This window comes from Podarcis tiliguerta (assembly GCF_965153285.1).
Source record: "Podarcis tiliguerta genome assembly, chromosome: 4".
Taxonomy (NCBI): Eukaryota; Metazoa; Chordata; class Lepidosauria; order Squamata; family Lacertidae; genus Podarcis; species Podarcis tiliguerta.
Window position 1 is genome coordinate 17,393,654 of NC_139537.1, and position 72,089 is coordinate 17,465,742.

Below are 72,089 nucleotides of genomic sequence, written 5' to 3' on the forward strand. Positions count from 1 at the left end.
TTGAGAAGTTATAATAATACAACTGGCAAACAGCTCTGTTATCTATACTGTGATATTCCCTTTTGTTTTTCTATATATATTTCCCCCCAAACACACAAAAAACCCCTCAAGCCATTATGCACAGATTACGCTGCATCCTGAAAAACGTTCCCTTCTCTGCGTGAGGTTTTAATTGCATATTCCTATTGGTTCTCTTCCCGCCCCCCTCCACCTCCCAGTCATTTACAGTACAGGCAAGTTTTACATAAAATAATATTGTTTGCTTTTCTTAATAAGTCTCCTTTTTTTAAAAAAAGCAATAATATCTTAACATTACATTTTATGAATTCATTTTTAAGATATGCTAATGGGCTGATCCTGCAAGTTGCTAAACTGAGGCAGTATCTCACAGACTCTGGCACTTAGAGACCTGTTGAAGCTGAGGAGTGCACAGTTTGTCATGTAGAATCGCTACTTCGATGGGTGAAGATGTGCAGAACGTTTGTGAGGACCTGCATCCTGCTGAATATTTCCAGCAAACGCTTCCTGATTGAAGTTAGAACATTTCTGCAGTTGGAGCAGTCAAAGCTATTGAAGAGTTTTCAGTGGATGTTGGTAAGACTAGCAACATTTCCCAGGGGTGGTACATCACAGAAGGGAGCAAAAATGATATTCTCCTGTTCATGGGCCATGAAATTTGAGCGTGGACACATGCATTGTCTCTAATGCTACATATAATCAGAGTAGAGCCATTGAAATTAATAAATCTGGCTCATCTAACTTTCATTAATTTAAATGAATCTACTCTGAGTAATACCTAGACAGCATCTTAAAAAGCAGAGACATCATCTTGCCAACAAAAGTCCGTATAGTTAAAGCTATGGTTTTCCCATTAGTGATGTATGGAAGTGAGAGCTGGACCATAAAGAAGGCTGATTGCCGAAGAATGGATGCTTTTGAATTATGGTGCTGGAGGAGACTCTTGAGAGTCCCATGGACTGCAAGAAGAACAAACCTATCCATTCTGAAGGAAATCAGCCCTGAGTGCTCACTGGAAGGACAGATCCTGAAGCTGAGACTCCAATACTTTGGCCACCTCATGAGAAGAGAAGACTCCCTGGAAAAGACCCTGATGTTGGGAAAGATGGAGGGCACAAGGAGAAGGGGACAACAGAGGACGAGATGGTTGGACAGTGTTCTCGAAGCTACCAGCATGAGTTTGACTAAACTGCGGGAGGCAGTGGAAGACAGAAGTGCCTGGAGTGCTCTGGTCCATGGGGTCATGAAGAGTCGGACACGACTAAATGACTAAACAACAATAACAACAACTCTGAGAAATTTTCCAGAAACTTTCTTAGAAAACAGAACTTCTGAGAAATCTCAACTCAAGCTCTAGTTCTTCCAGCATGACTTTGACCAAACTGCGGGAGGCAGTGGAAGACAGAAGTGCCTGGTCCATGGGGGTCACGAAGAGTCGGACATGACTAAACGACTAAACAACAACAACTCTGAGTAATGATAACAAGAAATTTTCCAGAAACTTTCTTAGAAAACAGAACTTCTGAGAAATCTCAACTCAAGCTCTAGTTCTTTATCTTCCAACCTGGGTTTCAAAGGAAACATTTGTCCTGAGTTCCAGTCAAAAGTGTGTGTTTTCTGACCTAGATATGCATGAAGGTGATTCCTATGCATCAACACTTTCTCTTGGCCTTTTAGTCCCAATCTGGGTTTACATTGGCATATAATTTGCCCGTCTCAGATAAGCTAGGATGGGGTATGTATAGCTGTGCCAGGATGTGGGGTTTATGCCAACTGCATGACTACACTAAGAATTGGAGCTGGAGATCCACTGAATCCTAACTCATTCCTGGGAATATTCAGTTTGGATTGCTCCCTAAGCGTGTTAAGGACTTCAGCAATAGCTTATTTATTTATTTCATAGGGCTCTAAATAAATAAGAAAAGGAATGGGTGGTTGACATATTTTTTTAAAGGTTTTCTTGGTGTGTGGGCTGGTGGGGAGACAGAATGCTAGTGCACTGATATACTGTCAGTGAAACGTTTCATAAATGCATAGCACTCTGTGTCAACATGGTGAACCTGCAGTGAATGGTACTGAAGTTCTGAATGATGGAACTGCACATGGTAATCTTTTATATAGAGGTAGAACAAAAAGGTTTTGAAGACTAGTATTATTGAACACAAGAGAAAGATCAAGCAGGTTGACGCAGAAGCACCTTTGGTGCAATGTTATTTTTAAGATCACACAATGCATATTTTGACATCAGATTTTTGCTATTGGCTTGTACAAAAGCATTAGCATAGCAGGCTGAGTATTTATTGTTAGATTTAGAAATAATTTAGATAGTTGCAGAAAATTAGACTTGAGCGAAAAGTTTCCAGACACTTCCAAATCAGATTTAGGGGTGGGTGGGTTCATAAAACCATCATGCTCTCTATTTTTTCCTGATTGCATTTTAATTTTTTTTAAAAAACACACGTTTCTGTTCATCTTCCTTCGGCAGACCAGGATACTTGCTTCTAATTGTGTCCTCAGCCTGACAAAGTCTGTGTTAATTCCAAACCAGAATGAGGGCAGAATTAGGAAGCAATATTTCCTGCTATTATGTCTTCTGGGTATATGCGTGTTTCTTCCTGCTCAAAAGACTCCACAGTGAGCATAGGAAACACCACCAAATCTTCTAATAGCTAATACAGGTGGTTGGGGATCTGCCAATTTGGAACAGAAAGGGACCCACCCAAAAATAAGATAGGGGTTTAGGCTAGGTGTGTGCACAGACCACAAGTTTCATTTTGTACTCCAGTTTGGCCCCTTGGGAAATTGTCCACTTTGGTACGAGATGTTTTGTAGGCTCCCTAAATTGGCTCAGGATCAGTATGAATCCATTTCATTTTTCCCAATTCACAATTGGAAAATTACTGGGTTTAACTTTCTCCATTTATGGCATAAGTTGATAAAATTTGCTGGCTCCTTCAGAATGGTTAGCTCCTGTCAAGTTACAGGCAACTCAGTCAAGGGGCTTTTGTGCTGGATAGTTTCAAAGTTGAATTTCTAAGTTTAGAAAAGAATTTTTATTATTATTTGGGGGTGAGTTGAACGAAACTTTCAGGCCATTCCTTCTGAGGACATAAATTCTGCCAAAGTGTTGCATTGCTACAAGGAGTCATCTAGTTTTCATTTCTTATCATTCCACACTCTATCATTATTTCTCATTAAGCTACTGCTCCTCCTTCTCCTTTCACTCTGTGAAACTGACTTAACTGCCCAACACCTTGGACAATTAATGATGAGTGTCATGGTGGGAAAGGAAAAGTTTCTGATCTGAACCTGCAATGTCTTATTTAATTGAGGCACTTGTCAGTAACTGAAAATGTATGATTTCTTGATTGGAAAATAAAGAACCATGGATTTCACACCAGCATCCCTACTATACGCACACATTCAATATGTGACATGTAATGCACACAAGTCCTCAATTACAAATGAGAAGAGATGAACTGACAATCAATTTTACATCTCATGGATGCCAGAACAATATTTCTTTAAACTAAGGAATAAAACAGTGAACACAAGCAATTAATTAACCATGATAACAATGAATAAAAAGAAACACAAAGGAACTCAACACTGTTAGTTTCATGACAACCATGCCAGTTATCCATCATTACATGGACAGCAGTCTCTATCAATGAAAGTTACTGTTAGTATCTGCCATGTTTCAACTAAAATTTCTCTCCTCCAGCTCCAGTATTCTCATTCAGTCTCTCTCTCTCTCCTCTTTCTCTTTCTCTTATTTCTTACCTTCTCCCCACCTCCTAGATCTCTGTTCTAATACTGTTCCAAAATCTTCCTCAGCAATTTTTCAAAAGTCTTTAGAATTTCAGTGGGTGTGGGATTGACCTTACCTAATCATAGCAATTAAATGTTTTTCTCCAGCACTTTGCAGTCTGCTCATCTGTCTGTGCTTCCTGATCTGAAAAGGCAAGATGTTACCTCTGGACAGCCTCCACTTAGCTTTAACTGAAGCATGGAAAGCTACTTATCAAATCCCTCAGATTGTTGCAGCTACTGATCTCTTTAAAGGGGAAGGCCTATCATTTATCTTTTTTTAAAAAAAATACCACTGATTTCTTTATATTAAAATGCTACCACCAAAGTAATGGTAAATAATATTTTGAGAAAATTCTGCAAGGTGGTTTCCTTTTTTTAGGGGAATGACAAAGAGAAAAGAAAAGCATCTCAGAATTTTTTTCTTCAGAAAAATGACTTCTGTGAAATTTCAGTTCAGTGCTTGTTAGCTCAGCTCCTCTTGTCTTCAATATATGTTTAAAACAAAAAAGAGGGGCTATATGTACCTCTTTATGAAGAGAATTCCATGAAAAGGGGGCCAACACCACAAAGACCCAGTCTGTAGTGCCCTAGATTTTGATGGCAGACCCACAAGCAAAATATCTTGTGAAACTTCAGAGGTTAACAAATTTATGATGGGATAAACTTTCAAGGAACAGAGTCAACTTTAACATATGCACTTCCTTCACTTGTCACACCTACCTTTGTGATGCTTTGTACCACAACTCCCATCAGCCCTCTGAGGTCAACCTTAAGGCCTGGACAGGTTCATATGGGTGTAAGCAGTCCCTCATATAACCTGGTCCCAATCCTTTTGGGATCTATTAGATTTACCTCCCACCTTCCTTCTTCAGAACTCAAGGTGCTATAGATAAAAGTTCCCATTGAGCCAGTAACCTGATCAGTTTCAAGAAAGTTGGAGGCAGTTTCATCATCTGCCCTCTGCCCAATGTAAAAGGTCTGTTCTAGGCTTACTCAGTGGGTGTCCTGACTCCCATTCTTCCTCAGACGCGGTACTCAGACTCTTGACTTGAGGAAACCTGAAAGCTTTATTCAGGGAACTAGCAAATGGCTCAGCATTAGCTCAAGGCACAGGATTCATAACTCTACAACAGAGCTGTAAGTGTGAGGACTAACTAAGTTCTCCAAACACTTGGTATTCCCCTCCTGCTCTACTTTTAAATAACAAAAAGGGACCAGTCATTTGCATGGTTCTCATCTCAAGCATGAAGACTGAGCATGCCATCCAGTGGGTAGGCTGTGTCTGTTTACTCCAGCGCAGATGGCAATGTGACCTTGGCAACAAGACCCAAGTCAATCCCTCCAAGTCCCCTTCTGCCTCTGGTCCAGCCAGTCTCACTGATTGGCCACCCACCTCTTCAGTTACCATGGAAACCTCACTCTCTGAAGATGGGATGAGCACTGACCCAAACAGTTCTCCATCCCCTTCTGTGACGTCTGGCTGTTGTAGGGCAGAGACCTCTCCTCACTCACTCCTCAGCCCTGCCCCCACCATCCATCTCTGGGTTTTCACTCTGACAAATCCTGCTATCCCTGTCCCGTTTGCCACCAGGGGACCCATGGCAGTGGGTTAGATAAGCCTGGGATGGAAGACGAGAAGCAAACCCCAAAGCAATCTTGCATGCTTGCCTGAAACAATATAAAGAGCTCAAATACTGGCCATTGCAGGTGCTCCCCCCCCCCCCCACCGCTGCTTTTTCAGCAGCTCTTGGAAACCAGTTACTAGGCAACTTTGTAATGAAAGAGGTCTCACACCTTCAAACGGCAAACAACATTACGGCAGGATGTACTAGATTATGTACGTGATAGAAATTAGTTTCCATTCATGTGGGTCAGCTTTGTCCAATGCACTCCTCTTGCAGCTGAATGAAGCTCTGCTGGCCATCAATTATAGCTCTAATTGTGGGTAACTCTGGAACAAAGATGCATTTAAAAGGTTCAGAGGTGGGCTCCTTTAAAATTACCCAGGGAAAAAATTGACCCTGGCAAAAAACCCAGACTATGTCACTATGTTATCGGTACATAGGTCAACGTGTCTGGCTTGGTGCAATGTGTAAAGGGTTAATCGTCTTGTTCTTGCAAATGGTCCTAACTATGAAACTGACAAGGGAAAGGACTAGGGAATAATAAAGGCTTTGATGCCTTCATTACATGTGGAATGAGAAACACAGTCAGTTCTTGCTGCACTGTTTAAGGGATGTTTTGCACAGGAAAAGTCCTGCTAGATCAGATCAAAGCTCCATCTAGTCTAGCAACCTGCTTCCACAGTGGCCAACCAGACACCTGTAGGAAGCTCAGAAGCAAGACATAAGGCCAATAGTCATCTCCTGCTGTTGCTTCCCAGTGACTGGTACACAGGCTCTGTGTATGGACTTTGTAAGCCAGGGAGTACAGGATCCAACAGAAGCAAACAGCTGATGGTAAGGCTTCCATCAGACGAACAGGGAGGGAAGCAATTTTCAGTGGTCCCCTAAAATTACTCCAAATGACTTGTGGATTCTCCAGAGCAGATTTAGTGAGGCTTAATGGTCTGGAGGGGGAGTTGCTGAAAATTTCTTTCCCTTTCCTTCCATAGAAACCTTTCCCGCTGCTGAGCGATACCATTGGCTACAACTCGGTGAAAGTGGACCAATCAGGCAGGGTTGTTGTGAGGATAAAAAGGAGATGGAGAGGAGTTTGCACGGCACCTTGGAGGGAAGGTGGGATATGCATTTTTATATACAGTATGCAGTGCTTTCTTCTAAAAAAATATATGTTTAGGGATACTCTCATTTTGACTCAAGAAAATCACCATTTTATAGTTCAAATCGGGGGAAATAAATACAGTAAATGGACAAAAGTACAAAGAACATACATCACCTCATATTAGACAGCTCACAGTAACTTCCCTAAACGGAAGTTATTATTATTATTATTCCACACTGGCATGATGATGAAAAATAGTTAGTAATTTTATTACTCATATCGAAATACTACTTTCATCAGTAAAACACCACACATCCACGTTCCACACTGCTTCACATATTAAACGCTCGCTTCAGAAAACACAGGAAAAGGTAATGAAGCCACCAATTGAAATGGTAACAACAAAAACTGACCAACCACTATGCTAGATTCGAACTCCTACTTCACACATTAAACGCTCGCTTCCGCCTGAGACTTAGGAAACACTGTGGCAGGAAATGAGGCCGCCATCAGGGGGAGCAACGGAACTGATGATTCACTGTAGTATTCAATGCAACTGATGATTCACCATGCTAGAGAAGAAACTATTTTTTTAAATTTTTTTACTTTCTTCTCCCGTTAGATTCACAAAATGTTTAGGGCTATGCATCCCCCTGTGTCCCCCCAGAAAAAAAACACTGACAGTATGTATAGACACACAGAGAGAACTATTTTCAACTGTTTTATACTTTTCTTGTTTTATGGATACAACTGCTTTATTTGTTTTGTAAGGGTATATTTTATTTTTGTAACCTGCCCTGGGACCTTATGGGAAAGGGTGGGTAAGAAATCTAATAAATAAACAAATATGCATTTATTATCATGGTTTAATATATAATATTTGTATTCTGCTTTTTCTCAACACAATATTGATCCCAAAGCAGCCCAAAATAATAACAGCAGCATTAAAAATGAGCAAAACTACAATCAATATAGCCATATCAATAGCACATTGTCATATAAATAAGGGAAATTCAAACAAATTCGGCAAACAATTAATACAATTCAATACAAACTCATAATGATTCAAAATCACCATCATCATTTTGAGCCCATGACTTACAAACAATGAGGTGTAAGACATTTTTTTCTACTTGGGAACATGATAATTTTGCAAAGAAGGTTGCTGAAAAAGCATTTTATTCAGACATTGATTTCATGTTCCAGTTGTAATTCATGCTTTAAAGGTTTATGAGCTCCTGGAAGCTCTCCCTTCATATTCTTCCCCTCTGCCTAACTTCTGAGGAGACTCCAAAGATTCCAGTGGGCTGGACAATTTGCTCACCGTGCAGAATGAATCTCCTTTGTTGTTAGCACGGCAGACTTGAAGAAAGAATTTCATCCCTTGTATTAACTTCAGTTAAGTACAAGCTTTTCCTAGTGTAGTGTCAAAATTGTATCCCATGTTTCCTCACCTGACCCTTTCCTATCAATTACAGAGGAAAGAAATTGGATTTGGGGAGAGAAAATGTTGGTGAAATCATCACGAATGGAGTGCAGGTTTTTTAAAATATATTTATTGTGCTTACCTTACTTTGATGTAGCTGAGGGGTGTTCTTAGGGGTCCTTGCTTTCCTTCTGCAAATCAGCTCCCCAGTGGTCCACAGCCTGCAGCCTTCCCAGGTGCACACACTTTAATGAAAGCCCAGGGGGAGGCATGAGGAGGAACTCCTCTACTGGGACTTTTTTACATAGGAAGTATAGGCAGCCAAGTATACTGCAGAGGACTGGAGAAATATTTACTGGAAAGACACCCAAGCTGCCCTTGGGCAGCTCAAAACCTTGCACTCAGGCAGATAGATAGATGACAGATAGATAGACAGATAATGTCAGGCTTCAGGGAATTTGATCCCTCCCAAAGAAACAATAAAAGTTCTTATGACGTAACTTACAGTGGTACCTTGGTTCTCAAACGCCTTGGTACTCAAACAACTTGGAACCCAAAAACTGCAAATCCAGAAGTAAGTGTTCCGGTTTGAGAACTTTTTCTGGAAGCCGAACATGCTCCGTTTTGAGTGCCACACTTCCGTTTTGAGTGCCACACTTCCTCTCTGAGTATTATGCTGAGGTCTGTCTGTTTTTGTTATTTATTTTACGGTTTTGTTTTTGCAGCTCTTTTTTGTTTTGTTTTTGTGACTGCATGGAACCCAGTTCAGCTACTGATTGATTGATTTTGTGACTGCAGTACATTGTTTATTGCTTTCATTTTATGGATCAGTGGTCTCGCTAGATAGTAAAATTCAAGTTAAATTGTGGTTTTAGGGGTTGTTTTTAAAACTCTGGATCGGATTAATCCATTTTGCTTTACTTTCTATGGAAAAGCGTGCCTTGGTTTGGGAACGCTTTGGTTTTGGAACCGACTTCCAGAACGGATTAGGTTTGAGAACCAAGGTACCACTGTATTAATATTCACAGAGAGAGACGAAGGAATGCAGTCTTCCCTAAATAATGGTGTTGCTCCAAGTACAGTCCCACCCCCCTACGTCTCCCCTATTCTACGTCACTCCAGAGTTGGCTGATCTGAGCTTTCTGCCTCTAAGCTTTCTATTTTACTACCCTCAATGCACACCTGATCCCAGGATTGGGGCCAGGAATGCTTTCTAAAGACACTGAGTCTGTCAGCTGCCTCTTCCCTGGTGCTTCTACTTCTTCCTGCTGTTCCTCTTCCAATATTTTTCAGCTTCTGCCCTCTGCAGCCTCTGAACTATGGCCTTCTGCTAACCACTGTTCTAAATCTATACTGTCCTCCTGTTCTCAGGAAAGTTCAGGACCAGGGAGAGCAGTTCCCACCATTCTTCCTTAGTCCAGCCCCTGACAATATATATATATAAATTCTGTCTCCTGAAAATGAGACAGAAAAATGGGAGTCTCTTTCACAGGGTGGAAACTCTTCATATATGGATATTCTGCTAAGCTACTGTGGCTTGTCCTTTGCTGCTGCCAAACAAGGCATATTCCCTTCTCATGGGCAGCACAAGAGTTCTGTCAGTTTTGCAATGTGTTTACCACTTAGCAAATATAAAATAAAATAAAATATGCAATACAATAAAACCCTACTGCCAGTATTAATTCGCTGCATTTAAATTGTCCCTGTATTTAAATGGTCCCTTTCCTCTATCATGGATTTCAACATGGCATAGACTTCCAACTAGCCCCTCAAGCTGCTAGCAAAGCCTGGTCCCGAGACTGTTTGGAAGTCTATGCGATTTTGAATTCTGTGATTAAAGAAAGGGGCAATCTAAATGCGGAGTTGGGGAACCTTTTTCACTCCAAGGTCTGCAGTTCTCCATGGGGTACCACCACTGGCAGAGGAAGGAGGGTGCAGTGGGTGTGCTCCATCCCAGGTGTCATCCCTGAGGGAGGTGACATCGCTGCCCCACCCCCCTGGGATGCTCGCTGCAGGCAGCGCCCCCCGGGACACTCTCCCTGAGCCCGTGGGCAGCTCACCCCGCCCCCGGGTGCACAGCATGTGTGTCACTCTGGGTGCTGGAGCAGCTAGCTCCGCCTCTGGGTACCACATGCCAGTGGTGAGTGGCGTCAAAGGCAGAAGTAGCTGGGGCAACAAATGGAGCGCTCACCTTTCTACAGTAGACTATGTATCACCCACACAAATATTAGATGTTTATGTCAGGAGTTCAGTCTACACTTGAGTAGGACTCGGGCAGAGACACATGCCCGACTGGCATGTTCCCGTCCTCCTGGACGATCGTTCGGAGCTTCAAAAGCTTTCTTCTGCCCGAACATCACAGCAACCGATGCCAACTGACACCGGCACACTTAGGGATCCATAGAGTTTGCACATCATGTGTGACAGACCTCAGCAACTCAGCATTTTGGCTAATCTACTTTATTTATATATAAGCACACATGGAGCACTGCAACATGGCTCCCTCTCTCTCCAGCATCAGACAGCAAAGATAAAAAGAACAAAGGACAATAGTCCCACTTCACAGAACACAGTAACACAAACATCCTGTTTCCGTCACTTCCCACTCTGTGGAGTCAAAACACATACCGTCATGTGATAGACAATAATCCCATGACTGCAATCATGGGGCAGAAATTCTAACAGTTTACACACACAAACAGAGAGAGAGAGAGAGAGAGAGAGAGAGAGAGCGCTTTGCACCCTCCATCAAAGCAAACAAGAGGCATCAATATAGCCCATCTGGCTGGGTTTCCCCAGCCACTCTGGGCGGTTTCCAACAAAGATGAAAAATACACTAAAATGTCACATATTAAAACTTCCCTGGTGAGGGGAAAAGGCAGGGAAAGTCTCTGGAGGGCCAGATAGATAGGCCTGGAGGGATGCTTTGTCCTCTGGGCTTGAGGATCCCCATCCCTGGACTAGAAAAAGATGAAAATGATTTCAGGAAGGTGGCTGCAATTATGCACCTTCTGACCATACTTTTGGCTTTGTCAGAAAGGGAGTTTGGTGCATCTGGGAAGAGTTCTCTGGGACAGAGGTGGCTTGAAAATGTGTGTGGTGTTCAAGACGATGCAAAATGGGTATAGAAGGCAGTTTTTTAAAGTGGGGTGGTTTTTTTTTTTATAAAAAAAATCTGAATCTGCAACCCTTGGAGGCAGATTGCTAGAGATGATTAAATGCATAATATGAAGAATGCTAATATTGCTCCTGCTTTGTCAGGTAACTGAGTTTTGCAGGAAAATAGAACACAGTTTGCTGGGAAGGTAGGAATTACAGTCAAAATCAATAAAAGGTCAGCTGGAAAGGAGATGTTAATGGGGAAATAATTTGTAGTTTTAAAACCCAAGATACCAATTATCATTATAACACCTTCACTTCACTAGACGCGGCAGCTTTCAAGGTCTCCACCCCTCCCTCTCTTCGCACGCTTGCAACGGGCTTTTATATTAATGCTTGGCTTCCTCTATCCCACTTTGCAATGTTTTTAACAGAAAAGTCAGAAAGGCTAGGTGGTGCCCTTTCTGCACGATTTCCAAGTCCCATCTTTTAATTTGGAGATCAAGTTTAAATGTGTGTGCATGTTTTTCTTAGAGGATGGTTAATGCTTCTTGTCAAGAGAAAACATAAACGACCTCCTACCATAGACCTTTTGCTGCAAAGTTTGTTACAAGTGTGGATTTAAAGGGCCTGAGTGGGGTCTCTGAGCTCCTAGCAAATGAAAATGAGTGTACCAAAATAAAAATAGAAGGCTTTGGGCATGGCAGAATACTGATTAATTTTCATGGGGATTTGGTTGTTTGTTTGTTGTGCAAAATGTGGAAAACTGAATTTAAGATTAGGAAGATGAGAAAATAGGAGTGCCAGATCCTTCCATCCCTATTCCTCAGTCAACATCTGTCCTAAAATCTGTATTTTGGCAAGTGTAATACAAAGGAAGGGACACGGGTGTCACTGTGGGTTAAACCACAGAGCCTAGGACTTGCTGATCAGAAGGTCGGTGGTTCGAATCCCAGTGGCGGGGTGAGCTCCCGTTGCTCGGTCCCTGCTCCTGCCAACCTTGCAGTTTGAAAGCACAGTGCAAGTAAATAAATAGGTACCGCTCCTGTGGGGAGGTAAACAGCATTTCTGTGTGCTGCTCTGGTTTGCCAGGAGCGGCTTAGTCATGCTGGCCACATGACCCGGAAGCTGTAAACTGGCTCCCTTGGCCAATAAAGCGAGATGAGCACCACAACCCCAGAGTCATCCCTGACTGGACCTAATGGTCAGGGGTCCCTTTACCTTTAATACAAAGGAAAGAGGCTCCTTTGTCTTCAAAGTTCATCCACTTACGTTACATTTCTTTTATTTTCCCCATTATAGTATATGGTAGGGCAGGGGACATTGCTCTGGGTTTAACAGATGAGATTTGGACCGAAATAATATATTGAACTGGAATTAGAAAGAACAAATACGAAAAGAGATGCAAGGAGAATCTTGTACCTGCATGCCTATAATAGATTCAGATTGAAATCAAATACTGTGGTTGGAGGACATCCCTAGCATCATCTTACCATGGATTTGGGATACAGATAGTAGTGCAGTGACTGAGGAATGCCAAGAGCACAGCTCTGCTGCTTTTTTTTCCAGGGGACTGATAATGTTGTCTGCCTGAATGCAGGGGTAATTGATGGTAATTGATGGACCCTCTTTGCTCCACACTTGCAGTTTAAATGGTAATATGTCTTTCCAAGATTGCTTGCATTTCTAATTAAAGTTAAAGGTCACATTTCCACTGGCTAAAGATCTTTGGTTACAGATCAGCCTATGCAGTCAGAAGTAAGCGCCAGTCAGTTAAACAGAGTCACCTCCCAGGACTGTATGCATAGGATTGCAATCACGTTGAGCCTAATGATTTGCATGTATCTGCATGCATAATAACTAATAGTGGATCAACACTACAGTCTGTATTTCTGGGCTATGCTCACTGGGGTTGCACAGATTTCTGATGAAATCTGGTGAGGTCTTGTGGAAACTCTCATGAGATCTCGCTGGAAAGAGTCACAGTCACCTGACAACCCCAGCAGTTGTGGGGCACTCAGGCCATGCTGTGGATTCCACCACCTGAGGTAGCTGCTTCGCTCTGCTTCATGGATGGGCCAGGCCTCGCTGCTGGTCTACCACGAAGATGGGACAGAACAAAAAGACATGCAGCAGTGCATGTCTTTCATATTGCTACAGCATTTGAAAGGGAGAAGAAGCTTGTGTTGGATATTGCCTAGCTGGTCTGCCTGCTGAGTGGTTTAGAACATTATTGACGAATGCCCCATTTCCATATAATTTCGTCCACTCGCTTCCGCAAACACCCCAGAAAGGGTGACCTTACAGATTATTCACGGCTTCAATATCTTCTGCTAATTGAACCAGGAGGAGAAAAGGAGGGCACTAATCAGAACTGATTCCAAATTCTGTTCACTGGAGGGTGTGCAAATGGTATCTGCTCCCAAGAGCAAAGATTTGAAACTGCATTAAACAGACAAGACCCTGTAATATCCCATGTCTCGCAGGAGGGACAGGATTCTAATAAACTGCAAAGCATTTCCCTGTTCAGTTAAAGTATCGGGGAGAAAGAACACATCTTAATGAAATGACTCGGTGTGGCGTGTGCAAGATAATGGCTGCCTTTCCATCGTCTTCCCCTCTGCTGTTTATCTTCTCACCAGTTATTAATAGGGGTCTTTGCTTGCTACAAGGCCAGCATCAGCAGTACCATTGGGCACATGCTATGGTCCACACCCCAACAGGGGGTGCGCTGCTAACTCCTAAAGCCTCCTGTTGATATTTTCCTAGTTTTTGACATGGTCTGATCACCTGTTGTCTCGAATCTTGCAAGCAGCAATGAGAGAGAGAGGAGTTGGCAGTAAACACCAGTTAAATGGCTTGGGATTGCAGTGGATTGCTGAGACAGCAGGGAGAGGATCATTCAGGGAGAGTGTACCTTCACAAAAGCATAGAACTGTAGAGCTGGAAGAGACCGCAAGGTTAATCTAGTCCAAGCCACCTTGCCCAAGCCCTGTTAGAGACTATGGACAATGGAAAGTATCCCCATGAAGCACTTAGGAGTCAAACCTTGATCCAAGAAGAGCTTCATTCCTGTTGCAGTCTTGGTACTTAATGCAGTCTTCTTAAAATACCAGCATCCAGGAATGACGGGCACGTCAGCATACACAGGAGGGATCACATATAGGGGAGAAACCAGTGGTGGGAGGCAAGGGTGAGGGAGTCTACCTCTGGCTATAGACTAATTAGCCAAGTCCCCACCACTCAGGATGCTGACTCATATTTCATAAGTCAGCATTCCCACCTAATACAGTGTGCTTGATAACCACAACACTCCAACAAGCCACTCCCCTCTATATATATATATAAAACCTTCTCATTGGAGACCAGAATTTATTCACTTGCTTTAAAAACAACGCTCATCCTCAGAATTCTCATTGACTTTTCAGTCCTTTTTAATTTTAAGCAGATTCCATTTATTGGGTTAATAAGAGGAGCCTTCCCAATCACATCCAGTTCAGTATCCTATTCTCACAGTGGCCAACCTATGGGAAGCCCACAAACAGGACTTGATTAGAGAACACATGGCTCTTCAGTTGTCGCTTGACTTCACCTCCCATGATTTCTTACCGTTGACCATTTTGGGTGGGGCTCATGACACATGGAGTTCAACAACATCCGATGGGCCACGGGGTCCTCTTCTCTGAACTAATCCACCTGAATGACCACTATAGATCTCATATGCCATGATATGTTGGACTTGTGTAGTTTGACAATGAAGCTCTGCTGGTAAGAACCAAGTAGAAATGACCTCTGCAGCTGAACTGCAAATGTTCAAGTCACTCACTCAATATATAGTGGTCAAAGCTGTTGCTTTTCAGATGCTGTTGTACTCTGATCCCCATCAGCCCCAACGAGCATGGCCGATGGTCAGGGATGATGGGCATTGTAGTCCAGTGGAAGAAGATGTAGCAAGGAAAATCCTCTCATGGAAATCAGGAAGATAGGATGAAGGTGGCTTAATCTGATGCACCAATTCACTTACTTACTGCACCGAAGGCTCACTTCATGGGTGCACATGGTTACAGCTGCAGAATTCCCCAATTCTGTATTGTTGTAAATGAAATGATAAATCAGCACAGCCCAAATGGTGCTAGTTTAGAAAAAAGAGTGTTTGTAAATGGTGGCACATATAACTTGAAGAATGGCAGAGAATCACCTTTTATATTAGTAGTGTGACTGGCACAAAACTGATTTTCTCTGAGATCTTTCAACTGCTGTAGAGGTATAAAGAAAGCCGAAGACAAGAATGATGACTGAGAGCAGCTAATGAATGTGTCAGTCGCAGAGCAAGGAAAGATCTTCATTTATGGAACACTGGGATGGTTCGTACAATGAAGTGGCTCTTTTGGAAGAAACCAATTCCACTTAAGAATGCTGAGTGACGATTGCCTTGTAATAAAAGCAGAAAGCTTTGTTAAGGAGAGGGAGATGAATTGCTTTCATTTTCATCAAACAATGGAGCCTGTGCTTTCAGTGTCCAAAGTCAGGTAAGAGATTGCAGATGGTCCCCCCACTTCACTCACACAGCACATCTAAATGATCAGAATCCTTTAGACAGCTGCAAAAATTGAGGTGTTTTCACATGAACTATGTTTCAGTGTACAGTCATACCTCTAGTTGCGTTAGGTTCAGGTTGCGGATTTTCGGGTTACAAACCCGGCAAACCCGGAAGTGTATACTTATGGGGTTTTGCCTGTGCACATGTGCAGAAAGTTCTGTGCACTTCGCACATGCACAGGAGCACTCTATTGCATCACATACAGAAGCGGCGCTCTACTTTTCAGGGTGCAAACGGCACCCCGGAATGGATCGCGTCCGTAAGTAGAGGTACTACTGTATATGCATCGTAGTCAAGGTTTATATAGGAGGCAATAATTAAGCATTAGTGGAGTATTTTTAGACTGTGAATATAGCAACATTCTTCTGTTTTGAATTTTGGAGGCAGAACATAGAAACAGGAGGTAGAGATTTCCACGTCCTTCAACATTCCACTGAATGATCTACCTGAGTGGAACCAAAAATCTCAAGCTGCCCCAGAATCCCTGAAGGATTGCAGAAGATTGTGGGGATTGTTCTAAGGCACACACTTGGGTTCACATGGGACACTAGACAGGTATGTTGAGTCTCACTATTTTAGGAACACAGACATTCATCCATTTAGCTCAGTATTATCTACACCAACTGACAGCAGTTTCCCACAGTTTAGAAGCATTTCCTGGCCCAACCAGGAGATGCCAGAAATTGAACCTAGGACTTGCAACATGCAAAACAGTTTCCCTAGTACTGAACTATGGCCCTGGCTCAGTGCATATGTTTATCTCACGTTGTGAGTTCCTAATACAGCCTTGAACACAGACCGCCTCTCCCTGTGGAGGTGTTCACTTCTGGAACAAGCTGCCCTTCAGAGAATATTGTCTGCTACTACTGACTTTCCTACTGATAAGTTTCTGTGGATTCCTCCTAATTCCATTTCAAAGGCACTGCCATAATGCACAAATATTATGCAAGCAGCAGAGTGACATTATAGCAGTTTCATAGGTAGATATGCCTGAACAAATGTTTGCATTCCCTTAAGACCAATGAATTCACCTTGCCAGTATGAAAGCAAAATGTGATTGAATTTACTGTTCATACATCTACCTTGCCATTCTACCAAGAGGTTCAGCACTGTGTATGCAGCGTCATTTTATTTTCACCACAACCCTGCAAGTAGGTGTGGAGATATGTTCCCAGAACCACCCCATGAACTCATATTCAACATGGGCTTGGACACACAGCTTCCCAGAACCTTCCTAACAGCTCTTCCCATGCTGTGGAGCAAATGTCTACAGCAGGAAACCTATTCCACTCTCTGCTCTGTCAGGATTCCATATTGCACAGGGCAGCTGGAAGAGTACATCAGACTCTTTGCTGTAGATATTTGCCTTCCGATGCATGGGTGTCAGGAATGAGCCAGCTCCTAGTAGAACTTTACAGCTGGCTGCAGGTTTAGATTTAAAGCAGGCTACCCCAGACATTGGAATGCTTGTTGCTGAGGGAACAACTGAGAGTGGGCTGGAACACAACCAAAGCTCTCAGGAAGCTCAAACAGGCACAAGCAGACACAGAGACAGTCATGCTGAACAGGAAGAGGTTGAAGCTAATCCAATAAGTCTGAAGAGTCAGGGAATGGGAGGGCTGCTAGACAGGAAACAAAACAAGAGACGTAAGGTGCGAAAGTTCAATATCTTCTGTAGGAACTGGAAGCAGTCTTCAGAAGGGTCATCTTGAGTGATAATGTCGGCGGCTTCGTTAGAGCCGTCCGGAGCTAGCTGTTTGTTTTTGCAATAAATTGTCCTTTTTAATTACCTACGCTTACTGTGTTATCAAGCAGGGAACCTGGACTCCTGACACAAAAGTGTGTGTGTGTTTTGCAAAAATTCACCAAAATATCGACTTCCAACATGGGTTGCCATACTGTCGTATTTTCCCGGATGTTTGGCAACCCTACAAATACCCTCACAGGGTGAGGCAACCAGAACTGTACACAGTATTCCAAATACGGTCGCACTTTCGTTTGTATAATGGCATTTGGATATTGGCAGTTTCATTTTCAATTCCTTTCCTAATGATCCCTAAGGATTGAGTTCCTCAACGGTCCCTAATCCATCTCTTTGACTGCTCTTCCACACTGGCCTTCTAGTTTATGGGGAAAGGATTTAAACTAATCAGGAGTAAAATTAGATGTTAAGATAATCAAATTAACTGCTTAGGTTGTTCCTTAGAAGCAATCGAAAGCAGCCCTTCAGCAATGGAAAGCCATTGTCTACTGTATGAAATTATAACCTTCTTTTTCTTTTGAAGTTCTAAAGAAAAATGTCAGACACATTATTCTTAGCTTGAAGAACAAATACGTGAAAAGTAAATCTCCCTGTACAGTATATTGTTTTCCTGCAAGGTTTCATTTCAGCACTTACAATAGATCTGGCAATGACATAACTGGGCAAAAATTAATCCATTTAGTGACTGTGAACAGGTGGCAGTTGATTTCACTCATTCTAAATCTGCTGGAAAAATAAAAAGCTGGAATTTGTTCAGAGAAAACATTTAACTGTAGGAAACCAGGCTCTGATTTTCTATGATGCCCTTACACATCTTGTCAGTTCTGCTGCAGTAATTTAGTTTATTGTAACAAAATTCATACCTGCAGTTAAATGCATAATTTTAAACGACAGTTATAGAGTAAATGGATACTATCAAAAGGAAGAAGGGGGGGAAGGAAGCAGTGATAAAGGCAAGGAAATGTGGAAACATGAAGATGGCCAACCATCTCCAAGCTGGTGCCTTCCAGATGTTTTGGGCTACACAGCTGATAGAAGTTGTAGTTGAAAACAACTGGAGGCCACCAGACTGGTAAAGGCTGAGTTCTGGCCATTCCAAATTCAATTTGATACTATTTTTCATTTCTAGAGACATGCTTGAGTCCTGTATTTCTTGGCTTTGGGACTCATGATAGCTGTCACAAACATGAAAAAAAGCAATGCTCTCTTTCCTCACCCCCAAGGCCTTCTCCAGTTTGGACCTGATGTTGCCAGAGAGTGGACATTCTTTGCACATTTTTTGGGAGAATTTCTGAGAGCAAATTTGTTTCAACTCTAAGATTCCCAGTTTCTACTTAAACTTGTCTTTCTCCCAATTTCCAAGGAGCTGCTGTTGACACTGATAGGGCCATCCCATGTCACCCTCACCACAATCCTTAGAGATAGGTTTGGCTATCATTTGATAAGAAATACCGTCTGATATTTCCACGTTACCTAAATGCTATCTACAAAAGCTAACGTGAGTCAGATGTCATATGATACTAATAAGAAGCAAAAGAAGATAAAGGAAAACCTTGGGAAAGGGTGGGGTTATCAGACGCTTTGTTAAGATGGGAAGAGATCAGGTTGTACAAATATCTGGGGGTAGGGTGCTCCAAAAATGAGGAGCAAGAGAGAAGCCTTGAAGGCATGTAACATGATAATAAAAAAACCCAGCCTGCCCCTGAGAGCTCTTCAGAGTTGTGCAAGACTGTCCAGTGAGCTTCATGGTGAAGTAGGAATTTGAACCTAGGTTGCCAGTAGCCAGGCAAAGGTGTTGTTGGATATCCAAGCCTTTATCAGGAGAAACTGGCAACTCTCCCAGGCACCCGGCTTGGTCTCCTGTTGACCTCCCGGTCTGCTTTCCCGGCAGGATCCAAGCAGAGGTCGCGATAGGCGATCCTTCTCAGCGTGAGAAGAACACACACCCTCTTTCCTGCCCCCCCCCCCGGCAGGGGAAAGAGATAGACAGAAACGTATTTACATGGCTTTATTTCTGTCTTTGCAGTGTTACAAAAAAAAACCCCTGACTACTCTCTTCAAACTCCAGCAGTCGACTGAACAAACACTTCCTGTGCAGCTCATATTACACTCTGAGCTAATTCCAGTGCCCTCTGTTTCCCACGGACACTCCCAACATCATGTGATGTTGTTTTCAAGCAATCAGCTCGTAGCAGCATTGTTTCTATATCGTAACAGGTGTCATGGGCTATGTAGACACTCAAACTCAGGACGCAAGGGAGAAACATGCTAAGAGGAAGGCACGCTTGGCAAATCTACACCGTGACCAATTCCCGCCCAGAAACCAATGTCCCCACTGTGGAAGGATGTGTGGGTCCAGAATTGGCCTCCACAATCACTTACGGACTCACTGTTAAAACCATGTTTATGGAAGACAATCTTACTTGGCTACGAGTGATCGCCGAAGATGAAGAAGCTCATTTGGTGGGGTGGCTTCATGGAACCACCCTCTCAATGTTGGCATCACTGCTGCTTGGTTTGACCAGCAGCTTTTTCATTGATTTAACCCTCTGAGAAACATTGCTAGTTTTACAGAAATGTTGTTTGGCATCCCAGCAAGCTTTTCTAATGCCTTACATGAGAAGAAGTCTCCAAATTTGCTTCAGTTATCCCTCTAGGCAAAATCTAGTTGCACCACACGTAAGTACAGAGCCTTCTCAGAACTGCTTGGGTTTCCTTTGGAGTTGCACACCCAAACCAAAAGAGGTCAACCTTGAAGGGCACTGAAGAGTACTCATTTGAGCACTAAGAGAAATTTCCAGAGCTGCTGTTCAAAACAATATGTTGAAAATAAGAAATGCTGCCTAATTAATTGGGGCATAATTTGAGTCAAAAAGTCTTTTCAAATATTTGATTGATATACTGAATTAATTGCTCAAACAATTCAGTTCTAACGTCAACCGACATTTGGTGCAAAATGCTAGGCTTCTTTTTTTCTCACATTGTTGGGGTTTTTTTGTATCGGCTTCAAAAGAAACAAAATACCCACCTTTGCAGTTTTCCCTTGGACAGATGATGTGACATTCTGTGGGGTGAACAATCTGAGATAATCCTCAAAATACAAAATCACAGAGCATGCCACAGTTTCTCTGTCAAGGCGATAGTCGAGAATGCCTCCCTTAATCAGTAGCTGTGGAAAGCGCCAGCGTTCCCCCAGAAATAGCCTACAGCGGGAGAAGAAATGCCATTTTGCCATCCTCAATCATCCTGTTACAACACAATACCATTTCACTTTATAACACATTTTATCATTTGGGCATCCCGAGGGGCTGTAACTTGGAAACAGACTAGAGAAGGAGTTCAGCCAAAAGCAACACTTAAGCAAGATGACAACAAAAGTCTGTGAGACGGGTGTTTACTTGGGAATATGTGCCTCTAGATTCCATGGCACTAAATATACATAGGGCTCTAAAGTATTTGGACAGGGGTTGGATCGTGTGGTCACAGGGGAGCAGGCGAAATGCACAGAGCTCTTCTGATTCACACCCATGCAAATGCCAAATATGTGGAGGAGGAGTGGGGAATTCCTGGCCCAACCCATCTATGGTCATAGCTGTCAACTATTCCCTTTTTCTTGCGAGGAATCCTATTCATAGAATCATAGAATCATAGAGTTGGAATAGACCACAAGGGCCATCGAGTCCAACCCCCTGCCAAACAGGAAACACCATCAGAGCACTCCTGACATATGGTTGTCAAGCCTCTGCTTAAAGACCTCCAAAGAAGGAGACTCCACCACACTCCTTGGCAGCAAATTCCACTGTCGAGCAGCTCTTACTGTCAGGAAGTTCTTCCTAATGTTTAGGTGGAATCTTCTTTCTTGTGCACTTAACAGCTGCGCTTGCTTGTGTTGCTGCTGGAAGTGAGGCCACTGGGCAAGGCTCCCCTCTCCTACGAAGGAATTTCACTTTCATTTCAGTGGCAGGGGCATCACGGCATATATGAAATCCATATCACCTAGGTATAGGTGAGAAATTTGATTCAGGTTGCTTTCTAAGGCCACCCTACCTAATTTACACTTTCCATTTAAAAAAATGCAAACCAAAAGACAGCCATCTTTCAAAATTCACACTTCTCTGGATTTTGCAATGCAGTTCTCCATCCAAGAAATGCATATACTAGGGAAAGTGTGTGTGTGGTTTGTGAGAAAGAGAGAGAAAGAGAAAGAGAAAGAGAAAGAGAAAGAGAAAGAGAAAGAGAAGGAGAAGAAGAGTTTGGATTTGATATCCTGCTTTATCACTACCCTAAGGAGTCTCAAATCAGCTCACATTCTCCCTTCCCTTCCTCCCACACAACAAACACTCTGTGAGGTGAGTGGGGCTGAGAGACTTCAAAGAAGTGTGACTGGCCCAAGGTCACCCAGCAGCTGCATGTGGAGGAGCGGGGAAGTGAACCCGGTTCACCAGATTACGAGTCCACCGCTCTTAACCACTACACCACACTGGAAGGCATTTCCCAAGATACAAAGAGGAAAGGCAGCCGGGGTAAAAGTCAGAGGTATTTCCAGATAAACTCCTCCTCCATACTAAAGTGTGGGTGATTATTGATGTACGTCATGAAAGTCTACCACACCGTTGCAGAATCCTCTGGTTTTGCAATACCCTGCAAAACTCGGAGATGGTGAGTGAGTTTCCTGTAACTATAATATGATATGCTTTTTTAAGGCCAATTTCCCATTCCCAGTGGGGGAAATCACTTTGCAAATATGTGTAATTTAGGCAAAATTGCATGCTATAATGTATATAAGGAGAAATTAGAACTAAAACGTAGGTCAACTTTCACGATAAAACAAATCCCAAACTGATGAGGAAATTAATAATAATAATAATAATAATAATAATAATAATACCAATACCCCACCCATCTGGCTCGGCCTCCCCAGTCACATGTAAAGAGAAGAATTTAAGGGGGGAGGGGGGAGAGAGAAACGGAGAGATACTGAAATGGAGAGGTTCTCCCAAGCTGTAGTACTACCTTCACTTTATTTAAGAGAAGTTCATTCATGGAAGAACTGTGTGTATACATCAGAGTGGGCATGACGTTCTAAAGAGGGGCCACTGTGTCTGGGTGGGAAATAAAAACCACCTGAAACTGTATAATGATGGATTAACTGAAGAGAATGTGATTTTGTGGCTAAGAGTCTTCCAGAAAACTTGTGCCAATTTTGTTGATTAGACTCAGGTAACGAGGCCCCCAATTCGATTTCATTCTGGATAATTGCAACCTATTTCCACCGCATTTAATCAATGCAATTTGTAATGCGGTGGCTCCAAACAGACAGGGCATCTGTCTTCCCTTTCTGTCGAAAACTGTATGTAGTACTCTATGCACTGTTAAATAGCTGTGTGTGTTCCCCGTCCTCATGATGTGAGGAATTATTCTCTTCCCTGACCCTATGACCATCCATCTCCTTAGAAGATGCTCATCCCAGAAAGCCAGTCGGCATTAGTCATTCCAGCCAAGGAGTCATGGAAACTGATCAATATAGGATCTCTCCATCTGATGCAATGCAAACAAATGGTTCATGGGGAAAGAACCAATGCTTCCGGCATGCTTCATGGAGACAAGCCATCACCTTTTATATTGGCAAATCTACATAATTTCTCACTTTACGAAACAAGACACAAACGGAAAAACGCCATCATTTGCACCTCCGCACGGGAGGTGCAAGGGAGTTTTGTAGCCAAGCAATGTATACAAAAAGGCATACGCTAGCATGAAGTGTGCCTACAAATGCTTATATTAGTGAAAATAATATTAAAAAATGCCTTATATTAGAGAACTGCCCCATGCGTATATTAGGCAAATTATATACAAAAATGTATATATTAGGGGGAGGGAATTCACAAAAATGCTGAATAATTTTCACGTAATTTTTTGTACGTAAAGGTGCAAACTGATGTAGAAATGTAGAGAACTGTACTAAGATTGGGCAAAATGTGAAATTGAGAGAAACTAAAACTGAGAGATTTGCACCATTTCACAGTCTCAAATTAGGATTTGGCCACGATTTGGCCACTGAAGAGAAAGAAAGAGAAAGAAGAACAGACAAACAAACAGATTCCAAATCTTTACAAGTTCCTTTCCCTATACTAAAATTGATAAAGCTGTATAAATGCCACTATCAATGTCCATCGTAATAGATAGAAGTGAAGTATTCAGCCATGACTGCAAGACCAACAAATAAGGAAAGGATTTTTCATCTGCTTCTTGATCAACTTTGAGCATAGTAATCATCTTATACTAAAACTTAGTTCTATGTATACTTACTCTGAGAAGCAAGCTCCACTGATCTCTGTAAATCCCACTTCCAGTTTAGGATTTGGTGTGAATAGATGGATATAACTGTTCATTGGCTGGCTAGGGCTGATGGGAACTGTAGAACAATATCTAGAGGGCCACTGGTCCCTCATTCCTGGCCTTGATCCTAGTCTTAAAGTCAGATGTTCCCTGAAGAAACCATAGAGTCTCCGATATCCAATATGAGAAAATTGTAGTGTGTGGCATACATAAAACTGTCATCATATATTTGTGTTTCTATGCTTGTATGTTTTGTTTGTTTGCTATATTCCCCCAATTATCTATTTTGTCTTTAATCATATACTCCCTCTCTGTCTTGCAAAACAAGCAAATCATTTTAGCCTCAAAGCAAACAAACCATGGGCTAGGCTAGAAATATTATGCAAAATAAAGCCAAGATATTTAAAGTAGGCTTAATTGCAAATGTAAACTTCAACATTCAATGTTTTCACGAGCTGAAAGATCCTGATACATGTGTTAACAAAGATTTGCCAGGCGAATAGTTTGAAATGCACCAATAAGCTCATTAAGGTGAATCAAAAACTTTTGACTCCGCCATCAGTCTTTATTAGTCACGGTTGCCAAGCTCTAATGCAAAATCATAGGAGATAAATTCAGCTCACGTTGCAGGTATTTACATGGCTGAGCCCTTAGTTGTGTAGATATATTAATCTGTTTGCAAGATTTTTTTTTAATAAGAAGCATCTAGAAGAGATCCACGTGAAAGCCTACAAAACAAATTGTCTTTCAAAATCAATTTAGATGCAATCAACTGATACAGACACGAAGCATAACATCATTCTGATTCTGTTTTCTTGACTGGTGCCATAGACTTGCTTTAACCTAAGAATTACTGTAATCCATTGCTGAAGTAACTAAACAGCCAAATAAAACATAAAGGGTTAGGGACTTACTAAATGGAAGAGCCGCAGATCAATAGTTGTATGCTGAGAACTCTCTCTCTCTCTCTCTCTCTCTCTCTCTCTCTCTCACACACACACACACACACACACACACACACACACACAATATTTGAAGGCTTGGGACTCAAGGTGGCTTACAGATAAAAATAAGAATTACTAAAAACATATGAAAATTTGCTAGCATGCCCATAAAAAGATTCAAGAAACCATAACTGTGGTGGAAAAGGTTATATTTAATTAAACAGATAATCATAGACAATCTGCAAACAACCAAATACACATAATTAGCTGAATCAAAATATAGTCCAGGCCGGGAAATTCCCTAAAGTAGGAGGGGTCAGGTTCCTCCCATTCCTGCGCAGCAAAGGATTGGAATGAATTCTTCCTCCTTGCTATGAGAACCTTAGGTATGTAAACCTGACAAGTGTAGCGGGGTCAGAGTGCACCTGAGTGTACCTGCCAAGTCTAAATGGCACTCCAGAGAATTACAGGGCATAGGATGGCAAAGAGTGGCCTTAACCTAATATGTACAGGTGCGGGTTAAGAACTTAATTCGTTCTGGAGGTCAATTCTTAACCTGAAACTGCTCTTAAGCTGAGGTACCACTTTAGCTAATGGGGCCTCCTGCTGCCACAGCACGATTTCTGTTTTAATCCTGAAGCAAAGTTCTTAACCTGAGGTACTAACCTGAAGCGTCTGTAACCTGAAGCGTCTGTAACCCAAGGTACCATTGTAGTTGGTTATTGGCACCCATCTTGGCACTGTGGGTTAAACCACATAGGCTAGGAATTGCCGATCAGAAGGTCGGCTGTTCAAATCCCCGCAACGGGGTGAGCTCCCGTTGCTCAGTCTCTGCTCCTGTCCACCTAGCAGTTCGAAAGCACGTCAAAGTGCAAGTAGATTAATAGGTACCGCTCCGGTGGGAAGGTAAACGGCATTTCTGTGCGCTGCTCTGGCTCCCTCGGCCAATAAAACGAGATGAGCACCGCAACCCCAGAGTCGGTCACGACTGGACCTAATGGTCAGGGGTCCATTTACCTTTACCTAGCAACACCACCTTGTTGATTTTCTCCAAAGGAACTTGCCTTTCCTGCCCAGCTGAAAGCTAATTGAAGCAACCAAAAATTCCACCAGAAGAACAGGACTCCCAGCAGTATGGAGCAGATGAAAAAGAGGAGACCCTGTTAAGTATAATTGTTTAATTCACACTGAAATGGAGAAGGCCTGTGTGTGTTGCTGAAAGGGTTTAAATGGGAGATTCCACTGAAGCTAAAGAAGAACAAGAAGAGCTCTCTAAGCACCCAGATGGGTTGATAATTTAACTATTGTTGTTCTCTGCTGGCTAATACGTGAGTGATTAACCTTAGATCACACAAGAAGTATTGAATTGCAAATCATCATCTTAGGGAGGTGGTCTGTTGGTCATTTGTTCCCAGGTTTAGTGTGAGTGAGGATGTGTAAATGAGTCTGCAAAGTGAGAGAAAACTGCTCCGGGCTAATGGAGATTGTAGGAAGAAATTATCTTTTATTTCCTGTAAGATACTGAGCCAGTGCTGGACATGCACAAAATACTGTATGGAATTACTTAGATGCCTCTTTTTGCATCTAGATGCATGTTTTTGTTTTGTTTTGAAGAAAGTTCTGCAAGTAAAGCTTGAATCAAACTTATGGGTCTGGACAATACGCTTCCCTAACTCCACCCTAGGGCAAAACCATTTTGAGTCTTCTTCCAGGGAGTTAGGGGTGTGGCAAATTTGCCTGCACTTGAGGCTGGGAGTGGCATTATCAGATCATCTCCGAATCAACCCAGAGCTCAGTGGGAAATGTTCTTTCTCAACATGGTGCCCTCCCGATGTTTTGGACTACAACTCCCATCAGCCCACCCAGCTGTTCTAAGCCAGCTGTTCTAGAGCATGCAGGAGATTACATTGCCACTCCTACAGGCATGGCCAAACTTGGCCCTCCAGCTGTTTTGGGACTACAACTCCCATCATCCCTAGCGAACAGGACCAGTGGTCAAGGATGATGGGAATTGTAGTCCCAAAACAGCTGGAGGGCCAAGTTTGGCCATGCCTGCCTTAGCATCTCCAGTGAGAAGATTCCTAGATAAAAGGGCAGGAAAAGAGCTGTTCCGTGTTCCTTAGTCCAGTCGTGGTTGAGCTAAGTGGACCAATGGTTGGACTCAGTTAAAGAGAGCTTCTTCTATATGCCTTGCTCATTGCACCACAATCTCTCATTCCATCCGCTCGTCAAATTTCAGCCCAACTCTCTAGAGGCCGAAAGTATGAATGTCATTTTCACCAGCCTTTCTTTTAGCAGAAAACCTTTAGGTGTTAAAAAGAAAAAGAGTATTTCAAGCGTGGTTTTTATGTTTGATGAAAACTGCAGCATAATGCTTTTGCATTGGAACTCGCAAACCGGAGGAATTTGGTTGGGGAGAATTGATTCCTATGAATTAAATATGAAAGTTGGCTTTGATTGAATTGATTCTTGCAAAATTAGTTTTTAATGCATTATTCATTCTGCATGAAAGTTCAGATGACAATATATTATTTCCACTTTTAGGCGGTCAATGCAGGTCACGTGAAAAGAGTATCACGGCTTTAAATGAGCTTCACTGAGGGACAAATGCTATAATTAAAGAAGTGCTGGGTTATGGAATTGGAAGACATTAGCTTGTGACATTTCATTTTAATCACGAAGGGGGGCTGCAGTTACAAAACTTCAAGCCCATGCTTTCAGCAGAACTGATTAGCAACATACAAGATCTTCTGATTAAATCAGACTTCTGTGATGCAAGCTAGACACTCAATATCCTGCCTCCAAGCAGGTAGTGATATCATAACTATGCATGGAAAGGGATGGGGAAGTCACCATCAATTAGCAAATCAAGGTCTGGAAAGTAAGAGGCATCCATCAAAACCATGTCCTGCATAGATTATAAAGCAGAGGAAATGCCGTCTAAAATAGTGAAGCCGGAAATATGCAAATGCTTGCAATCTAGCTCAGGATAGATTTGGGATTTCAGCTGCTTTCCTATGCACCAAAGTGTCTTGGCAGAGAGCAGAGCAGACCCAGAATCCATCACGGTGGTTTGCCCACACAGGGGAATGTTAGTTTCTGTTTGCCACTGAGCAGCTGCTTAGAGTCACAGGACTCTGTTTACATTCCAGACACATTCCATACTGTTGGAAGTCTCATGGGAGACGAGAGACGGATGTGACGTCACTGGTTTCCTGTTCCTTTGTTGTTGAGTTGCTCTCTGCTCTCACAGAGAGAGGATGTATTTCTCTTTGCTCTCTGCATAGCTTAGAAATAAAGCATAGCATGTAGCCATAAATCTCATCACTTCCGCGTGCTGTTTTGGATTCTCTGCTGAATGGGATGTGCCTGAGGCCTTATCAGAGACTCAGGTCATCAATCACTTTGGGGCGATTCTAGAGGAAGATGAGCTTTATCAGCTCGGTTGAACGCAGATTCCGACAGGGAGGGGGGGGCTATTGCTTTATTTTAATTATTCAAATAATGCTCCTCCCTACATTTGATTGTTTGTATACTGCCCTATACTCGCAGGTCTCAGGGCGGTTCACAGAATAAAATCAAGATCTAAAACCACACAATACAAAATCAGAATGAAAGCAACAACAACCCAATAACCCGTCCCTCCAAAAAACATCCCACATTGTAAAAGGGCATAGGATGTCAATCAAATCAACTCAGGGCCTGGTTAAAAAGGAATGGGTTTTTTTCCTGGCACCTTTAATGTTCTCCTGCCTGTTCTTTTCTCACATTAGCCTTGCCCTTCCTCACTTTTCTGGGCTTGCCCTTTGCTGAGATCTGAGTGCTGAACAATATCTGTGTTTTGGATGGAGGAAAACCTAGAGTAAGGGAAGGCCAAATTGAAGAATCCAAACACGCCATGATTTTGCTATACCAAAACCTGGGAATCATAGAATCATAGAGTTGGAAGAGACCACAAGGGCCATCGAGTCCAACCCCCTGCCAAGCAGGAAACACCATCAGAGCACTCCTGACATATGGTTGTCAAGCCTCTGCTAAAAGACCTCCAAAGAAGGAGACTCCACCACACTCCTGGGCAGCAAATTCCACTGTCGAACAGCTCTTACTCTCAGGAAGTTCTTCCTAATGTTTAGGTGGAATCTTCTTTCTTGTAGTTTGGATCCATTGCTCCGTGTCCGCTTCTCTGGAGCAGCAGAAAACAACCTTTCTCCCTCCTCTATGTGACATCCTTTTATCTATTGACCTCTTTCACAATCTTTCATTCCATCCGCTTGTCATTCTAAGTGATCTGTAGAAATGACTTTATGATCTGAGTATAGACACGGTGTATGCACTTTTGTAACCCCTGAAAGTCTTTAATAAAAGCAATAAAAAGAGGATTCCCCCACCCCACGTGGTGCACTCCACATGCCTGATTCACCCAATACCCACTATGTTGTTTGCATCAGCTGGATAAACTCAGTTGGTTAGAGTGTGGTGTGATGATGCCAAGATTCCAGGTTGATCCCCAAAAGGGACAACTGCATATTTCTGCATTGCTGGGAGTTGGACTAGATGATCCTCAGGGCACCTTCCAACTCTATGATTGCATGAGGATAAAGAATATACAAATTGAGCTGCCATCCCATGCTAATTATGTGAATGAGGGAATAGGGCTTGTCCATTTCTCTTAACACAGGAAGCAGATGTCCATGCGGCAAGCACATGAACTATATATCTGATAACTTCTAATTAAGTCATACTACACCTGAATTCTGGGGACGCGGGTGGCGCTGTGGGTAAAACCTCAGCGCCTAGGGCTTGCCGATTGCATGGTCAGCGGTTCAAATCCCCGCGGTGGGGTGAGCTCCCGTCTTTCGGTCCCAGCTCCTGCCCACCTAGCAGTTCGAAAGCACCCTTAAGTGCAAGTAGATAAATAGGTACCGCTTAATAGCGGGAAGGTAAACGGCATTTCCGTGTGCTGCGCTGGTGCCAGCTAGCCAGAGCAGCTTCGGCACGCTGGCCACATGACCCGGAAGTGTCTCTGGACAGCGCTGGCCCCCGGCCTCTTAAGGGAGATGGGCGCACAACCCTAGAGTCAGACACAACTGGCCCGTACGGGCAGGGGTACCTTTACCTTTACACCTGAATTAATATTTTCCACATGTGGTCGTAAAGCATTAACTGGAGGAACTAAAATCGAGTGCATCATTGAACACTTAGCCTCTTTTTTTTGGGGGGGGGGGGATGTTAAATGGCTGTGAGTCCAAAATAAACTGAACTAACACTGCATTGATTGCAGCTATTCTTTCCCTGTAGCAGTGTAAACGAAAGCAGAACATATGAAGTGGCATTCCAGATTTAGAATGAAAATCCGGCACTTTCTTAAATAAACATTTGTATATAAATTGCTGACATGAGTGTGTCACTGACAAGGAAAGAAATACCCCCCCCACACACACATTTGAATCTCAAAGTCCTTTGAATTTTTAAAAAAGCAGCTCACCAAATGAGAACTTTAAAAATATCTATGATAATTTGTACCCTGATTCATTGGTCCTTTGCCCACTTGTGAGCTCATTAATAGTCTGGCATGTGACACTGTTATTTTTACCACTATTTATTAAATTTATATACTGTCCTTCATCCAAGGGCAGTTTACAGTAGTTTTGGCCCTATAAACTGGTTAAGCTGCTAATCACCTGGAACTATTATGGAAGATGAGATATAAGGAACAAAAAATGATATTCTTCAACAGCAACAGGATATTGATTTATTTTGGTATATTATTTGTTATCAGCTAAATGCTTGTTCTGGCTCAAAGCTCTGCAACAGAACTGCAGCTGGTTAAACTAGTGATTTAATTGACCCAAATTTTAAATCAGAAAGTAGGGTGCATCTGTTTAATGGGACAGCTGAGTTAACAATTAGGGTTACATCAGTCACAGGACTGCAGAGTTGGAAGGGATCCCAGAAGGTATTTAGTACAACCCACAGCTGAATGCAGGATACAACTATGGCATCCCTGACAGGTGGCTGATATCGGCCTCTCTCCAAAGTTCCCAGACCTGCAGTTCCAGGGGCAGTCAAATTTGAGGTGGCCCAAATACTTCCAAAGTGGACTTATTCAGTTCAATATCATCCAAAGTTTATGCATGCCTCAAAACATGCATCCTTGTCAGATTCTGCCACACCTAGTCAAATAGACTGGGTAGGGGAGTATCAGTCATGCATCCAATGTGGTGTAGTGGTTAAGAGCGGTAGACTCGTAATCTGGGGAACCGGGTTCGCATCTCCGCTCCTCCACATGCAGCTGCTGGGTGACCTTGGGCCAGTCACACTTCTCTGAAGTCTCTCAGCCTCACTCACCTCACAGAGTGTTTGTTGTGGGGGAGGAAGGGAAAGGAGAATGTTAGCCGCTTTGAGACTCCTTAGGGTAGTGATAAAGCGGGATATCAAATCCAAACTCTTCTTCCTCAGGAATGGGCATACATTCCCTCCTGTAACCCCCCAAATCTGTTGTTTTGCAATCTTTTCGCACTCTTTCACAAAGGAGTGTGTATTAAAAATAGATATGCAAAATGGATGTCTTATTTTGCAGATGGTGAAAAGGTTCAGGTGTCTTTCCACCTCAGTGTCCATTCCTCCTTTCTTTCAAGGAGGTTTTTTTACCCTCAGAGCAACCCTGTGGACGAAGAGGGAGTGTACGACATCACTCAGGGATTGTCAGGGACTGGGCAGAGGAGGAATGGTAGAGACCTCCTCCCCAGTCTGACCCTTCCAGAGAAGAAGACGACAGTTCAGAATTACAACAGGGGTTTGAGGGAGATCACAGCTCAGAGGAAGATGAGAAGGGAAGTTAGGAAATAATGGGAGAGGAGGAGGAGGCAGAGCCAGAGCAGCTGGCTGACACGTTATCACTAGCAAGCATTCCAGACCCCCCCCCATCTCCCAGAACCTGGCGAGCCTTAAAAATAGGAGAGCAAAGGGCTCAGAAGCAAAGGGTGCTCAGTGCCAACCGTGGAAGGGATGATGAAAGAGGAAGAGGGGGAGAGGGGATTTACTTGAAGGATTATACCGAGAGGCCACATTCTCAAGCCTCTCTCTGTGAATATTGAATACGGTGGTACCTCGTCTAGCGTCCGCCTTGTTGAGCGCCCCTTCCGTCGAATGTCCGTGGCAAACCCGGAAGTACAAGAATGGGTTACTTCCGCGCATGCGCAGAAGTGCAAACTGCTCCACGCACATGCGCAGATGCGGCACTTTGTCCAGCATCCTTTTCGGCCAGCGACCAGGGCTCCAGAATGGATCCCGGTTGCAAAACAAGGTACCACTGTAAAAGCAGATGGTAAGGATTTTCACTTGTTTTGTCCATTCCTGGAGACCTGCCATGGGGGTTGGTTCCTCTGCTGCCTGACAGGGTTTTCATTGAGCATTAGCCATGCTGGCTAGGGTCAATGAGAGTTGTAGTCCACATAACATCAAGGGCACCACAATGGTTATCGATGTTCCAGAGGATAGAACCCAAATTACAAGAACTGGGATTTTGTCTAAACTTTAGAAAGAACTTCCTGATGGTATGAACTATTCAGCAATAAGATAAAGTAGATCTCAAGCTCTGAAAATTACTGCAACTATCCTTCTAATACTTGATAGGATTCATGCCTTCAGAAGGGGGAAAGCTTTCCTGGAAATTTAATTGAAGTCATTGCATTGAACTAAATTCTACTCATAGTAGACCCACCAAAATGAATGGACCTAATGTAGTCATGCCAATAAATTTTAATGGGTTTACTCTGAATTGGACTAGGATTGGATAAAATCTTTAATATTGCAGCCAGAGTACACCCTAGTCAATGAGCTTAGGTAAAATATTTGTGATTACTAGTTTGACAATAATTATTTTCAACAGCTTGTTCTATTTCTAATATTCAAATAACTTCCAGTTGGGGGGTGGGAATTGTAAGTTGGGGATATGCATATACTTTTCTTCAACTGATTTACTTGGAACCAAGGTTGTCAGCAAATTTTAATCTATGGAGAAATATCCCCACACTTGGGGAATTAAGCAGCAACTGTATTAAAGTCAAGATGTAAATGAAGCCAAGGAAAAAAAGAACCACTGGCTGAATAAATTCCTATAAAACATCTGCTACCAGGAACTAGAGAGCTACAGGAACACATGAATTGAAGGTGCCTTGAGACCTGAATATGTAATTCTTAATTAGGATTTCCCATTCTTCTGTGTAGCAAACGTCTAATTTAATGTTCAAGAAATGTTTGTGAGTGAGGGAATAAATGCTGTTTATGTATTTATTACTTCTGTATATAGACTGCACAGTACCATGTGACGTTGTTACAATAAAGGTTTTTCATTGAAGCAATCAGACAGAAAGCAATGAGGATTGGACTCATTTTAGGAGCTCTCTTTCCTTCCTATTCCGTATGGTCAGCAAACTCAGCAAAACTTAGATATTCTCCAGAACGCAATAGCACTTCCATTATTACAGTTTCAGGTTACTTGAACTGTGCGTTCAGGAGCACAGCACATGCTTTAGAATGGAAAGGTCCCAAGATGAATCATTGGCATCTTCAGATAGGGCTGGGAAAGAGTATTTTGTGAGACTCCACTGCCAATCATTACGGACATTGTAGAGAGTTAGGTAAGCCAATGTTCTGAGCCAGCACAAGGCAGCTTCCTATGTTCCTATTAAAAGGATTGATCATTCAGCACCATGGAGAGCAACTGCAGAGAATGTAACCACACCATTTCTCTGGCTTTACAAATGGTCATATTGAAGATTAATACCAAGATACCTCTCCGTCTCTCTTCATCAGTCGCTGATTGCACAATCCAGGTAACAAATTCGAGTCAGGAGGTTCATAGAAGGAATGGGAAACCTTTGGATCAGGGGCTTCCGTCACCCTCCTGGGGGAAAAACTGCTCTTTAGTGCTCAGTCAGAACTAACAGTAATCTGGGTTTTCCCCAAATTGTCGTTTGTTCTGCTATATCACTAGAGAGGGGGGGGGTTTCCCTGGAAAGGAGCAGGGCAAGGGGAAAACTCATTGGACCCATGGTTAGAAAGCATGGGTCAAGCAGGAAACTGCCAGGAGAATGAGCCCTGTATTATATATGCACCATATCTTAGACTTGATTGTAACTGTTTAGCATCTTCTGTTCCCTGCCTTAATAGATTGTCCCAGAGTGAGCCATGAGCAGCTGCTGCTGGTGAAATGCCATTGTCTTTGTCAACGTATTGAATAAAAGTGTACCATACAACTGAAAAAAATGTCTTTGACTTTTCATTTCCCCATGTCACCAATTTTTATGTCACTGTGCCAAAAACCAGGAAAGTTGTGGCTATTTTTGTTTCACAATGCAAGTCAATGGGATTTCCAGAGATTTGTATAATAATAATAATAATAATAATAATAATAATAATAATAATAGTAAGAAGAAGAAGAAGAAGAAGAAGAATTTTTTATTTATACCCTGCGCATCCCGGCCAAAACCGGGCTCAGAGCGGCTAACATCAAATATATGACACATTACCATAAAATCAAGCAATCGATTAAAATACATCTTAAAATCAAGTCAGAATCAAAGTGAAACCTGCATTCAGATTTGGATTTAGATCTGGACTGGGTAGTAGCACAGTCCTACTTTCCATGTATGCTGACTTTTTATACACTAAAAGGGATACACTAGTCATAGTGTCCTTTTCATGGGGAATTTGTGATGTTGCAAAACATTATTGGACACCTTTCAGAGAATGTGTAAACGGATGGTAAAGCTATCCTTGGAATTTACCATCCCTTTGCCTTCCCCATCCCTCTGCCTGTCCATCTGTCTTAAACGTCAGTGGATTTTGAAGTAACAGCTGCCTTGGAGCATTGAACAATAACTCCATGCCGAAGCAATGCACAAGCTGTTGCAAAACTCAGATTGCCTCCCCTGGATCCTAAAGGTGATCAGTCATTCAAGAGCATTTCAAAAGATACATTTATTCCATGCATCTGTACAACAAACATTAGCTGTAGAATCTTTGCTCATTATTGTCTTGGCTGTTAAGGAACTTGGATGTCCCAAAGGAGAAGGGAAAGTATTTACTTTGGAGCTTAGATTAGTGTCGCACGAAAAGGTTTTAAAGCTGAATGAAACCTTTGTAATTAAGAGACAAAACCAAGCTGAAAGACACTGTCTAGAGAGGATACAACCTTGTTCCTCATTGGATTAACTTCAGAACTAAATGGCAGGTGGTTTTTCTTTGAAAGAAGCAAACATGGTTCAAAAGCAATAGGCTGATTTTTTTTTTTTTAAAAAAAACCTAATCTCTGATAGGAATGAGTTGTTCACTTTTTTTACTGCTATTGAGCATGTGTGAGGTTTGCATTTGTGCCTATGCTATAAAAAAACATTATCGAAGATGTACGAATTACTTCTGGAATGGGAACTTAAAGACCAGACTGTCAAGGAGGTCATGATAAAGTGGGCTCAGGACTCGGGTCACAACATAATGTGGAAAATTGATATTAAATTTGCTGTGTGCTACACGATAAGAGAGAACTTAATGAAAATGATATACCGATGGTATTTAACCCCTGAAAAAAACTGGCAAAAATTTATAAACAAAATTCCAAAACGTGCTGGAGGTGCAATACAGAGATAGGATGAATGTATCACATATGGTTGGGGGTGCAAAGAGATAAGACCTTTTTGGAATGAGATACATGAAGAAATAAAAAAGATTTATAAAAAGCCATTTAGCAAAAAGCCAGAAGCGTACCTTCTGGGATTAATTACAAATGAGATCCCCATAAATAAGAGAATGATATTCCTCTATGCATCCGCTGCGGCAAGAGAGCTCACGGTGAGTAATTGGAAAGGAAATAAAATACAGACAATAAATGAGTGGCAAAATAAGTTTATTGAATCCATGGAAACAGCAAAACTGACAGCAGCTATTGGAGGACAATCAAAGCAAAGTTTGATAAAGAACTGGGAATGTGTGAAGGAATATACAATGCAACCGGTAAAGTGACGAAACACCTACGATAAATGAGTGGCAGGTCCAAATGATAGAATATTGACAGATGGCCATGATGACAGGGAGAATTAGAGGTTATCCAAAACAGAAAGTACAGAAAGAATGGTAAATCTTTAAAGAGTATCTGGAAAAACATTACAATAACAAATATCCCCTGGCAGAAATAGAATGATCCTTGCAAAACAATAAATATAATGTCTTTTGATATCTGACGAAAACAAAGAAAGCAATACAATAATTTGGAACTGGGTGTGAAAAAATAGTAGAAACAATAACACAATGAGTCTAATTGGAAGTCAAATGTTTTTTGTTTTGTTTTGTTTTTTATTTCCCCCTCTCCCCCTCTTCTTTTTTCTCTTCTTTTTTCTTTTTTGTGCCTCCTTTCTTGGTCTTTCTCTCTTTGATCTGTTAAGAAAGAGATAAAGAGATAAAAGTGCAATATGAAAACTTCAGTAAGTTAAAAGTGATGTTGTGTAATTTTTCAATTACTACATTGGTACCTTGGGTTAAGAACATAATTTGTTCTGGAGGTCTGTTCTTAACCTGAAACTGTTCTTAACCTGAAACATCATTTTAGCTAATGGGGCCTCATGCTGCCACTGTGCCACCATTGCACGATTTCGGTTCTTAACCCGAGGTACTATTTCTGGGTTAGCGGAGTCTGTAACCTGAAGCGTATGTACCCTGAAGTTTATGTAACCCGAGGTACCACTGTATTTATATATTGTTAAAATTGGTTAATTGTAATGAATTGATGTAGCAATTACTGTGGTTTTTTCCTTTGTTATTGTTGAATTCTAAATAAAGTATTATTCTTAAAAAGAAAAGAAAAGAAACATTGTTCTGGTACAGAAATCATGATATGTACATGACAAAGCCTGTAGGGGAAAAAGGAATAAAATAAATAAAAATAAAAAATATCTACAAAACCTTGATCTTTGTGGGAAAATCTTCATGTAGAGTACGTGAGCAGCAAAGTAGCTAAGTTTGTGGATGGGAAGGGTTGTAGTTCATTTGCAGGAATAGTACTCATTTTAGGATCTCTCTTTCCTTCCTATTCCGTATGGCCAGCAAACTCAGCAGAACTTAGATATTCTCCAAAACACAATAGCACTTCCATTATTACAGTTTCAGGTTACTTGAACTGTGTGTTCAGGAGCACAGCACATGCTTTAGAAGGGAAAGGTCCCAAGATGAATCATTGGCATCTTCAGATAGGGCTGGGAAAGAGTATTTTGTGAAAGTCCAGAGACTCCACTGCCAATCATTATGGACATTGTACAGAGTTAGGTAAGCCAATGTTCTGAGCCGGCACAAGGCAGCTTCCTATGTTCCTATTAAAAGCACTGAACATTCAGCACCATGGAGAGCAACTGCAGAGAATGTCTCCAATGCCAATCATTGCAGAATGGAACAATGAAATGATTAAATAAAAGCAGTTATTTAAAATATTCAAAAATAATTAAAATCAGCAATTAGGGTGTTTTTTTTTAAAGAACATTAAAACACATTTCAATGTGTTTGGGTAGTCTTGCCTACCCCCACCCCCAATAATCATTTTTGGCAGGTGCTGAATAGACTACAGTTGAAGCAGCTACCTGATTTTAATAGGCAGAGAATTCCAAAGTCTGGGTGCTTCCACACTAAAAGATTGATTTCTTACAACAATAAGGTAAGCCCAGGCATGCACCCATCCAAATTATAAGGAAGTTCTAAATAAAATCCAGAGGTTTTTTCCCCAGCAGGAACTTGCCAGAACTCAGTTCCAGCACCTGGTGCCATTTCCATTAGAAGAGATCAATGGAGACGTTCATGGTGAGTTCCGGGACCTCTTTTTCTAAAAAAACAGTGCTTCTAAAATCTTAAGGGCCATGTGAAAAAGACAGAAAAATGGAAGCCTCTTTTATGGGGGAACTTTTAAGAAACCGGAGGGCAGTTTTGACACAGCACTCAATGCCAGTGATATTGCTACAATATTATACATCTATTCCACCGTTTCCCCACAAATTTCAAAGAGGCAAACAAGGTTCTCCTCTGCCTCCCATTTTATTTTCACAACAACCCTGCAAAGGCTTGTTCATGTTCATTGTAATCCTAGCAAAGACAGAAAAGAGCACCAGAGGGGGTAGGTGGCTTGGCAGCAACTGAAAGTTTCGCAGGTTCCTCGTGAGACACAAACTGGTTAATCTAGCATGAAATGGAGGACCTAGAGAAAAAAGAAGGTTGAAGAAGAAGAAGAAGAAGAAGAAGAAGAAGAAGAAGAAGAAGACGGAGTTGAAAACCCAGATGGCACAGCAACGGATAAACCATCATCGTAAAATGCAAAGGAAACAAAATAATTCCCAGCGGCTGGTACTAATAAATGTTCACAGTAGGGGACACACATTTCTGGAAAAACTTCACTCAGAAAGGCAGCTAAAGCCAGGCTATTGTTTTATGCTTGCCAATAGTTGTCCTAACCAGATTTCAGCAGGAATTCATTTAAAGATGTTTCATATCTCCACGTGGAGTTTTGCAAGCAAAAGTGTGTCACATTAAGGCTAATGTAAGTGACGGGTAGCTCCGCCGATTGGGAGGCAATCATAGCAGTCAGGATACTTAGGGCAAAATGGCCTGTGTCTAGCGTGCAGGTTTTAAAAATGGCAAGGGATGGTTCCGGTGAAGAATTGAATTACATCAAGCATAACCCTAAGGAAAATCCCTCTTCTTAAAAAAAAGGGGGGGAAAAAGAAAAAGCATTTGTAATGTTGGCCACTGCTATGAATAGATTAGCTGGATTTGGGGTCTGGTACAGGTACACTTAGGGATAGCGCCTTGGGTTAAACCACAGAGCCTAGGACTTGCTGATCAGAAGGTCAATGGTTTGAATCCCTGTGACGGGGTGAGCTCCCATTGTTCGGTCCCTGCTCCTGCCAACCTAGCAGTTTGAAAGCACGTCAAAGTGCAAGTAGATAAATAGGTACCGCTCTGGTGGGAAGGTAAACAGTGTTTCCATGCACTGCTCTGGTTCGCCAGAAGCAACTTAGTCATGCTGGCCACAACCCAGAAGCTGTACACTGGCTCCCTCGGCCAATAAAGCGAGATGAGTGCCGCAACTCCAGAGTTGATCACGACTGGACCTAATGGTGAGGGGTCCCTTTACCTTTACCTTACAGGTGCACTTTCATCTCCTCTTCCTCTCTCCCTCCTGTCCTTTCTCCCCAAACTGCCTCAAATCCCACCCACCTAATTGATTTCAGTTGGATTAGTACCTTGTGATCAACAGGCAAATCTGGACAGCTGCCTTAAGTACAAACTCCAAGAATAAACTTTGGTTGAGGTTAGGATCTTTGAGAGTCTGTAAAGGATTAGGCCAAAATAGTCAGTGTCCAGTGGGGACACAAATTGCTGAATATATGACATTAGCTAGCATTTGGAAAGGCTTGCCGAGCTGCAGAAAAAGGTCCCTTCTGGCAGGAGACTCATCAGAGAGCTACCATTATCTACAGGAAAGTGCCCTGAGAACACAGCAGGAAATTACACAGCACTTAATTCAGCTTCAATTTTGACATGAAAGTGCCAAAACTACTTTAAGATATCAAGGAGGTCTGAGGAACTTCAATTCTGTGAAATGCAAGTTAACAAAAGGCAGGCAAACAGAACTTCAGCAAGTGGTGGGCCTGGGCCTGGTAAACAAACAAGAACTTCTACTCATCCAATTGTTGTTTTTTAATCCCCTCCCAAATCCAAGTTGGCATTTCCCCATTTTTTAGCTGAGTAAGGTTTCAGGACACTTCCCAGGACATTTGTGTTCCATCGACACTCCCTTTCAGATTACCACTGTAACTCTTGGGCTTTTACACGCCTGGAGGATGCAGACCATTTGGATCCCTTCCAATCAGGATTCAGGGCTCATCATGGGACTGAAACTGCCTTGGTCGCACTGGTTGATGATGTCTGGAGGGCTAGGGACAAAGGTGAGAGCTGTTTCCTAGTTCTGCTGGATCTCTCAGCGGCCTTTGATACAATCGACCATAACATCCTTCTGGACTGTCTAGAGGGGCTGGGAGCTGGGGGCACTGTTATACAGTGGTTTCGCTCCTTCCTCCTGGGCCGTGTTCAGAAAGTGGTGGGGGGGGGATGAGTGTTCAGACCCCTGGGCCCTCACTTGTGGAGGGCCTCAGGGTTCCATACTGTCCCCCATGCTTTTTAACATCTATATGAAGCCTCTAGGAGAGATCATCAGGGGGTTTGGACTGGGTGTCCATCAATATGCAGATGATACCCAGCTCTACCTCTCTTTCAAATCAGAACCAGTGAAGGTGGTGAAGGTCCTGTGTGAGTGCCTGGAGCTGGTTGGAGGATGGATGGCGGCTAATGGATTGAAGTTGAATCCTGACAAGACAGAAGTACTGTTTTTGGGGGACAGAGGGCGGGCTGGTGTGGGGGATTCCCTGGTCCTGAATGGGGTAACTGTGCCCCTGAAGGACCAGGTGCGCAGCCTGGGAGTCATTTTGGACTCACAGCTGTCCATGGAGGCGCAGGTCAATTCTGTATCCAGGGCAGCTGTCTACCAACTCCACCTGGTACGCAGGCTGAGACCCTACCTGCCCGCGGACTGTCTCGTCAGAGTGGTGCATGCTCTAGTTATCTCCAGCTTGGACTACTGCAATGCGCTCTACGTGGGGTACCTTTGAAGGTGACTCGGAAACTACAACTAATCCAGAATGCAGCAGCTAGACTGGTGACTGGGGGCAGCCGCCGAGACCACATAACACTGGTCTTGAAAGACCTACATTGGCTCCCAGTACGTTTCCAAGCACAATTCAAAGTGCTGGTGTTGACCTTTAAAGCCCTAAACGGCCTCGGCCCAGTATACCTGAAGGAGTGTCTCCACCCCCATCGTTCTGCCCGGATGCTGAGATCCAGCGCCGAGGGCCTTCTGGCGGTTCCCTCATTGCGAGAAGCAAAGCTACAGGGAATCAGGCAGAGGGCCTTCTCGGTAGTGGCCCCCGCCCTGTGGAACGCCCTCCCATCAGATGTCAAAGCGATAAATAACTACCTGACATTCAGAAGACATCTTAAGTTTTTAATGTGTGACATTTTAATGTATTTTTGGTTTCTATGGAAGCCGCCCAGAGTGGCTGGGGAAACCCAGCCTGATGGGCGGGGTACAAATAATAAATTATTATTATTATTATTATTATTATTATTATTATTATTATTATTATTTATTACATGATGGCCGCTGTCCATTCTTTTTTTAACATTTTTTTCATCTGAGTTCACTCTCCAGGAATTCCTGCTGATTTGGACCCTTATTTCATTTGAGGTAGTACCATAGGTCCATGAAACTTATGCCCACAATCAATTTGTAAGCCTTGAGAACACAAGCGGAGACTACTGGGTCAGGCCAATGATGGGGCTACCATAGTCCAGATTTTTACAGGGTTTTACCGCGAACTCAAAGGCAGAACTGACGTCCGGGAGGGATTTCTGAAACATGGTGCAAGTCAATGGAAAATTTGCATTTTTGCAAGAAAAAGTTCAATTTCAGCAGCTTCCTAAAAAAAAAGCTCAACAACTTTTGGGGTGTCCTGCTTTTTGACTTTTCAAAATATGGAAACCCTAGTCAATGATCCATTTAGTCCAGCATCCTGATTTCATAGTGGCCAACCAGATGCTTGTGGGACACCCATGAGTAAGACCTGGGCACAAGAACATTCCAGATGTGGTGCCAAAATTCTTTGTGTAATCAGATCTTATCCACATGTTAGGTTCTGAGGTCATCTTTTAAGGCAATAATCACGTAACCCCATGTGGGGATCTAAGTCAGGCTGTGAGGGACTTGTCTGTGAGCAGAAGCTGGGTGCTGGCTCACCATGGGGAGATCTTCCCAGTGCTTCTGCTCCCCACCCCCCAACTCTTCCACATGTGAGCCTGGAAGGCAAGGATAAAAAACAGAGGAGGTAGGGAGGCAGATTAAGGCAGGCAGAAGAAAAAGGCTGGAGCAAATCCTTAAACTGGTGGATGAGATCCTAGGAGAGGGAACAAGAAACGAGGAAAACAGAGGAGTTCCTCCTTGCTTTTTCAAGGAGCTGCAGCAGCAGACATCATGCTGTGGAGCCCCTTGTTTGTGGACCACACAAAATTGAATTTGAAGTTAAATGCATGTGAGATGTGATTCCACTGTATATGTTTCTGAAGTGTTGTGTGTTTGCTTTCTCCACACTGTCTGTAGTTGTTAATATAATTCCCTCTCTTTGTCAGATAACAACATTCTTTCAAATCACTTTAAAATCTGGTTTCATCTGAGTCTTGAAAAACCATTCTTATATCAAAAAAATAGCTCCACTTGAAGATGCTGCATGGATATACAGGAAATTGTTATGCCAAGTGTGGGAACAAAGGGCAGATGATACACAGGCAGATCTGTTAATCCATTTGTGATGGGTCAAAAATTCCTTAACCCAGTCTTCATTCTGAGAATCGGTGAAAGCAGGGTAAATATTTACAGTTTGTATGAAGAAATAATGTACGTAGGCAAGACTTTCTGATGGCCTAAAATAATTGAATTTTTGAACATGTGGCTGCCTGGAAAACTATTTAAGAATGAAGGCGATCAAAATATTACCAAGCCTCCTGTAACCCCTAGGTAAGACAGGTCATAGGAAATGGAGATGGACTCTCTAGAAGAGTCGGTCCAGTAGTGTGGCTTTCCTGGTAGCTGCATCTAGGAGTCTTGGTTGACCACAAACTTGACATGAGCCAACAGTGTGACGCGGCAGCTAAAAAAGCCAATGCAAATTCTGGACTGCATCAATAGGAGTATAGCATCTAGATCAAGGGAAGTAATTGTGCCACTGTATTCTGCTCTGGTCAGACCTCACCTGGAGTACTGTGTCCAGTTCTGGGCACCACAGTTCAAAAAGGACACTGACAAACTGAAACGTGTCCAGAGGAGGGCAACCAAAATGGTCAAAGGCCTGGAAACGATGCCTTATGAGGAACGGCTAAGGGAGCTGGGCATGTTTAGCCTGGAGAAGAGGAGGTTAAGGGGTGATATGATAGCCATGTTCAAATATATAAAAGGATGTCACATAGAGGAGGGAGAAAGGTTGTTTTCTGCTGCTCCAGAGAAGCGGACACGGAGCAATGGATCCAAACTACAAGAAAGAAGATTCCACCTAAACATTAGGAAGAACTTCCTGACAGTAAGAGCTGTTCGACAGTGGAATTTGCTGCCAAGGAGTGTGGTGGAGTCTCCTTCTTTGGAGGTCTTTAAGCAGAGGCTTGACAACCATATGTCAGGAGTGCTCTGCTGGTGTTTCCTGCTTGGCAGGGGGTTGGACTCGATGGCCCTTGTGGTCTCTTCCAACTCTATGATTCTATGATTCTATGCATCCTTAAGTAAAGATGCACAGACATTTACACGGGGGCGATGCTCTGAAGCACTGTGTAAATCAGCAGGATGTGTGTAAGCTTGCCCCACCCTGCCCACCCCCGTTCCATCCCATTCCGTGTGGTGCTGAAAATGGCAAATGAGCATGCCAATCACACACAAATGGGGATGTGACCGAACAATTTGCCCCGGCTCATTTTGTTCAGTATTCTCCTTCTCATGAATTTCCAGTTTAACTGGGACAATTCTAAAGATTATTTGCAGTGTCTGAGCATGCACAGTCTGGAGCAGTTTCTAGTCTCTTTGGTTCATCTCTTATCTCCCCCACCCCCTGAGTGTTTGGCCACATTCACACCATACATTTAAAGCACTATGATACCACTTGAAACAGTCAAAGAATTCTGGGAGTTAGTGTCTATTAAGGGTGCTGAGAGTTGTTAAGAGATCTCTTTTCACAGAACTACAGTTTCCAGAGAGATTTAACAATCAGTCCTTCTTCACAGGGAACTTTGGGGATTTTTTATCTCATTTCATCAATGCACACATGTGCATAATGTAGAAAGGAGAAAAAGCTATGAAGGAACTGAAAAAATGGAACAATAGAGGACCATAACACATTAGTTCCATTAGTAGGTTTGAAACTCAAAAATCAAGGGAGAAGATTTGGATGATAATAATTTGTCATGTCCCTCTAATCTTTTGGAGAGGCCTTATCTAAGCACCCCAAGTTGTCACAAATTAATCTGAATTAGATTGAGTTCTAGTTGCTCAAACTATATCACTGGGACTAGATCCACCCCAAATTCTAACCATGATGAATAGCAGTTTCCATGCAAACGTAGTATACAACCAAGTGACTGAATACATTTATTTTCCTGTACCTCCATAATTTATGGAACCTTTGACAAGCAGCCTTGGTACAGAAATTTTCAATGTCAAGAATAATGTGAGCTGAGCTCCAATGATGGTCTAAAATAACATTTGTCTCTGATATGCTTTATGTGTGCTGAATGCTTATTCAGGGATGAGGAACTTTGTTCAGACTGAGAGCCGCATTCCTATCTGCACAACCTTTCAGTGGCCCCAAACTGGTGGTGGGATGGAACAGGACACAGAGCCTGGTGGCTCATTAAAGATATAGTTCTCCCAAAGGCTACTGCAATGGACCACATAGGAATCATGCAATGTAAAACTGGTCTCCCTTTTTCTTTGCTTTCTTGAAAGGCAGCAGAGGTGGGTGCAACAATGGTGGTGCATGGGAAGAAGGGAAGTCCTTCCCTCTCCCTCTACCATGTAGCTGAGTTGCCTGAAATGGATTTGAAAAGCATATATGCTTTTTGAACACATGAATACTCCTTCCTGGTGGCTTAATCTTTCAATATTTCCCTGTAATTTTTGCAATTTAGACCTAAGAGGTTTCACTGTGCATTAAAAGCAGACGGAGCAATTTACGATAAAGATCATAAGAGCTCTGTTGGATAGGACTAAGCACACATCCAGCCTAGCATCTTGTTTCCCACTGTAGACAATACAGTGGCACCTCGGGTTACAGACACCTCAGGTTACAGACACTTCAGGTTACAGACTCCGCTAACCCAGTAGTAGTACCTCGGGTTGAGAACTTTACCTCAGGATAAGAACGGAAATTGCGTGGTGGCGGTGCAGCGGCAGTGGGAGACCCCATTAGCTAAAGTGGTACCTCAGGTTAAGAATGGACCCCCGGAATGAATTAAGTTTTTAACCAGGGGTACCACTGTATAGGATGCTTCTGGGAAGTCCACAAGTATAACATGTGGGCAATAGTCCTCTCCAACTTCTTCTCCCCAGCACCTACCTTTCAGGAGCATGCTGTCTCCAATACTGGATGTAGCATATAGCCATAATGACTAATAGCCTTTGATAGCTTTTAAAGGGGGAGTAGACAAATTTATGGAGGATAAGGCTAAGCTAAGGTTGCAAAAACTGAAGGCTGCCTATTTGTTGTTGTGAGTAATGGTACTTGACAAGCAGCAAGTTTGGAAAGGTTGTAACGGGGAAAGAAAGAACCAGATGGATGCACAGGGTAATTAAGAGAATCAAAACTACATTGTGCAGTTTAAAGATATATCTGTCCTTCTGAATGACAAATGCAATGCCCATTTTGGATAATAATAAAAATTGATGCCTCAGCAAAGGCACAATCCCACTGCAATCAATTGGTAAAGCTAGCCATGGCCAATGGGAGCATCTAGTGCATGTCAACCTTAAGAGAATGCTTCATTGAGTTTGTCAGGTCATCCCCTTCATTTGTGTACATATGTAGATTATTTCCACTTTAATCAGACTCCATTGCTTCTACTGGGACTTGCAGAGCAACCCAAACCCCATTTGTACCAGACTGGGACAGTTTGACTGGTTGGAGGTATCCTTATGCTCAGCCCTGTTGGACTCTGCTGGCACAGAAGTTTGGGTGGGTAAAAATGCCACTACCACGATCCCCATTGGAAGCAGCCAGAAGAAAGCCATGAAACAGACTGCTACAAGTGCAGAGAAGTGCCAAGAAGGCTCACAATTTTCTGAGTTGCATTCCAACCTAAAGGAGCCCAGGGCAGCAACTGGATCTGAAGCCAACCCTACTGCCATTATGTGATGGGACTTGGCCAAAGCCAGGCCCAATGCACAGCCTTCTCTGACCATCTTCCACCCCAGCTAGCATGTGTGGGATGACCAGCCTCCTATAACAAACATGCATGAAGGGTTAACATCATAGAGTAAGCTGTCCTGCTAGGCTTAACTAAATCAACTTCCTTTACCTGGGGAGTAATGGGTAATTATCCCTCTTGCTCACTTCCCGCTAGTCTACCTGAGAAGCTCAGCATATTAAGAGGCTTGAGCTGGTTTCTCCAAGCTCAGACCATGTGGCTCTCAGAAGCCACTCTTGAGTTCCTATACAAATAATTGAGGAACTTTCCCCACTGTAAGTAAGCCAAGTTTTACTGCCTGTGCAACTTTTCTTAATGCTGTGTGGAAAACCACAGGAACCAGACCTTTGAGGAGGTCTGGTAAGTAAACCAACTTTTAACGTACCAAACATGTGGTATTTTCCCATTCTGGGGGAAGAGGGAAGTTTTGGAACTCACAAGGGCACATTTTAAAGGTCTAAAAGCCTATACTTCCATGCTTTACATTGCTACATATTTTGTGATTTTAACGCTCTACTGGGGCTTTCTGATCAAAGAATACTTGTCTTATACTTGGATCTTTGTATCCAGGAATTATCCTTTTTATACCTTTCCCCCCTTACAACCAACAGGGTTGCTGATGTGGTGGCGGCCCTGTTGATTAATTAAGACTCACTGGTCAAGTGGCCGGCGTTAGGATTGCACCCTAATTGTTGCAGGATCATGACCTGTAGAATTAAATCTACATAAGTAGCACAGCCACCTGTATGGATAAGTGTTTGAAACACTCAATGGCAGCATTCAGGAAAATACATACAGAAATAAAGGGAGAGTGTCCACACAACTTTAATCACAAGCAATGCCACAGTTGTTCTCGCTGTATCTTTCCTTTTATTTTCCATCAGCGGTGCATTTCAATTTAAAATTTTCTGCATGAGTTGCGAAGGAAAAGGAACTGGTTTGTACAAAATTTGTGTAATGAACAATGGTTCTGCTCTCACACTGTTGAGAGATGGGAGTTTTCCGCTCCCTTCCTCCGAAAGTGAATTACATTGGATCCTGGAACTTTCCCCCCTATTTTAAAAATCTTAATATACAGCAGTAAGAGCCCATGTGTTACACTGTGTGAAGAACCAAAGGAGCCTCATAATGATATTCTACAGGAGGCAGAAAAGCCAGCAATAAAAACATTCTGACACTCTAATCCCCACACAGTAACAAAGACTTAGAGATAGGGAAATGACACAGTCTCAGCAGCAGGCACTGGAGGCAATCTCCGTCGCAGTGATTCAAATGCCTGATATGAAAGAAATGACCTCTTCTGGTAATCTCCAGAGGAGCTACATCTACTACAGATAAATGAATCCATTTGAATAACTTTGCATATTAAAACAAGAGCATGGAAGGCTGCAATATTCCAACAGTTCTTAACAGGTGTGTGTGTGTGTGAATATATATGGAATTAATACCATACTTTGTCATGTATTCAAAGTGAAGCAAGGCCTTGATATCTGCAGGTGTTCATGCACTTTTAAATGAGGTATTTTTTCAATTTTACCTCAGCTTTAATACAGACCCAGAGAAGAGGCAGATGTCTAGACTTCTCTAAAAGTAAAGATAAAGAATCCGTGATAGTTAAGTCCAGTCACAGATAACTCTGGGGTTGCGGCGCTCATCTCGCTTTACAGGCTGAGGGAGCCGGCGTTTGTCTGCAGACAGTTTTCCTGGGTCATGTGGCCAGCATGACTAAGCCGCTTCTGGCACAACCAGAGCAGCACACGGAAACGCTGTTTAACTTCCCGCTGGAGCGGTACCTATTTATCTACTTGCACTTTTTTGGCTTGCTTTCGAACTGCTAGGTTGGCAGGAGCAGGGACTGAGCAATGGGTGCTCACCCCATTGTGGGGATTTGAACCACCGACCTTTCGATCGGCAAGCCCAAGAGGCTCAGTGGTTTAGACCACAGCGCCACCTGCGTCCCTCTTCTCTAACTGGGCCTTAAAAAGGGCTGAAAAAAACATAAGACACTGAAACAATTGTCTGGTTGATTTTCATTTTCTGTACACATGCCCAGAAACTCCAAAAAAACACACCTAATTGTAAAGGGTTTTCTTTACATTTTGACTAAGGCCACATTCACACCATATCATTCAAAGGATTGTGATGCCACTTTAAACAGTCATGGCTCCCCCCAAAGAATCCTGGGACCTGTCATTTGTTAAGGAACAATCAGAGAGCTACAATTTGCAAGGTGATTTCACAATGAACCTTTCTTCTGTAGAAACTATGGAAATTGTAGTTCTGTGTGTGGAATTGAGAGCGGGTCTCCTAATGACTCTCAGCAGCCTCAACAAGCAACAGCTCCCAGAATTCTTTGGGCAAAGCCATGGCCGTTTATTGTGCTACCAGTGCTTCAAATGCATGGTGCAAATGTGGCTTAAGCAATTTTTTTTTGTCTCTCTTTGTATCCTGAAACATTAAAGCTGAAGTTCAGAAAAAAAATCTTGACAATGTGGGCATGTGTTAATTAGTTTCTGGTATGTTTTGTGTCTGCTTCCTCCTTATCTGAAGTGCCATTGAAGGAAATAGGTATGCACTCAGTCGGTCATACTAAATAATATAATTTCTCACTGAAGCATGGCTTAAGCTTTTGAAGAGCACATCCTGTTAATGGGGCTTTACCAACACAGTTTTGAGGGTTTTCTTGTGGTTTCCTGGGAGGACAGCAGGCGTGCATACATTTTTTCAAAGTTCCCAAAGACACCTAAAGGAGCATGCTGTTGTTTCTCTCTCTCTCTCTCTTTCCCCCACCCACCCCAGCTCTGCCTTCTGCTTAATTTGATTCTGCCATAACAACAATTTGACAATGCATTAATTTAAGTGCCCAATTTAAAATAAAAAGTAGCTTTCAAATGAACGCCCCTGGATTGGTAAAAGCCAAGATAATGCCAGCCTAAAAGCCTTATGGAAATTGAAATGCTTTCAACCTTAATGCGAGTCATTCTGGTGGCACCCAGTTCTTCCCAAACCCTTTGATTATGATAATGACTATTTATTTATACCCTAAACCTGCAATTCCCAAACTGGCAAATGGCTCTGGAATGTGGGCTCGAGACTCTGCAAACTGAAATCTCTTGTGTTGTTCAGTTCAAGGACTCTGAAATCAGAGAACCCTCCATGGGATGGCAATATGTCTGACTTCCAAGGATAGTCCTCTTTTTGAAGGGTTATCCAGTCCAAGCTCCATTGAATTCAATGGGAACTTGCATGGCATCCAGTTGTCCACTGTGAGAACAGGATGCTCATCTATATGGGCCTAAGACCTGAGCCAGCAGGGCTTTCCTTATGTCCCTATTGTTGAGGCAAGATCTGAACTGCCCCGGAGCTCAGCAATCACACCGCCCCATCTCTCACTTTTTCAACCTTGTTCTGCTGTGATGTGTGAGTCCTTGAGGATAATAGCATGTATTCAAGTGACAACTAGGAAGGGAAAGTCCTCTGGTTATCAAATGCACAAAATCTATGCCATTCCACAAAGTACAATTTTAGATGTCATTGATTATTTCGGTAATAAAAATACACCAAGTTATGCTCACCTAAGCAATTATTTCACACCTCAGGAGGCTTTGTCAGCCATGATGCCAAACGTAAGAGACGCTCAAATCACCCCAGGAACACAAAGCCTGAAGCCAGAACATAGTTGAAATGAGATGGAAATAATAAGGGGAAAGAGGCCTTTCTGCTTGCTCATTCATTCATTCATTCACTGGCTGTGATTGACATGGGATTGACATGACTGACTGACAACCCCAGCAGAAAGCCTCATTTGTGTCAAGTTCTAAGGCAGCTGCTGCACAATGCAAAAGGCTGCCTGCTGTGTTAAACACAAATTTCACCTTCAGCTCAGCAGTGCTTTCCAAACTGGAAATATTTGTCTGGGTTTTTTTTCCCCTCTTGCTTTTCCTTTTAATTGCAAGATATGCAGTCTAAATATGCTTCTGTCAGACTGAAGAGTTAATTCAAGGGACCAATGTAGAATTCGAATGGGTCTTTCCCAAAGGGAAGGGGAGCCCTGCAAAAGTCCATAGAAATGGGGAGTAGGCTAAGGTGGCAATTCCTATCCTATGTGCTGTGAGAAAATTGCATGTGTTGTGAAAGGTGGTGGCTGGTTTCCCTGGAGACCAGGAAGACAGAAAGGCTAGGAGGGCAATAGCAGGTGGAACCAGAGCCAACAATAAGCAGAACAAGAGCTAATGACTGGTGGAACAATCTAATTCTAGTTCTGTACCCATCCTCTTCCCTGCTGAGTTCCACAAGAGCAAAACTCAGGTTAAGGAAGAGGAAGCTGACAGATAGGGCCAGCCTTGGTTATAAGCTAGAAGGCAGGCAGGTCAGAAGGACGGAGGGTGGTGGAGCAGGTCAGGTGAGTGCAGTCACCACCCACTACTGATTTATGGTTGTGGCTCTTGCCTTGTTCATTGGTTCTTCATTCATTCCATGCTCATTGGTTCTGACCACTGGCCTATCACATGGATCTTAGCTCCTGACTCATTTCAGGCTTCTGCCCATGGTCCAGCCTTGACAGTTGGGTGGGGTTTGCTCCTTAGATGGCTGCCCCACCACAGGCTGCCACAAATGTCATGTCAAGCATGGCAGCCAATGAAAGTCCTACAGCATCAAATGTTTTTTCGAACTCCAGGTTAGTACTCTAGTCATGGCTCTGAGAGCAAAGCTGCAACATAAAACCATGATGAACAAGCATTAACACAATATTATGTAGGCCATTGATGCATGCATATTTCTACTTCAGGAAATTAGTCTTTGGATTACAAGTTGGAACACATACATTTATATCCCTTATAAAATTTAATCCAAGCTAGGTAAGACTAAAAATATTCTTATTACACATTCGAACAGCTGATCTTCACTTTGCTGTAGCTTTCATTTCTTACGATAATAAAAATGCCATCTGAACACTATAAAGGCTCAGTTTATATTTGGTTTCAGCAATTACAAAAAAAGGCATTCAAACGACTTCTTGTAACTCAGTTATCACTACAGATCCATCAAAGACTTGCCCCTTTCAGTCTGTAGGGCAAAAGTTGACATCAGACATTGGGCAGAAGTTCCTTGGTGCTGATGGCAACGATTCCTCAAATACATAGTGCAATGTGATATGTGGCTATGTGTATTTAGGTCCCATGGAGTTCAGCGGGGCTTATTCTCAGGTAACTGTAATTACATCGTCGGCTAAAGTCTTATGCACACAGAGGCGCAATCTTCGCAAGTAGATTGAGGGGGTCTGACGCAACACCCTGACATCACGTGTATGACAGTGCGAGGAGCCAGGGGGCAGAGCTGAACACTCTCTGAACATTGAATGGGCCCAGCCTCCTCAAAAAAACATTGGGGGGCTGAAACTGCCTTGCCCTCAAGAAGTTGGCGCCTACTGTATGTATGCATATTACCCTGGGAGTGAGCCCCTTGACATTCTATAAACTCCCATAATATGTGTCAAAAAAATCTTTTGTCATCTCACTAAACACAGCATTGTTACCTTTCATATCATGCCCCAATCAAACATTGGAGCATCTATCCAAAATTCACTTCTGTTCCATTCTGCTCCATTCAAGACCTGGGAAATGAAGAGTATCGAGAGCTTGTGGCCTAGCATACTGACACAACACCTTTACGCTACCTACCTAAGGAAGACTACAAATCCTCTGCTACAGGGCATCCTGAGGGATAACAAATAAGTATGCACATAAATATCAATATTTATAAGTGGATCTGAAAATTTCAATGGATATTCATTGCATACTTAATATAAAAGCCCTAATGGGTCACACCAAAGGCCCAACTAGTCCAATATCCTGTGTCTAGAGGATATGATCCATAGGCAGGAGATGAGTGCAACAGCCATCTACCAGGAACTTGTATCCAGAAGAATGCTGCCTCTGGTCTTGAAGGTAACCTGAATGGCTAGTAGCTGTTGATATCTTTATCCTTCATGAATTTGTCATGAATCCTTCATAAATTTCTCCAACCCTTTCAAAGCTGCCCAAGTTGATGTCCATCACTGCATATTATGGGAGTGAATTCCGCAGCTCAACTTCACTGCGTGAAGAAGTACCCCCTACCCACTTTCTCTACATCATGCACAATTTCACTTTTTTTCTAAGCTAAAAAGCCCTCAAAGGGGGGTCCTCCATCTCTATGATCATTTCAGCTGCCTTAAAAAAAAAAGAAGCTTTTTTCCAAATCTGCCATATCCTTTTTGAGGTGAGGCCGCCAAGTGCAGATTTGTATTATGTTGTTGTGATATTGGCAGATTTGTTTTCAACTCCTTTCCTAATAATACATAGCATGGTATTCACCATTTTTGCAGCTGCCACATATTTGGTTGATAACTTCATTGAACTACCAACTACAACCCCTTTTCTAGATCTCTGACCAGCAATTGGTTGATGGCATTTTTAGGAAACAAGTCAAAACAATGCTGCTGTTGTTTTTAAATAAATCTACATGAGAAATAATTCCACAATAAGATGGAGGCGATTTTCTCCGGTATTGAATTAATACTTTAATCAAGGGAGTTTAAGTACAGCTGGCTATTTTGTGTGGGGAAACATAAATTCACTCATCTTTTTTAAAAAATCTGAGGAACTGAGGTCTAAAGTTTCTATGAGAATGCTCCATCAGAAATTTGAAACAGTTTCCAGACCTTTCACTGTGAAATGTGGACTGTAATTTTTATGGGCAAATGTAAAACCAGATGAACTATTCCAAAGACAGTTTTCTGAAGAAAAGCATTACGTTATGCAGCACCTTGGTGCAAGTTAGAAAGTTAATGTTCTTAATTTGGAATGAAAGATGGATTTTATAACTCTTCTTCAACTCTTCTTTGAAGACTAATCTATTACTCATCAAACACGATGGAAATTTCAATTCATGAGTTTGCAAATGTGATTTAATTGGACACAAAGTTGACCCAGGTCTTCCCCAACAAGTCTTGTGGGTTCCTTCTCTAATATCATGGGATTTTAAAAAATAATACAAAAGTGACAAGAATAATGACTTCTAAACTGACTTCTAAAGAAGTTCTGTTCTAAAAGTTTCTAAGTTTTCAGTGTTAAATCACCTAAAGTCCCATTAATCATCATTTTATATATGTCATTTACTCTTCTACCAAATAGCACTTGGGGACCTTTCCAAACAATAAAATACTTAATAATGTACCATATATCTCCCCACTCCACTGTCATAGGGTTCTTTGCCCCAGAAGAAGTGGAGGGAGCAAACCGTAGAAAACCAGTAGCAGTGAGTGTGGCTGGAGCAATGGTTTGACTCAGTATACAGCAGCTATTCTGTCTTCCTGATAAAGAAAATAGAAGAACGAAAATGGTGGTCATAAGGGCAACTCAATGTTAATGTATTTATCAGGCAAAATACCTTTCACAAAACCTTCACACTTTGTAACAATGTTATCAATTAGCAGAGAGCACTGATTAAGTAAATCAATACAATTTGTGTTTAACTAATCAGATTCGTGTTCTGATAAAGACACTCTTCTGATCTTGACTTTCTCAGAAGGCTACCCATTTTCTTAGCGGAAGCCGAATGGAAAGTTGTTTTTGCATACTAAATGCGGCTGAAGTTAACATCCCGTGGCAAATTTGGATTCCTTTCGTTCTAGTGCTGTGAGATACAGACTTTCCTATTGGTATGTTAATCAACTGAATATGTAGTTGATTCAGTGGCTGGGCACATATGAACTGGTCAGGCACCAAATGAACTTCTACAGAGGTGCCAACTTGAATAAAATATTGGGGGGAGCCAAGTAAACCATGACCCACATAATCTTCACATGATGTGGCACATGCACACCATTTGAATGACAATGCTCATCAATTTTGGGGGGGATCCTAACCCACTCAAATATTTAGGGGGGGTTGCTAAAGGGACATCTGCCTCTAGGAGTTGGTTCCTATGCATGATCATAAATAGATAGATAGATGATAGAAGAGATTTTATTCTGGTGGTTTAAGGAATGAAATGAGTATATTATGACTGACTTTCTAGGAAGCCATTTTATTCAATCGCACATGACTTTATACTTCCTACAGTACATACAAAACTCTCCCCCAATATGCAAGGAAGGAATGTCAGAAAGGCACCTTTACTGCTGATTTGGTAATATGCAAATGTATTTTAAGCTAAGCATTTTAAAAATTTAATTGATTAAATCAATCAATCAATCGGTGAAAAGAAGGTGCTTGTTCTTAGTTGATTAATTTATAAATGTCCCCAATTAATGCAACTGGGAAATATATTTCTCATAATTGATAGCACCAAGGCATATGAAGACTAAAGCAGAACAGTCCCTGGTTGCATCCACAAGGCAGTTTATTCCATTTCCACAATGTTTCCCTAACAGTTTCCCACATTACGTTTGAGCTGTCACACTATGTAGAAGCCAATTCCAGAACTATAGTGGAATATAGTGCAGGTTTTGCACTCGGAGAGCCAGTGTGGTGTAGTGGTTAAGAGCGGTAGTCACGTAATCTGGGTAACCGGGTTCGCGTCTCCGCTCCTCCACATGCAGCTGCTGGGTGACCTTGGGCCAGTCACAGTCTCTCAGCCCCACTCACCTCACAGAGTGTTTGTTGTGGGGGAGGAAGGGAAAGGAGAATGTTAGCCGCTTTGAGACTCCTTAAAGGGAGTGAAAGGCGGGATATCAAATCCAAACTCTTCTTCTTCTTCTTCATCCCCATATTATTTGCAAACATCCTTTTTTCCCTAGAAGCAAATAACATGGAAATGAGCATTGAACATGCACATGCTAGAATCAACTTTTATGTCATGCAAAAGCTGAAATACTATAATGCAGAACAATTAGGGGGGAGCCGTGAAAACAGAACAAACTGTCATGTGAATACAACCCTGTACATGTTGCTCAGAAGTAAGTCCCATTGAGATCCAAGATCCTGGTGGGAAGCTGTGGAGCCTCACCCCATATGGAATCTCCCCTCACACACCAGCCAAGGTGGCAGAGGAGGAAAGCGTACTTTTTGCTGCACCAGTTCTAGTCTGGCATGGCTGAAACACTGGCATTGGGGAGTATCCACAAGTTACCACCAGAAGGGAAAATACCAGCAGAGGTTTCCACCCACCTGCAGTTGAGGTAGGCAGAATCAGGAGCTCCTTAATTATGCCATTCCACCACCAGCAGTGGAGCTAGATTTAGCTGGGCACAAAGACACTTCTATTTCATCCAAACCTTCTCCTGTGCAGTGGATCAGACATCCAGTTGATGAAATATTGAAGAAGAAGAAGAAGAAGAAGAAGAAGAAGAAGAAGAAGAGGAGGAGGAGGAGTTTGGATTTGATATCCCGCCTTTCACTCCCTTTAAGGAGTCTCAAAGCGGCTAACATTCTCCTTTTCCTTCCTCCCCCACAACAAACACTCTGTGAGGTGAGTGGGGCTGAGAGACTTCAAAGAAGTGTGGCTGGCCCAAGGTCACCCAGCAGCTGCATGTGGAGGAGCAGGGAAGCAAACCCGGTTCACCAGATTACAAGACTACCGCTCTCAACCACTACACCACACTGGCTGGAACCTTCAGTAGCGTGGTTGGAGTGTTGGACTAGGACCAACTGGATGATGAAGAAAAAACTTATATCACAGGCAGTGTAAGAGAATCAAAATAACTGCTTCTTATTTATATCTGAACCGTTATTCAAACTAGCTAGGAAGACATGACTTTCCAAAGTTTCAGTTCACTGGCAGTCCTCGTTGGAATGTAAGTGGTGATATGTGCCATGTAGTGATCAGGGTGTCAGATTGGGACAGTGAGGCCTGGGTCCAAATCCCCATCAGCTGTGACTTTGGGCCAACCAATTTCTAGACAGCAAGATCTGCATCACAACATTGCTGTGTCAAGAGGGCAAAGGTTTTCTTAGCTCCTTGGAGGAAAGAGAGATGAAATAACCCTCTCAAAGTGTGAACCCAGGTGGTGAGTGCCAACAGGACTGGAAACTAAACAGGGCACTGAGAAACAAGAGGGAGAGATCATCATACTTGGGTGAACCTTGAGGTGTGTAGAAGAACAATATTTTAGGGAAGGGAGCCCAAGGGGACAAAAACACAGGTCAATAAGGACTGGCCATGCTCAGTAGCCCAGGGATGTTGACCATGGGAGATCCTGTAGATGGGAATGGCTATCTGTCTAGTGGAGCCCTGTGCACTCCTGTTCAAAGGTGAGGGTAAAGGACAGCATTTTGTTGCAGGTTTCACTGATATTTTGTATTGTAGGCAGAAAAAGCAGCTCTGTTCACTGACATGAGAACACGGAGCATTAACAGACATTTTTATCAAACAGCAGCTGGCTCTCAGTATAATGTTGCTTTTAAAGGCAGCAAGTCTTTATTAAACACAGGGAGAAATCTGACACATTGGAACAGTCAATGCACATATGTCTAGCAATTAAATGACAACTTCTGTTCACGACTTAACAATTGCTTGCTTATAACGTAATATCCTTACAACAAAATAGGTTTATACAAAAGGTTTCTATTCTTTATTGACCAACTATTGGGCTCTGATAACAATGGAGATAATTAGGGATCTACTTAAAAGGCAGAGCTCTTTTTGCAGTTGTATTATATGCAATATTGGCAGGTAAAACGAGGACACAATCTATGATGGTGGCTGGTTCTGTAAAACTTTCAGTCTGGTGTTAACAAACTGGCGGCAAATTTTATTCTTATTTGCTGGACTTGGTGTAATTTGCATGTATTGATTGATATTAAGCTGCATCTGACAAGTCAGTTGAAATTGCCTACGGATAAATAGCAATCAAAACTGGCTGTTGATACTTGATCATTAACACAGTTTAACATTAACATATTAAGTACACAACAGTACTGACAGCTCATATGCAATGGTAGATTACAGTGCTCTTCAACCTTTCATCCTTGAGGGAATAACTTCCACATTGCTACATCTTACTAAAGGACTTCTGTGTGTCTGCTATTGAACCCCCTACACATTGCAGAATACTGCAAACAATTTTGGCCATGTTCTAAAATGCACGTTTTCTTTATGTACAGCACTGCTTGATCTCCCCAAAGCCCATTGGTACCCAAGAGAGTGACCTTGAACAGAGTCACACACAATATTCCATGTGCTTATGCACTGCAGAGAAAGAGCAGTAGCGGTGAACAGGCATTGGATAGAAAACACGCAATTGTATTTAGTACATAACCACATTTGATAAGTAGCAAGCATAATAGCATTTGACAAGAAACAAGATTTGTGTTTAACAGTTGGCCGCTTATAAGATTTCATGTTTGAAGCCCGTCCAAAAGAAAAGTAAAGAGCAGAAAGACAGCATGGAATACCAGGAGCACAGGGAAGAAGAGATCCTCCAATACAGAGGAGGCTAGGACCCTGGAGGAACCTGACTCCACACCCCACTGTTGCCAGAGGGAGGATTAAAAGGGCAAAACATCTGGGACAGCCAGATTGAAGGAGCACCAGATTGAAAGCACATGACTCTCCCCATCACACTGTGAAAAATTAAAATGATGGCCACCAACTTAACTTCCCACAATGCCCAAGAGTGATGCACCATGAGAGCCATTGTTGGGAGTTAATATGCATCTCATTGGCATAGCTGCATTAGCAGACCCTGCTGCCTCAGGATGCCAGGGACTCAAGCCAGCCCTGAAGTGCCCCCTTTTCATTTCAGGTGCTGAAATCATGAAAATAATTTCTGGATAGCTATGCCCTTGAAAGTGTCCTTGAGGGCAACTGTATTCATTGTGCAGAGGAAGGTTGTGCCTGTGAGCTGCCCCTGTGTCTTCTTGTTTTGTGCGTCAGCTTGCACAACTCTACTGCATTCTAAAATTACATTTCTTTTTGGCAAGCTTAGGAACAAAGACAAGCATTTGCCGGTGCATTAGAACATGAATCTAATGTAATATCTGTGAAATTTCGGCGCACATTGATTTAACTTAGAGGTGGTGAAGAACGTTATCATTGCATTGTCGAATAAAAAGGTGTTAGGCAAAAAGAAAAGAAAAAAGAGTTAACAGGTCCCAATTATACCATGAATTAATGACCTAAAAGTATTCTGCAAATTAGCTTTCCAAATTTATCTTCTGTTCCCTTAGGTAAAATCACGCAAAGTCAAGCTAACTTAGGTTGAGGAAATGAATAAATCTCTTAACAAGTTAAATGTTTTTAAGTTCCAGCTCAATCCTTTGGCCTAATGTGCATAATAAGAGGAAGATAAAATGGCTTTTTGCATTGTTGCAGCGGTGGAAGCTGTTGCACTGGTGCAGTATGACACACAAGACAGTCCTGGTTTCAGGTTTCAGGGGGGCTCTGGCAAAGTATCAGCAGTACTCCCCTACTCTCAGCAGGCTCATGGGCAGTGGTGGACAGCAACAACACTGTCACCTACAGTAGGCATCTATAAGGCACCTTGCACTTAATATCTTCCATCATGCACCACTATGTGGCATCACCCCACTGCTAGAAATTTAAAATGGTGCGTAGTTCACACCAACCTGCCATGCAAGGCAGGGTATGGAAACTAAAGGAAGAGAACAGGTGGGTTGATGGCCCATTAGTGGACTCTACCTGAAGATGTTGTGTACTAATATGAACATAGCCTTACACTTGACAAGGTAGGAAGAGGGTGTATGTCAGGTTGTGAGTCTGCACAACAAGCATTCAGTAACCAAGTTCACAGACCAGTTGCTGGAAGCTTGGAGAATAGGAACCTGCCTTATCCTGAGTCAGAGCATTGGTCCATCCAGTTTAGTATTGTTCCCACTGATTGACAGCAGCTATCCAGGATTTCCAGCAGGTCTCTTCAAGATGTACCTTGCTGGGGATTGAACATGGGAGCTGGGGAATGGCTGTACCATTGAACTATGGCCTTTACCAATTGGGCTGATTGGTAGAAGTAAAACAATACGATTGTCAGTTCATTTGCTGTGCCTAAACCCAACACACTCTGGAGACACTGCCTTCTACTGGGTCAGACAATGGGTCCCTCTTGCCCAGTATTGTTGACACCAGCTGGTAGCAGCTTTCTTGGGTTTCAGACAAGTGCCTCTTGTAGCCCTACCTGGGCACACCAAGGATTGAAACTGGGTCCTTCTGCGTGCATAAGGTGCAAGTCTATTGCAGGGACAACACTGTGCAAGGTAGGCCTTGCATGACTTAGATGCAAGTGGAGAATAAACGAGGAAGGGTGACCCATCCTGCCCATGTTTACAGAGCAACGTCCACACACCCCTTTTGCATTGGTGCAAAGTTTTCAACAACAATTCACAAGAGTACCTAGTGCCTGTCTGCCAAGACCCATTGTCCACTCACCTTTGACAGGTCCAAGGCCAGAAACCACACTGAAAAGAAGCAGGGGAATCTAGGAAGAGAGTTAAAAGCTGCAAGAAGACCAATGGTGCATCTAGTTCATCACTGCAGTTCTCACAAGAGATCATAGAACTATAGAATTTATAGTTGGAAGGGATCCCAATGGTCATCTGCAATGCAGGAATCTTTCGTCTCATGCTTTTCCAACTGAGCTATCTCAGGTGCTATCCATGGGAAGCTAAAAAACCAACAGCTGAGGAGCACCTTTGAAGGAGCAACCATTACAGTAGGGTGACCACTTTCACATCACCAAAACAGAGGAAATGTACCACCTAAAATGAAGGCAAAAGAGGGCACCAATTTGCATAAAATTTGCAGCATGAAATATAGATCTATTTTTACATTAAATAGAAATGCCGTACAGCTCACCATCGTGGGGAACGACTGTGAACAGGTGAGCTCTGTGTCCACTCAGCCTGCTGTTCAGGTGTTTACATTGATGGGCAACTTTAGGACTCATGTACTCTCTCTTCTGATCATCAGGTCGGCGGTTCGAATCCCCGCGGCGGGGTGCGCTCCCGTTGCTCGGTCCCAGCGCCTGCCAACCTAGCAGTTCGAAAGCAGCCCCGGGGGCAAGTAGATAAATAGGGACCGCTTACTAGCGGGAAGGTAAACAGCGTTTCCGTGTGCTGCGCTGGCTCGCCAGATGCAGCTTGTCACGCTGGCCACGTGACCCGGAAGTGTCTGCGGACAGCGCTGGCTCCCGGCCTATAGAGTGAGATGAGCGCACAACCCTAGAGTCTGGCAAGACTGGCCCGTACGGGCAGGGGTACCTTTACCTTTTTACTCTCTCTTCTAATGGAGTGAACAGCCATTCAAATGAAGGACACTTTCAAACAGAGGACTATCTTCTGATAGCCCTTCAACCCTTTGGCTGTAGAGTAGGATATTTCACCACTTTACATCACAGGCAGATATAGAAGGGGGAATGAGGGTGTAGTTTGACCATGTTGCTAATTAGAGTAATGATATTTCTTGGTATGGTTAATGACATCATCTGAAACATGTGATCCACCAGTACACACACACACACACACACACCCTGCAACCTGGTGCCCTTTCTATTGCTCCCCTTTTCATGCCAAAATCCGCTGTTGCTGTGTATTATAAGCCCATGTATTATAAGCCAGTCATGGTACAATACGATAAAATGAATTGCTTCCTCTTTATTTACATGTGTGGAACATCTTCTATTAATCACATCACCAGGACCTGAACTCAAATTTAAATAAAAAAGAATAATAAATAAAAATTGTTCGCAAATCTGTATATTCATGGGAAATTGATTTATTACCAAGGAGAACATTCCAAACCATTTTACGTTGCTTGCCCATCTGTGAAAAACAAATATTGCATGTTTCTAATTTTATGTTGTTATCTGTCATTAGTAGAATTTTCAATTAAGCTGAAGCACCATAAAATAAAAGGCTCTTTAAAAGATTTCACAGGGAATGGTGGCTTAATATGGTGAAGACTGACGAACGGAATCTTGGTGTGTTTCCTCCATCTATTTGATGGGTGTCATGGAGCTTGAACTACAAACCGTGGCTCCATGGTAGAAGGCCCAATGTTCACTTCACAGCGTCTCCAGGTGGGACTGGAAAAGACTCCTGCCTGAACAGCAACAAAAAGAAGGTACTAGTTTGCATAAAATTTGCATGTCCATGGAAAGAATTCTGGGAAGTATAGTTTGTAAAGGGTGCTGAAAGGTGTTAAAGATAAAGGTAAAGGGACCCCTGACCATTAGGTCCAGTCGTGGTTGACTCTGGGATTGCGCGCTCATCTCGCTCTATAGGCTGAGGGAGCCGGCATTTGTCTGCAGACAGCTTCCGGGTCATGTGGCCAGCATAGAATCATAGAATCATAGAGTTGGAAGAGACCACAAGGGCCATCGAGTCCAACCCCCTGCCAAGCAGGACTAAGCTGTTTCTGGCGAACCAGAGCAGCGCACAGAAACGCCGTTTACCTTCCTGCCAGAGTTGTACCTATTTATCTACTTGCACTTTGACGTGCTTTCGAACTGCTAGGTTGGCATGAGCAGGGACCGAGCAATGGAAGTTCACCCCGTCGCGGGGACTCAAACCGCCGACCTTCTGATCGGCAAGTCCTAGGCTCTGTGGCTTAACCCACAGCGCCACCCACGTCCCGCTGAAAGGTGTTATGAGACCTCTATTCCACCCACTGGCAAGCTACCATTCCCAGAGCTCATGGGAAGAGGGATTGATTGTTGCTTCTTCCCACTCCTTTGATCTTCCATTTTTCACCCAACTCTTCCTCTCAGCTTGAAAGGAGCAGTTTGGGGAATCCCAAGAGAAAATGGCTATAACATGCTTTGTTCTGTACAGATTTCCAAATAATGATCTGAGAAGGACCGTAGCTCAGTGGTAGAGCATCTCCAGGTTCAAGCACTGGCATTTCCAGGTAGGAGAGGCAGGGATTCCTGGTCTGAGACCATGGAGAGCTGCTGCCAGTGAGAGAGAAGACAATACTAGGTGGATCAGTGGTTGGATGCATTAAAAGGCAGCCTCCTACATTGCTAATGTACAGTCATACCCTGGTTGTCAAACTTAATCCATTCCGGGAGTCCGTCGACTCACGGAACAGTTTGAAAACCAAGGTGCGGCTTTCGATTCACTGCAGGAGCTTCCTGCACTCAATCAGAAGCTGTAGAAGCCATGTCAGAAATTCGGCTTCCAAAAAACATCCACAAACCGGAACACTCACTTCCGAGTTTATGGCCTTCAGGAGCGAAAATGTCGGAGTACCGAGGCGTCCGACAACCAAGGTATGACTGTATATAATATAATTATACCACATACAGTTCATATACAGGAACCAATTCAAAGAAAGCTTGGGTAATCAAGGTCCTGGAACTTCAAGGGTTGGTGTGAATCTTTGGTGCCACTGCACTAGAAAAGGAATTTTCAGAGCGTAATAAGCAAATGCCATGCACTTCAATGACCCCCCATCTTCACAATTAGGCAGTAAAGCACTTAAGTCCAATAATCTTAGCCAGATAAATGCAAGTCTCAGAAGGCTAATGAGGCTCATGTTATTTAAATTGACAACATCCCTCATTTAATTAAACGAAATAAACATATGGGAGCGCGATGTCGTTATGCTGCTGTCAATTTTTGTTTGCCTGTTTGGGAGATTTCCGCAATGCTGCGTATAAATAATGATTATGAGGAGACTAAATATGCACTGTCCTCCCAACTTATTCTGGTCTGCCATCTCTCATAAGATGATTTCTCGCTAATAATTGCCGCATACAACTTCATACAACTGTGTGAAGAATGAATACAGTAAATGTTTCATGGTGCACAGCTTCCAGATGTGATGAGGGTAAGGCTGGATTATCCACCACACTGATCTTGCTAAAATATGCAGAGGCATAACCAAATTGAGGGTCTATTTAGGACACCTGGTTACAGGGATTTAGGAACTCCCAGTTAGGAATGGAGGATAAATTAAATTCAGTTTGCATAAAAATGTAAACCTATCTAATTTGCACTTTCTGGAATAATGTGAATCGAAGCACAGCCCTCGTTTGAAATTTGCACTTCTCTGAATCCGTAACTGAGGTTCTCCAAGCCCAATGATTTGTACGTTTTGTGCTAGGGCAAAGTTTGAATAAGAATGCATATATTCATTACGCTGAAATGGTCAAGCTAACTGAAAGACTTAGAGACAAAGACAATAGAGACTTTAAAAAAGACTGGAAACCATTTATGTTGTATCTACAGAAACAATGTAAAGAAATGGACTCACTAGCAGGATTTGAGTAACCACTATTAACAAAACAAATACAGAAATTATAAAGAGGGTGTTAAAATGATAAGAGCTTAGCAACATTTAATTTAAAGAATTTTATATTACGACATAATAAAGCAAGCAGGAAAAGTTAATATGTAAAAAATCAGAAGAGGAAGTTGAGGGAAATTGTGGGAGAATATGGGAATTGCATTTTTTGTTATTTGAAACGATGTTATTATGATAAAAATGTAAAACTTAATAAAATTATTTTTAAAAAAGAATGCATATATTCATGAAAGTAGCTTAAGAAAGAATGCATTATTTTGGGGGAAATTACTTGCAAAATTTTGTGCATCGGGCAAAATTGCATATTAGGAGAATTTTGCACTAAAATGCTGATGAATTTTCATGGGAACTTTTTTCCTTAAAAAAATGAATCTGAAAACTGATGTGGAAAAATGGAGAACTGAACTTATTATTGGAAAAATGAGAACCAGAAAGAGACCCAAATAGATTTGCTCATCCCCATTCCCAGCACCCTCCTAAATGTCTCTGCTGTTTCTGATGGAGCTAAGTGCAGGATTGCAGCTTTAGCCATGAGCTGCAAGGTGTTTGTTTTTACTGCACGTTGGGCAAGAGGATTTCAATCATGCAACAGTTTACGTTTTGCACTGATAGGTTTTTATTTCCAAAATCTATTCCGTTAAACGTTAATGCAATATATAACACCCAAAATTGAAGGGGGTGATGGACTTACTGTTGCTTTTCTTCTATTATGGTTTTTTTCTGTGCTCTCGTTTGTATTTGTGAGAACCACTTTGTGATCTTTCAGTGATGGGAGGTATACAAATGTAATCAATCATCATCATCATAATTAATGCAGAATGCTGCAGCAGAGTTGTTGGTAGGAGTGAAACCCTAACAGCATATAATACCTCTTCTCAGAGTTCTGCACAAATTGCTAATTTGTTACTTGGTCAACTTCAAGGTGTTGCTCTTGGTATACAAAGTCCATAAAGGCTTGGGACCAGTTTACTCATGAAACCACCTTTTTGTTGTTGTTGTTGTTGTTTAGTCGTGTCCGACTCTTGGTGACCCCATGGACCAGAGAATGCCAGGCACTCCTGTCTTCCACTGCCTCCCAGAGTTTGGTCAAACTCATGCTGGTAGCTTCGAGAACACTGTCCAACCATCTCATCCTCTGTCGTCCCCTTCTCCTTGGGCCCTCCTTCTTTCCCAACATCAGGGTCTTTTCCAGGGAGTCTTCTCTTCTCATGAGGTGGCCAAAGTATTGGAGGCTCAGCTTCACGAACTGTCCTTCCAGTGATCACTCAGGGCTGATTTCCTTCAGAATGGATAGGTTTGATCTTCTTGCAGTCCATGGGACTCTCAAGAGTCTCCTCCAGCACCATAATTCAAAAGCATCAATTCTTCTGCGATCAGCCTTCTTATGGTCCAGCTCTCACTTCCATACATCACTACTGGGAAACCATAGCCTTTGTCGGCAAGGTGATGTCTCTGCTTTTTAAGATGCTGTCTAGCTTGGTCATCACTTTTCTCCCAAGAAGCTCACCTTACTTGCATATTGAAGCACTTCAATCCACAGAATCGGCATTATGTGCTACACAATGCTTATTCTTCTGCTTTTTTCTGCAGGGAAGCACTGGTAAAGCAGATGCAGAGGCTGCCTGCCTCTCTTTCTCCCTGCTACCTGGCCATCCTGCCTTTCAGCAGTTTCCAGCAGGCTAAGCCAATCCAGGGTGATTCAGAGCTGTCTCAGCCCAATCTGCCTAATGGCTTGGATGTTTGTCCTCCTCCATCCGTTGTTTGGGTGATGCCCTTCGTTTTGAAGGGCACTGAATCTCCTTAGTAGTTTCCCTCATTGGGCTATGGGTGGAAGTCTATTTTCCTTACCCAATTTGATCCTTTTTAATATAAATTTATTTTCCAATTTTCATTTTTACATAAATCATACATTAGATCAACCAATACATTGAATTGTAGTTATTTTTACTTCCCTTCCTTCCCCACATTTGTGCTTCCTCCTACATTCATTTTCAAAACTGCATCTTCCTCCAAATTCCTTTCCATTACTTACTCTTTAATTTTTATATAAGTTATCATTTTAACTGCTTGGTTTTAAGTTAATCCTACTAATGTAATGATTAATAATAATAATAATAATAATAATAATAATAATAATTTATTTGTACCCTGCTCTCTTAATGTAGTTAAATGTTTACAATAATTTTGCATATAGTCCACATATTTCCCCCATTCTTTCTTGAAAGTTCTGTCTTCTTGATTTCTTATCCTTCCTGTAAATTTTGCCATTTCTGCAAAGTCCATTAGTTTTGCAGGCCACTCCTCTTTGGTTGGGGCTCAGCTTTCTTTCCATCCCCACGCAAAAAGCATTCTGGCTGCCATGATTGCATACGTAAACAAATTCTTTTCCTGGTCTTTAGGTATCTCCCAATTTGACCCTTTTGGATCAGGTGAGCCATAACTCTAAGTAAACCAGAATGCAGCCTCATCTAAGCTGATAATTTCCAATGCAAGTCAAAGGCTCATTTCTCCAGGCATGGGAAGTGTTTGTATCTGGTGTGTGGGAGACATTTTTTATTGATTCTTTTATTCGATCCAGTAACTATAAAGGGTCATGGCAGAAGAGAACTGTGCTAGGTAAATAAAGAACAGCAGTAATCCAAAGCTCTTTCTCTAACAAAGATGTCCCCAAGTGGGAAGAGGCAGATATTTTCTTTTAGCCAACAGGATGGCCTTCGTTTGAGATTGCAGGAGTTCACACAAAGGAAATACAGAGCAGTGGGGCTGTGTGATCTTTCCCCTCAGCATCTAGGAAACAGAGGTCTTTCTTTCTCATTCAACATGTGATAATCAAGCTGGAGAGGACCATAGAACCCCACACCCACCCTGCCTCAGCCACTATTTTGTCTAAAAAAAACAATGCAGGGGAATTACAGAAATGACTGGCTCGTCTTTAAGAAACTTGAACATTAGAATAAGCCCATCAACATAAGAGAGAGAACCCTGCTGGAAGGCTATTCCACAGCATAGGACTGTCAAGATTAAGTCACATTTATGCCACCTTTGCGCTTCCCCCAAAGAATCCTGAGGGTGACTGTAGCTTACCCCCTCACTGAGCTACAATTCCTAGAACCCTAAACAAATTACATCTCCAAGGATTCTTTGGGCTGAGTCATGACTGTTAGTGGTATAAGAGTGCGTTAAATGTATGGGTCTGGATGTGACTTATATGCCTGACTTCTGGTTGGCACTACTGCAGCGGGTTAGATACCTACGCCCTTTACTGTTGGTGCTACAAAAGCAAGATACAGCACCCCACAACCTCCATACCTATGCCTGTTCTGACATGTTCTTGTGTTCTTAACATGATTGAGTCAAGCGCTGTTGCCCTCAGCTCCTGCCTGCAGGCTTCTCATGTAAGCATCTGACTGGCCTTTGAGAGAACATAATGCTGGACTAGCCGGTGATGTTGTGTACCACCTGGTTTGACCCAGGAAGGCTGTCTGCAAGTTTCTTACTTCCCTGCAAAAGATTTGCGGAATGAATGGAGCAACCTCCTCATATAGTGCAGGGTTCTAATACCTTTTGGTTTCTCTCCCCGAGAGTTTAATTGCTTCTGAATGCATGAGATTGAAGACTGATACCGTCAGTGACCATCCATTTCTCTTCCAGGAAGGAACATGTCCCTTCTAATGATCCAAATTCTTCTTCGAGCCCTTGATGACCTCAGCAATCCCATGGAAGCTCGTTTTAAATATACGACAGGCACAAGTTAATCAGCAGACCGCTCCCGTTCATTTATCCTCCTGGTGAGGGAGAGTGGATTCTAATAGGATGGTTGCAAGCATGTCAATAATTTATAGACAGCGTATTCTACAAAGCTTCCATTTCCTCTGACATTCTAGCTTGAGAGGCTGAGGCGATTCGTTAATTTTTTATGGTACAGGAAAACCTTAATAACTAGATTTTACAAACCTCAATTAATTTAACAAGATGGGGGATGTCAATTTCCCTGTTGTATTCAAATACCATTCCTCCTCCTCTTCGACAAGACTACGTTCACCAGTATTGTATTAAGTACAATAAGCTCATCTCGGTAGCTCTCAGAGATAAGAAGTTGACTTGTCTTTAATCAAAGGGGATGGCTATCTCCATCAAGCCTGCTGATCAGCTTCCCGGGACCATCCAATCACTCACTATTTTTAGATCATGAAACAGAACCAAGGCAAAACCATCAGATGGTGCAGTCACACAGCACAGATTCTGATGGGCAATTCCATTTCAAATTGCAATTGGGCGATCACGTATTTAGATGTCCCACCATATTTCAGATGAAAACCTTGCACATTTGTTAACATGCATTTATGTGTCAGTGGGAATACCAGATTTGGGCTTGACTGAGAAAACGAACAGGTTGTTTGCTGTACTGTGCAGGGAACCTGTTTAAAATATGCAGAATTCAAACAACGAATCTCCCATTTCAAATGAAAACAGGCCCAAGAATCTGTAACCACGTGTATTGTCATGTAAAGCAGTATATAGGTACCCCTGCCCGTACGGGCCAGTCTTGACAGACTCTAGGGTTGTGCGCCCATCTCACTCAAAGAGGCCAAGGGCCAGCGCTGTCCGAAGACGCTTCCGGGTCACGTGGCCAGCGTGACATCGCTGCTCTGGCGAGCCAGAGCTGCACACGGAAACGCTGTTTACCTTCCCGATAGTAAGCGGTCCCTATTTATCTACTTGCACCCAGGGGTCCTTTCGAACTGCTAGGTTGGCAGGCGCTGGGACTGAACAGCGGGAGCGCACCCCACCGCGGGGATTCGAACCGCCGACCTTTCGATCGGCAAGCCCTAGGCACTGAGGCTTTAACCCACAGCGCCACCCGCGTCCCCTAAAGCAGTACATAAATGAATAAATAAAGTAATTGCGTAATATATTCCATTTCTGTTCAGTTTTTGTTTTCTTTTTTTCCAAAACCCTACAATTCTATAGAGCTGTTGCCAGTCAATGTAGAAGATAATTGAACTAGATAAGCCAATGGTTGGACTCAATATGAGGCAGTGTCCTATCTTTCATTGAGTGTTATCTCTCTGGGACCATTGCAAACGCTCCTCTTCCTCCTTGGTGATGACACTGGGAACAGAAGGCAAAGGGGTCCAACAGAGATGGAGTCATGGCGAGTGATAGGCAGAGCCAACTAATGCTAGCGTTGTCCCCATCATTCTCCCTGCTGAGACAACATTGGCGCTAAGGCGGACCAGACCATCCCCTGATATGGTTTTAAGTAAGAAGGCAGGCAGATGGGGGCTGGATGAGGGCAGACAAAGGCTGTTGGAGCAGAGCTGCCAATCAACCTAATGGGCCAGCCACCATTGCTACTTCTGGTACATCTACTACTACTGGATTTGTGTTATCCAGATGAGTGTTTGGAACAGCTGACCACTACGCCATTTCATAAACTGCATTTTGCGATCAACAAAGGAAAGGCTAAAAATCAAAGGGGAGAAACAGCTGATAAAATTCAAATTTAATAGCAGATTGCCATGCCCTATATGAAGTTTCCAGGGTCAGGGAATAATTCTTAAACTCTTTTTTTTTAACTTATAGAACTAGTTTCACAATTATCTGGATCTCAGCTTTCTTGTTTTCAGTTGTGGTAGCCAGTTGTTAACTGCAGTTTTCTGTAACAATCTGCTTCATTCACAAGGTCTTGCAGGGTACGGTGAGTAATTAATCTTATATATAATGTATAACCCCATGAGATTGCTGTGTACCTTGAATTAGCTGATAACGGAAGAGATTTCAGAAGCTGTTCCGACTGGAGGTGGGGGAATGTCAAAAGTCAAGCAAAGTATAATGGATTTCTTCAACATTTTGAGTGCATTTTTCTGATTTTGAGGACACGGACTCCCTTGGAAGGTGATGTGCCATCCTTCATTGGCGGTTTTTAAGCAGAGGTTGGGTGGCCATCTGTCATGGATACTTTAGTTGAGATTCCTCCATTGCAGGGGGTTGGACTAGAGGACGCTCGGGGTCCCATCTAACTCTACAATACTATTATTGATTAACAGGCCTATAATTCATACATTCACCTTATGGGACACGGGTGGGTTAAACCACAGAGCCTAGGACTTGCCGATCAGAAGGTCAGCGGTTCGAATCCCCGTGACGGGGTGAGCTCCCGTTACTCGGTCCCTGCTCCTGCCAACCTAGCAGTTCGGAAGAACGTCAAAGTGCAAGTAGATAAATAGGTACCGCTCTGGCAGGAAGGTAAACGGCATTTCCGTGCGCTGCTCTGGTTCACCAGAAGTGGCTTAGTCATGCTGGCCACATGACCCGGAAGCTGTACGCCGGCTCCCTTGGCCAATAAAGCGAGGTGAGCTCAGCAACTCAAGAGTCGGCCACAACTGGACCTAATGGTCAGGGGTCCCTTTACCTTTACCTTTACCATCACCTTACATCTTGTTGTTACTTCCCTTTTCTTTAGAAGCTGCATTTGGTGGCAATGGCAGCTGTGGCACATTCTGGTACCTCAAAATGCTCCAGTTCTTGCATCATTCCAAGGGATCCTAGGAACACACACAGAGACCATTTGTATATATACGTAGAAATACATAGAGAGAGATTTAGCAAGTATTAATAATCACAATTAATGCATTCATCCTTGCAAGTAAGTGTATTGCAGTTAATGCCAAACTGGTTTTGCAGTGAAGCCAATTATAGCAAATCCTGTCACAGCATGGAGGACCAAACCTGATGGTTGTGAAGGTTATTTTCAGATGCTATTGCTATAGCTATAGATATCACATGATGCTCTTGCCTTACGGCAAAGCAAAGAAGCAAACAAGGAAAGCACAAAACCTTTCTAAAGAAATAGTAGTATATCCAAGAGCAGATTTTTATAAAGAGGTGATTTGGGGTGCTTTTGGAGGGAATGGGGAATACAAGGTTCTGTGTGGCAGCCCCCTGAATTCTCTTTCCACCGAGATCTGTCTGGTACCTGAGACACACCTCGGATACCTGAGATATTTATTTTAGGACAAATACATGATTCTCCTGATTCCTGAGTCACCTCCAGACTGGATTATTGTAACTCGCTCTACGTGGGGCTGCCCTTGAGACTGACCCAGAAACTCCAGCGGGTGCAGAATGCTGCAGCGAGACTCCTTATGAGGTCTTCGCTGCGAGATCACATTCATCCGGTGCTATACCAACTGCACTGGCTCCCGGTGGAGTACAGGATCAGGTTTAAGGTGCTGGTTTTAACCTTCAAAGCCCTATAAGGCCTGGGACCCTCATACCTACGGGACCGCCTCTCCTGGTATGCCCCACAGAGGAACTTACGGTCTCCAAATAAAAACATCTTGAAGGTCCCAGGCCACAGAGAAGTTAGGCTGGCCTCAACTAGAGCCAGGGCTTTTTCGGCTGCGGCTCCAACCTGGTGGAACGCTCTGTCACAAGAGACAAGGGTCCTGCAGGACTCGACATCTTTCCGCAGGGCCTGCAAGACAGAGCTGTTCCACCAGGCCTTTGGTCAGGGTGCAGCCTGACTCCCTCCTTTGGCAATCTTTACAAAACTTTAGTTTATGGTTGCCAACAATTTTGAATTTGATTTTAATTAATTTTTTATAATGTTTTTATAATGTTGCACTATTTTAGTGTTGTTAGCCGCCCTGAGCCCGGCTTCGGCTGGGGAGGGCGGGATATAAATAAAATTTATGATGATGATGATGATGATGATGATGATGATGATGATGATTATTCTAACCTACTTTTAACTTTTTGGAATAATGTGTTGTAATAATTGTTATAACTGGGACCTGGGAGCTTATGATGAAGGGTAGGTAAGAAACAAAAGTAACACTAATAAAAGAAAGCAACACAACAACATTGACACAGTCTCGCAGAATGCTCTTTCAATAGGGAATCACCAGGCACCTTCTATTTTAACATTTGCTGGAAATTTTCCATGCTACTAGGCATAGGGCAGACACAGAAAAAGCCTCTTTTATAATAGGTGATAATCTGTCGTTTTAAATTTAAGGTGTTTTTTTTATAAAAAAAATGATAGTCACTTTGATATTTAAAATAAAATAAAATAAAGGTATATATCTATTTTAATAAAAAAATAAGTAAACAATACTGAGTTAGATGCAGCAATGATCTGAGCTGATATAACAGAGATACATAGTTGCTTGTAAAGCTGATTCCTCTGTCACCATCAAACCTACTAAAGGCAAATGGCTCAGTATGTCTAATGCTAGAGCCGGCCCTAAAGTTTAGTGTGCATGTGACACCTACCATTTAATATGTCCCCTTGTCAATTAAGTCACCTAAAATGACATTCAATCATGAAAAGGTTCCAAGTTTTCCTTGGGAGAAAAAGGTAAACTCACAGACTCTCATTTTGAGTTCGTTTGCTTTTCTGACTACCACAGCTAATTATCATGAATTCCTCTGGTATTCATTGTAATAGCACTAATTATAACGAAATTGTTTTGCATTCGCTATAATAGCACCAATCATAAAGAATTCATTTGACATTTATGAGGGTATCACGTGTGTATCCCTGGCTTACTGCTGTCATTTGGAATCCGTAAAGCATTACTTAATAAGAAAGGCAAAATCAAACACTGCTCTCACTTTCGACAGAAGAAACAGAACACAAAATAACAGCAAAAAAACAACAAAAGAAAAACATTTATCAGAGTTGAAACCTTTGGTTTGGTAGAAGTTAATTAGCTGGCCTCCTCACCTGTATTAGCGATGTCAGGGGGAAGAAGTCATTTTGAAATTCACAACTAACTGTAAACAAGTTTTCTTGCATTCATTCCTGCTTTTGCCTTTTGCTTTTCAAACGATTTGAATATATTTGTTTAATAGAGATTGCAGTTCTAAACAGGCTCACTCTCTTTGCATCTCCCTCTCCCTCGGGTAGAAGATGGAGCAAAATGCCATGGCATAGATAGCATATCCACCAACAATTCTCCAATGAAAATAGGGACATCCAGTTTCATACCTTCCAACATTTATCCGACAAAAATGTTG